The sequence below is a fragment of the Cucurbita pepo genome, chromosome 18 (assembly GCF_057944985.1).
Source record: "Cucurbita pepo subsp. pepo isolate OVF chromosome 18, ASM5794498v1, whole genome shotgun sequence".
In the NCBI taxonomy this organism is placed as follows: Eukaryota; Viridiplantae; Streptophyta; class Magnoliopsida; order Cucurbitales; family Cucurbitaceae; genus Cucurbita; species Cucurbita pepo.
The window spans coordinates 5918286-5990374 of NC_141815.1; the positions used below are offsets into that span (position 1 = coordinate 5918286).

The 72089-nt window shown below is 37.7% G+C and overlaps 2 protein-coding genes and 3 non-coding genes across 5 annotated transcripts; 3 read left to right on the top strand and 2 right to left on the bottom strand.

The window, feature by feature from the left end:
* Window positions 1-5085: 5085 nt before the first annotated feature.
* Window positions 5086-5159, top strand: TRNAI-UAU (transfer RNA isoleucine (anticodon UAU)). The gene has a single exon. It is a non-coding gene; the product is annotated as a tRNA-Ile (tRNA).
* Window positions 5160-17760: 12601 nt separating this feature from the next.
* On the bottom strand, window positions 17761-18425 carry LOC147787297 (uncharacterized). The gene is made up of 2 exons (XM_087119497.1): window positions 18142-18425; window positions 17761-18052 (listed from the first exon to the last, which is right to left on the bottom strand). Exons 1-2 carry the CDS (start codon window positions 18423-18425, stop codon window positions 17761-17763), a joined length of 576 nt encoding a protein of 191 aa, XP_086975623.1.
* Window positions 18426-24088: 5663 nt separating this feature from the next.
* LOC147787298 (uncharacterized) lies at window positions 24089-24780 on the bottom strand. The gene is made up of 2 exons (XM_087119498.1): window positions 24611-24780; window positions 24089-24407 (listed from the first exon to the last, which is right to left on the bottom strand). The coding sequence occupies exons 1-2, from the start codon at window positions 24778-24780 to the stop codon at window positions 24089-24091; spliced, it is 489 nt and encodes a 162-aa protein (XP_086975624.1).
* Window positions 24781-28593: 3813 nt separating this feature from the next.
* TRNAN-GUU (transfer RNA asparagine (anticodon GUU)) lies at window positions 28594-28667 on the top strand. Its single transcript has one exon. It is a non-coding gene; the product is annotated as a tRNA-Asn (tRNA).
* Window positions 28668-47329: 18662 nt separating this feature from the next.
* Window positions 47330-47403, top strand: TRNAI-UAU (transfer RNA isoleucine (anticodon UAU)). Its single transcript has one exon. It is a non-coding gene; the product is annotated as a tRNA-Ile (tRNA).
* The last annotated feature ends 24686 nt before the right edge of the window (window positions 47404-72089 follow it).

The following is a 72089-nucleotide window of genomic DNA, read 5'->3' on the forward strand; positions in this document are numbered from 1 at the left end:
TGAATTTTCCGTTTAAAGATTTATGCATGTACGGATGACGTCACTAATTAGGTTAAGAAAATTAGGGGCGTTACAAAGTACCTTTTCTTACTGTTGGAGATGGGTTTTATTGGTCCACATATATCAACATGTATTGGTTGAAGCACTTGTGAAGCTCTCCACGTGCTTTGCTTGGGAAAAGATCCTCTTTGTTGTTTTCTTGTTAAGCAGTCCTTGCAAAGCCTTGTAATCCATTCACCTTCTTTCTTTTTCAGTGGTTTCAAACCATCAAAGGTCAAGTGCTGGTCGCTTGTGGATGTATATAATAAAATGATGTAAAATTCACACGAATAAGTGCAAGTATACACTATCACAAGTAGAAAGTAATAAGTAAATTATCGATTCCACAGGGAACCTATCCTTTTGGTAAATTACCGATTTTTTTCTCCCAAAGTGTGTCACCCTCCTCTTGGTCTTCTTTTTCCTTTTATATTTAGCATGGGTTCCCCTTTAGGCTGAAAATGAATAAGTTGTCCACGTAGGATGTTCCTCATTGGGTAGTCAATGACCCACTTGGACGGCGGATGTGAATTTAAAATTTCCATGTCATCCCCCGTTTGTTTCCAAATTTGCTACTCCCTCATGATTCAGCATAAATGTCTGAAATTTTACCACATAACTCAATTAAAAGTACAATTAAGATCAATTTATGTCAAATCATATTTTTTTCATGTTGGACCGCAATAAACGATTTCATGCTCACTAAGTAGAATCAATGAGGTAATAAATGAGAAAATGGTGAATAAAAGTGCAATATTAACTACAAAAAGACTAGATATGACTCTACTTTTAGAGAGTTATTAGGTGCCTATATCTACAATGCCAAAGCTGCACTTTGTCCTCCGTGATTGAGTTGAAGCACATTGATGGTAGAGGTTGAAATGTTGCTTGAAGCATGAACATTCGATTCTCAGACATCTTTGTATTTATGATTAAAACCTTCTCATGATGGAACGCCTTGCACCTTCCATATTGAAATGTAACAGCGACTCCCCGTTTTTGCAATTGTCCAATGCTCAACAAGTTGTTTGTCAATTCTATAACATAGAACACTTCTGTAATAATATGCGTTGTTCCATTCACTTGCAGCCTTATGTTGCCCTTTCCTAGTACAACCAAGCTTGTGTTGTTGCTGAGTTTTACTGAATCTTTGAATTTTTCATTTAAATCTTAAAAATATTGCTTTACTCCACCCATATTATACCAACAATCTTATTAGCCATCTTCCTCCTTTTTCGCACCCGTGCAAGCCATCAGTAAAATCTCTTTTTTTGTCTTTTCACTTCATTCTTACTTGCACATTGTCATTGAAAATGCCCAAATTTGGGACAATTGTAGCATTCTACTATGGCTTTCTCGAAGTTTTACCTACCTCTTCCACATCCCCTTCCTCTGAAACTTCCACGACCTCGACCCCTTCCTCCTGACTGATCTCCATTTGTCACTTTCAAGGCATGTTCCTCATTGATGTGAGAACGCATGCGTTGTTCATGACCAAGTAGGCTGCTTTGCAATTCATCAATGGTTAAAGTATCTATATCTTTAGATTCCTCAATGGAACAAACCACATAATCAAGTTTGAAAGTCATAGATCTCAAAATCTTTTCCCAAACAGCCACGTCTCCCTTTCTTTCACAATTTTCTTTCGTTTTATTTGTTATTGCAAGTGTTCGAGCAAAATATTCATTTAAAAATTCTTCTGTCTTCATTTGAAGAATTTCAAATTCCACTCTGAGTGTTTGCAGTTGTGCAAGCTTGACCCTAGTTGTTCCTTGATATTTCTTTCTTCATAGAGTCCCATATGTCCTTCGTTGTATCCTTGTTTAGAATCGTTTCTATAATTGAACGATCTAATGCTTGGAAAAGATAATACTTGGCCTTCAAATCTTTCAGCTTCTGATCATCAATGCTCTTCTGTTGTGCATATGTAGATCCTCCTGCTACTGCAGAAATTTCATTTTCTACTAAATCCCAATACTCCTTTGATCGCGAAAAGTTTTCCATGAGCATTGCCAAGTGATCATAATGCCCCTTAAACTTTGGATGACTGGCTGCACAAAAGAGCTTTCGGTGGACATCTTGAAGATTGCTACTTCAAATTTTAATCAAATCCCTTACTATGGCTCTAATACCAAATGATGAAATTAAAGAAATAATAGCAGAGAAAAGTAAGTTTTGGAAGGAAAAATGCTCTATTATTGAATGGGAAAATACAAGGCTTTTAAATAGTCATATATAACAAAACAAAAGAAATGATAAATAAGGAGTCTACTCTAACTGACTTCTAAAAGTAAAAGTCCTATTATAAAGTACAGAGTTCTACACAAAGTGAGACTTTATTTTGACTAAGTAAACTAACACGACCCACTTTATAATCATTACAAATGATTTGATCCAAATCGTTCATGTAGAGACATGTAAGTGGGGGTATTCTATACAATGAGTTTGATAAGGATCACGGTGTTCCAAATGTTTCAACTGGACCTATTACACGATCTAAGGCCAAGATGATTCAACAAGCATTCATTCTTCATCTACAAAATTGGATAGGCTTGATTCAACCATTATTTCATGTGTTACAAACTAATTTGATTGAGGAAGGACCACTTGAAGCTTCAGAAGTGAATATTTGCATGGTTGAAGAAAGGGATGAAGTTGCTTGCACTTGATTGATAAGTTGTTAGAAAACTTTATTTATTACTTTTAATTTCATAATTATTGTATGGGCAAAAGGGTGGAAGTCATTGGTCAAATTGACTTTTTTTTTTTTTTGGAGATTTAAGGGTTCGGGATTAAATTTTGGTCGCTAACTTCTTTAGTGGACATTTGAAAAATTGAAAATTTCTTTTGTGGGTAACTATAAATACGCACAAATTGTTACATAAAAAAGAGATTGTGAATGAATGAATTTGAGATCTCAGATTGAGACTTTCACCTTTCGAAATTTGAGCATCATCTTTGTCATTTATAAGTTTACTGCAATTCTTGTAGTAGATTGCATCTGAGCTCTAGATCTTTGATCTTAAGAAGTAATCTAATTCTAGCATTATATCTTGGTTTATCCGAATTTTGTACAAGGAGGTGTTAATTTTATTGATTCAACCGTTTTTGCTCCCACAAAAACATGAATTGTTGAGATTAGGGTTGCCTTATCAATTTGATATCATAGCCTAGGTTGCATCTTAGTGGTCTACTCTAGAATTCATTTTATTTTTCGTTTATGCTGTTGTTTTTCTTTTCTTCAAATCTGTCCATTTATTCTGTTGCTGCGAGTTCAACCCTTCTTTGTAATCTTCTCACTTTATTCTCATTTTATTACTGTAGATCATATTTAGATCTTAAAAAAAAAAAAAAAAAAAAAAATCCAATCATATTGTTCTTAATATTGTGGTTATAAATCCTTGTCATTAGACAATTTGCATGTTTATTTGAATATCAAATAAACTCCAATTGACATTTTTTTTCTAAATCATCTAAATTTGGAACCATTGTGTTGATATTGTTCTTTCACCCTTTTAGCGGGACATAGTCCTAGGGGAAGGAGGAGATGTCGGTTGAGGGAGAGGAAGAGGTAGAACAAGGGGTAGAGAAATTTTAGCACAAAAAAGAAGTGAGAGAGAGTTTCAATATAAGAGAGGAGAAGAAGGAGTCAAGGGAGTAAAGCTTCCAACTTTCTATGGGAGATCTGATCTAGAAGAGTATTTGCAATATGAGAGCAAAATTGAGTATGTTTTTTATTGCAACAATTTCAGTGAAGAAATAAAGTTGAAGCTTTCTATAACTGAATTTTGTGATTACGTAATTATGTTGTTCATCTTTGATATCAGAGTGGAGGAGAAATTATGAAGAACCAATTGAAATGTGGGAGGAATTGAAGTTATTAATGAGAAAAATGTACATTCCTAAGCATTATTCTCGAGTACTCAAGGAAAAACTGTATACAATGCAATATGGATCCAAGAGTGTTGAAGAATATTACAAAGAAATGGAGGTCTTTATGAAGAGAGCATGCATTGATGAAGACAACGATGATATAATGGCCAGATTCCTTGGTGGGTTAAACACACAACTTGCTCATCAAGTGGATAGGCAAGCGTACTTTGATATGCAAGAATTGTTACACCTTGCTGTCAAAATCGAAGGGCAACTAGCTTGGGAGAAGAACTCCAAGAGGTATGTTATTCCTAAGTCTACAACTTTCAACACTTGGAAAAAGGATGCAAATATTGAAAAGATAGATTTTAAGGTTAGAGGAAAGTATGAGCTTGACAAAAAGAACAAAGTTGAGACCTCAAAGGGTAAAGAGAAAGTTGAGGAATACAAGGAGGTTCGAGAAAGAAATAGAGACATCAAATCTTGGAAATGTCAAGAAATTGGTCATATTAGTGGTGATGATCCTAACAAGAGAGTCATGACCATCAAGAATGGACAAGCTGTCACAGATACTGAGGAAAGTGACTAGGATGAGCTAGTTGAAGAAGAAAACCAAGAGAAGGATGAAGAATTGGAAGATGGGAGTCATTTGACACTTGTTGAGAAGACTTCTTAAAACTCAAGTTACGGAGAATAATGTTGATGATCAAAGAGACAACCTATTTCACACAAGGTGTTTAGTCAAGGGGACTCCTTGTAGTCTTGTTATTGATAGTGAAAGTTGCACCAATGTATTAAGTACCATGTTGATCAAAAGGTTGCAAATTCCAACTCAACACCATCCTAAACCTTACAAGCTTCAATGTCTCAATGATAGTGGAACAATAAAGGTAGTTTCTCAAGTTTAATATCTTTTACTTTGGGGAAACATAAAGATAAAGTTCTTTGTGATGTGCTACCCATACTTGCTGGAGGCATATTGCTAGGCCGACATTCGCAATTTGATAGGAAGGCCATGCATGATGGTTATTTGATGGTATTCTTTTATAAAAGATGGTAGAAAAACCCTTTTGAGTTCTACAATGTATTAGCTTATCAATTAAAGTTGGAGAAAAAAAAAAGAGTTCGAGGATATTATTTTCATTCAAACATTTATTTAAGAAAAGCATTCAAGGTTCTGTAGCTCAGTTGGTTAGAGCGTTGGTCTTATGAGCCGAAGGTCGCGGGTTCGAGCCCCGCTAGAACCAATCAAACCTAGTCACACGGTTAATCAAACAATCGTGTAAACTGAAAAAATTATGGGATGAAGCCCATTAAGATCAGGAAAAGGACTACCTTAAGGAGTTTTAATTAAGCATTTTTTGAAGTTTACATTACAAATGGTGTTCATGTAAGAGTTATATTTCTGCATTATAGATGAGCATGAGACATTATAGATGAGCATGAGACGTTAGTGGCGACTTACGTGGAACTTTAGGGTCGTTACAATCTTATTGAATATTTTTAATACTCACCCAGTGTTAAAAATAGTTTCAGGTAATTGCATTGTTGTAGAACGAGAGTGACGAGTAGGGTGATGGAGGTTGGCTAGCCCATCCCTCAAGACCATAGAGTCACCTAAGCTTGAGGGATATGATCCCCGTGTCCTGGTTAGCTAATAGGTTATCCGACGTGGACCTATACTCCCCTCTCAGGAAGAGGTTTACAACATAGTGGCCCTGTTCAGGAGACCACGGGCCATTCCACAAAGCTGAAGCTCACATTATCATAGTTGGCATGTGCTTAGTTCGCCACCAGATTCGAATGGGTAGTGGCGGATCTGTAGACACTGTTACACTGTTATCAGCCTGGAGAAGTACTTTGGTTGTCCTTGGTTATCGTGGAGGTCTGCTACATTCTTAAGGACTTCTAGGAAGTTTAAATCTCATCTCTCATTTCCAGGGTGCTCAAGATTAGCTCCACAAGGCAAATCCAAGTCTCTAGGTGCACTCAAATCTCATCCTTTGATCTTGGGGTGCAGGGTGTACTGTAAACGTTTTGGCCTAAGTCAACGAGTAAACCGCACTAGATGTAGCAACCTAATCTTAATTGAGTTATTTCATGCTTCCTTTTCTAGGGAGATATACCTATCAATTACCTAAGCACATAATCCATAATTTAAACTTCATCTTGGTCATACCTGGGAGCTGAGGAGGTTCTTTGGGTTCCTAAGGCGGCTAGATGACTTAACGCGGACTTTTGACTTTAGGCTTTTTTATTTTTAGTTTTCGAGTCTTTCTTAGTTTAGGAGAATCAGGGTCTAGACCCTCTGACCGTCACTCACGATCTTTAGGTGCTCAGTCTACTAGAGGTGTCCTGACCTAAGTCATTGTCTAGCCAACCTAACTTTAACACCCTGCTTCTTTGCAGATAAACACACTCCACTGGGAGAACAAATAGTCAAACACCTGAAGCTAACACATATTATATCATGCACACATACAAGCAAAACAAGCTCGTCGGAGAGATAACATTCATTAATTACCTAAAACACAGACAACGTTAACCCATCCTCTTTTCTGACATAACATTAAACATATAAAACATCACTCATCACAAATCTTATCATAGGAAAATTTTTATAATTTTTTTCATCATGCATACCACCACACTCATCCATATTTCTCAACTCATATTCTAGTCATGCATATTTTCTTTCTAGCATTGCATAATACATAAAATAGCATGGTTCTCACAAATCTCAACCTAGGGGCATAACGATAATTTTCTAACATACATAAGTATACACTCACCCAAAAACAACCTTTAGTCTTTAACATGCATTATCTAACCACCTAAGGTAAGGAATGTTTGTGTGTTAACACGTCCTAGCGATACCTACAAGTACTATTTGCCTAAAGTTCGTGTGGTTACTTACTTGGATGACGTGTGTCTTCCCGAGCAAGCTTCTTCGCATGTTAGGAGCTCCAAAATTCCTGGAATCTTTCTCTCACATACAATAACCTATGCATTCAACTCCTTCGTCAAAATTCCTAAACTTCCAAACCAGTTTTTTATTCTTTTTTTTTATATATATTTTCTTTAATTTTATAACTTTCTCTCCACAATTCAAATCAACTTAGTTTCTTCACGAAAATCGTAAACTTTTAATTGATCGTTACAAATGTATAATTTTTTGTCAATCACAACAACAAATAATCGAGTTCGAACATCATCAAAAACAAAAAATTGACAAATATTTTCAGCCACTAGATGTTTATGAGAATGCCACCTTCGGGTCTGAATCAACTCCAACTTCCTTCATGAAACTTATGCAAAATTCCTCCAATATAACCATACTAAAAATTCAAAACTTAATTCCAAGGAAAGCTCTCGAATTTGAAGGAAAGTTTAAATGAAGAACCCAAAAATCATACATTTCGTTCTTCCTTGATTCTTGACGGAATTGAGTGATTAAAAAGACAAGAATAGTTCTTCCAAAACCACCAAACAATTCTTGTTTTATCTCTCTCTCTTATAATCCCTAAACGCTCATCTTCTTTTATCTCTCTTCTCCTATTCTTTCTTTCTTTTTTTCATTCTTAGTAATCAGACTAGGTTAATCCACGCCTCTAATTAGGAATTGAGGGTATATATGATCCATTTACTTTTATTTAGTCTAGGTTAATCCCTAAACACACATGCATCGCATAGTGGTATTTATTTTCTTAGACTTAGGCTAGAATAGGATGTTTTTAACTTACGCTTATTTATTTTATTTGGTCTTTTGTTGTGTCGTTTTAAAGATGTTTTCAAAACACGTAAGTCCATGGCTGTGTTTTAAGATAAAGTATGTTTTATGGAATTTTAATGAAGTCTTCCGCATTCAATGTTTAGGGTACGTATACAGTAGCGACCTTAAATTAAGTAGAAAATTTCGGATCGTTACATAACATGTCATCGTTGATCGCTGAGATACAAAACTAAACTATTATATATTTATATCATATTGTATTATATATATAAATTTCGAGCTTCTATTCGTTTGTGTATGTTTAAGGATTGGAATTTTATTTTTTTTAGATTTTATGTTGAGATTTTATTTTTGGTGCCAAAAATGAAGAGATATTATGCTATGAATTTATTCTCGCCGGAAAAGGTGCGCAATTTCCGACAAGGAAGTTATTACACCTTCAATGGAAATGTTATAAGACTCTTTATATTCCTATATTCAACCCTTCTCTTTCTATATAAAACGACTTTTTGTAACGACCCGAAATTTTCTACTTAATTTAAAGTCGCTATTGTACACATATCCTAATCATTGAATGCGGAAGACTTCATTTAAATTCTATAAAACACATCTTTTATCTTAAAACACAGCCATGGACTTACGTGTTTCGAAAACATCTTTAAAATGACACAACAAAAGACTAAACTCAAAGAAAATAAATACTATCCGATGCATCTACCATGGTCTCAAGTTGTGATATCGTCATCAGCCGTACATGAATGTCTTGCCTTAACCTGAAAAATGTAGTACACATGGCTTTAGTATTTAAAGAAATACTTAGTAAGTGACCCCACTATTGAGGTTAAATGCAACAATCACATGCAAATGAGATGATGGGACCTATCCTTTCAATCTATTTTCCTACGGTGCTGTCCTAACGGGTAATTTGGATGTGTACCATATACTCTACACATAGCCCATACGTGCGAGTATGGGCTCACCAGTCAGTTCGCACACTGCTAGGCCACTTTCCTTGTTGGGCGAGTATACTCTGGGAGCTCCTTAGGCCGGACACCTGTTAGAACTAGTAACCGTCACGACAGCGCTATGCAAAACATAATGATCGTTGTCTTGCCATTTGATGTACGCGACTGTACCCTCGTGATGGAATAGGGGTATCCCCTAAATGCATGAGCACACATAATGCATGAGGTCCCCAACATTTCTACTCTTATCAGTAATGAATATAACCCCGCTATCATGTTTCATGCTTAACATGTCATTTCTCATTTTTCATTCTACGTATCATACATAATTCTAACGGGGTTACATTTCATTTCATTTATCGTGATATATGTCATTCATAACATGCTGTATACATACAATTTAGAAAACATAACTAATGCTCCATGCTTTTAACATGTCTTTTCATAACGTACCATTCATACAATAATTACCTTAATGGTCACACAAAACCATCTAAACATAACATATCACATCACAATATATCATATCATAAACATGTCATATAGTAAACACTTTGTGGTCATATCATTCCCTAATTTATCATAGCCTTAACATTCTTATACCTATCACAGTTATATCGTTACGTGAACGTACCTTAGTCATATCATCACTGGAACGTATCTCAACACTATCATTCTATCGATCTATCACAAACCTATCCTTTTCTACCCATATCCTAACCATATATGTAACGATCCAAAATTTTCTATTTAATTTAAGGTCGCTACTGTATACGTACCATAAACATTGGAAGACTTTATTTAAATTCCATAAAACATAACTTTTATCTTAAAACACAGCCATAGACTTACTTGTTTCGAAAACATATTTAAAATGACACAACAAAAGACTAAATAAAATAATAAGCGTTTAAGTTAAAAACATCCTATTCTAGCCTAAGTCTAAGAAAATAAATACCACTATCCTATGCATGTGCCATGGTCTCAAGTTGCGATGTCGTCGTCGGCCATACAGGAATGTCTTGCCTTAACCTGGAAAATGTAGTAGCACATGGCTTGAGTATTTAAAGAAATACTCAGTAAGTGACTCCACTATTGGGGGTTAAATGCAAGAACATGCGAATGCAATGACGGGACCTATCCTTTCAATCTATTTTCCTACGGTACTGTCCTAACGAGTAATTTGAACGTGTGCCATATACTCTACACACAGCCCATACATGTGAGTATGGGCTCACTAGTCAGTTCGCACACCATTGGGCCACTTTCCTTGTCGGGCGAGCATACTCTAGGAGCTCCTTAAGCCGAACACCCATTAGAACTAGTAACTGTCATGGCAGCGCTATGGAAAACATAACGATCGTTGTCCTGCCATTGGATGTATGCGTTCGTACCCTCGTGATTGAATAGGGGTATCCCCCTAAATGCATGAGCACACATAATTCATGAGGTCCCCAACATTTCTTCTTTTGTCATTAATGAATATAACCCCGCTATTATCTTCCACGCTTAACATCTCATTTCTCATTTTTCACTCTACGTATAATCCTAACGGGGTTACATTTCATTTCATTTATCATGATATCATGTCCTTCATAACATGTTGTATACATACAATTTAGAAAACATAACATAACGCTCCATGCTTTTAACATGTCATTTCAACGTGCAATTCATTCAACAATTACCTCCATGGTCACACAAAACAATCTAAACATAACCCCTCACATTACAATATATCGTATCATAAACATGTCATATCGTAAACACTTCATGGTCATATCGTTCCCTAACTTATCATAGCCTTAACGTTCTTATACCTATCACAGTCATATCATTACGTGAATGTACCTTAGTCATATCATCACAGGAACGTATCCTAACGCTGTCGTTCTATCAATCTATCACAAACCTATCCCTTTCTACCCATATCCTAACCATATTCTTTCATTAATCTCCCCTATCCATAGCATTACGATATGTAACCTAACCTTAACGCTTCATGAACGTATCTTACTCCTATCGTTACATTTCGTCTTGTGCATCCTTCTCGTATCCTATCGAGAACATATCCTTGAACACATCGTACCATAATTATTATCATACAATTCACATATTATAACATAACATAAACATAATATAAGCATACCGATTCACAGATAATTCACACATATCAGTATATATGACACGTGCAGAACCATAAGCACGTGTCAACATCTTTCAGTTGTTTGATTTGAAGTCCAAGAAGAAAGTGGGCTCTCCCATCATACTCATCTCAAACTCATTATGCATACATTTAGAAAATTCTTCACATAAGAAGGATTAGTAGAACCAAATATAATATCATCCACATATATTTACACTAATAACATATATTTTTTCTTTAATTTTAATAAAGAGAGTAGTGTCGAGCTTACCCATTTTGAAATCATTCTCAATAAGAAAATTAATAAGTCTATCGTATCGAGCTCTCGAAGCTTGTTTTAAGCCATAAAGAGCCTTTTACAACTTATAGGCATGATGTGGGAAATTAAAATTTTCAAATCCAGGAGGTTGTTTTACATAAACTTCCTCCATAATATAACCATTTAAGAATGCACTTTTCACATCCATATGATATATATAAAATTTTTGTAAGAAGCAAATGCAAGTAAGGAGGTCTACAAGTTGATTGTCCTTCACAAAAACCGTTTTTAATAAGTTGATTTGCCATAAGCTCATAAAATAAAGTTTATAAAAAAAACAATAGGAGCAACCTGATACCAATTGTTGGATCGATATGGCAACCCTAAAGGTATGAATAGGGTTTCAACAATATAATGATTAAATTTTTGTAATAACAATAAAACTTAATAGCATGCAATAAAACTTAATAATAATTGAGAATTTAAATAGGAAAGTGTTAGAAAATATAACACCGTAGTTTTATAGTCGACCTACTCCACTCCCCAAGCGCCTCTTGGGAATTTGAATAAACCTTTCTTGACTCTTTCCTCCGATCAGAGCCCAACCGCTACACCGCTCTTTTTACGAGTTCAAGAGAAAACTCAATCCTTTCCATGACTCAGGTTTCCATGCCTCAGGTTCAAACCAGTACACAGCTCTTTTTACGAGTTTAGGAGCAAACTCAATCCTTTCCACGGCTCAGGATCAAACCGGTACAATTGTCTGAAATTTTATAGAAACACACCACAACTCTCCGAAGTAGTAGATTTACAATTTTCTCACAATACAATAGACATCTCTTAAGAATAAGATAAACAACAAATAAAATTGGAAGCTTTGGAGAGAGCAATAATGGAGGCAAAAAGATTTAGATCGACCAAACTATGTATTTGTGTTCTATGTTCTGTGTTCTGAAAAATATGAAGAGGTGATGGGTTAAAATAGTGATCAAGTTGTAAAAATAAAAATTGATATGGACCACTAAAACGTGGACCAAGTAAAATAATATTTATTTATTTAAATGTATCGTGAAAAACTAAAGACCACATATTTCATTTTATTTAATTATATATATATATATATATATATTATTTTAAATAAATATTAAAAATATTTTAAATTCATTTTTATTATATATATATATATATATATATATATATATATATATATATATATATATAAATGTAATAATATAATAGAAAAATGTTAATGAAAATAACGTGAGTAACATTTAAAATTTAAAAGTAAAACTCATGAAAATAATTATAAATGTAATTGAAATAATTTTATAATTCAAATAATTTTCTTTTTAAGTTATTGACAACTATTATAAATGTAATTAGAACTAATTTTATAATTCGTAGTGAAAACCTTTTATAAATGTAATTGAAAACTCTACCATTTGTTACTCTACAAAGTTATAAATGTAATATTTCGATTGGTCCATAATGTTAATTTTGTCGATGGTCCATGATGTCAATTTTGTCACCACATCACCACGTCGGATATCTTGTTTTGAATTCGATTGGTCCATGATGTCAATTTTGTCTCCGGTTCATGATGTCAATTTTGTCACCACATCATCACGTCGGGTATCTTGTTTTGACTGAAACTTCTTGGTTTTAGCTCTAATTTGAGTGAACCAAAAAAGACTTTGAAATAGTTATTGCCAACCTTATATTGTGGACAAACAAAATATTGAAAATTCTTAATAATTGAAGGTAGATCTGTCATCAACAAAACATTAATTAATTAATTAATTTGAGATTAAGGGCCGACCAACAAGGTAAAGGTTACAAATGTTATATATGAGTAGTTATCCATTAACGTCAATTTTTTTAATCATCTTTTCATTTATGATACCTTATTATAAAACTCAAGTCCACGTGAGAATTATTTTTCTAAATTTTTTTCTTAAAATTTCAATTTGAAAGTTTATTGAGACCCTTAGACCCTAAATCTTTAGAGGTTGAAAGACGTGGTAGACGAAAATAATGCTTAGAAAATTGCAAGAAACTCAAGAAAAATATTAAAAAATTATGTAAAACCTTAAAAATATGTCATTCAAAAATAAGATTAGTCAAGATTTAAATTTCTTATTGGATTCAAAATCCATAACCATAAATATTTACAGAACTTATGTGTGATAAATGTTTGAACTATAAAATTAAACCGTATTTTGATATACATAAATACAAGAGCATGCCACTTATCTTTTACTTTCATTTTGAGGAAAATTTTCTATTTTAGTTAAATGGCTAGACCATGGGGCATTCCAAGATTTTTATTGTTAAAATGGAATGTTAAACTTTTAAAATGGGAGGTAAATACTCGAGGTTTTCTAGCATTAGTATTGACACCTTTAACATTTTCTATTGAGCACATTAACTTTGATGAGAGGATATATGATCCAGCCATATAGCTATTTATTAAATATAAGGAATTGATTAAGGTAGGCTTGAAGGTGGCATTGATTAAAGGCATACTAAGGTTTGGATGAAATGACAAGTTAAGTCTACGCTTCAACGAGACTTTTGATATTCTAGATCAATCAGACCGGTGACATACAAATGAAAGGTTAAGTCCATGTAATGAAAGCCCTATGTAACCAAGCAATAACCTCCATTAACATACTATGAAAACAAAAAAAAAAAACAAAAAAACTGAAGAAGCCACGTGAGGACAAAACGATGAGAGAGAGAAATATCGATTCACGTTTTAATCACTTTCGAGGATGAAAGTTATTTTTAGGAGCATGACACCAGGGGTTCCGCTAACCTCCCGACGTCGCTACAGATTAGCTTGACTAGAGAGGGTCCAGGGGGTGTGCGAGCCCTCAGAGATTCACACTTGCATGTCGGGGTAATGTATAGGGAAGTACTACACATCTATAGTAGTCTGAGACTGTAGGTTACCCATAGAGAATAGAGATAGGTCCCAAGAGCATGATTGCATATGTTTGCATTTGCATGGCCCCCTATAATGGTAGGACCTGAGTTGGTTCGAGTCACCAATGAGGCTGTCCAGAAAATCCGAGCGAAGATGCATACCGCTCAAAGTAGATAAATAAATCTACACGGTTGTAAGGCATAGGATCTTGGAGTTTGAGATATGGGACTAGTATTCCTAAAGGTGGAATCCATGTAAGGTGTCTTGAGGTTTGGACGTAAGGGCAAGTTAAGTTCCAGGTTCTTCGGGCCTTTCGAGATTCTCTCGTGGATTGATCCCTTAGCTTATAAGTTTGTCCTACCTCCCTCTCTCTCAGGAGTGCACGATGTAGTTCAATGTCGATACTGAGGAAATACATGACGGACCCTATCCACATAATAAACTACGAGCCCCTCCAACTCAAAAAAGATTTGAGTTATGAGGAAAAACTAATAAGAATTTTAACCTGAGATAGGGACACTGCGTTCGTTAAGGTTTAATGGCGAACCACCACACTGAGGAGGCCACGTGGGAACGTGAGGACGAAATAAGAGAAAAATATCCTGAGTTACAAGAGTTTGAGACTTTTGAGGACGAAAGTTCTTTTTAGTTGCCGGAAAACCCGTGAGTTTTCCGCCGACTGCTAGGAATAACGCAGGGTCGCAGAAACACGCGCCACGTTCCCCAAGGAACACCGAGTCTTCAGCTAATGAACTCCTCTTAGCCATCGCCTCAGAGTACCTGCAATGAAGGAAATCAATAAGGAATCTGAGAGAAAGAAAACCTTGAGTTTTCCAGTGAGAATCCGAAACGAAACCTACGACTTCAAAACCTCAGCCTCGACGCCTAAACTGACCTACCAACACTGTGAAAATGTCCACCGGCCTAAATACAATCACCTTGAACAAATAGACGCCGTGTAGTCGCCGTTTTCACTGTTAGATGTTAAGAATGAGAAATAGAAATAGAAATAGAATTGGGAAGGTGTATAATCTCATTGATATTGATATCCTTTAAATAGGATACAAGAGGTACAAATGAGGAAAATATAAAATAATTAAATACTGAGAATAAAATAAAATATACTCTAAATGAAATCGTAAAGGAAAGAATATTAAGATATAATATCTAAGATATATTACATAAATAATATATCTCAACACTCCCCCTCGAGTTGGAGAGTGTATGTCAATCACATCCAACTTGTCTTTAACTTGTCTTTACGGTAGGTCAATAACACCCAAGTTGTCTTTCACTTTTGTCTTTCCAGTAATGAAAATATCAGTAAAAAAAATAGACCGCATTTGATTGCTTTGCATTTTTAGACTTTCAAGAAATTATTGAATTTACAAGAAAGATGCAAAACTGTCACGACCCGATTTTTCGAGGCTTGGAAAAGCTGAGTCGTGACTAAAAAGATGAAATCGAAAACAAACAAAAAGGAATAAATAGTAAAGTAAAAGGTAAAAATGTCATTTAATTAAAACAAAATAGAGAAAAATTTTGTTTCAAATGAATAAAAAAAGAAATTACGAATACAAAATTAAAACCAAATATTTCCAACGGGAAATACAATTATTAAGAAAAAAATACAAAAGACTCTAAAGACCGACAAGGGACTGACGCTCCGGAACGACCCCCTCTGTGACCGCACAGCTCTCCAAAGCTCCTCCACCTCGACCGGCACCTAACAAAAAAGAAGGTAGAAAGGAATGAGTATAAAAATTATATTCAGTAAGCCACCTACTTGTAGGCTCTCTTCGCATCTTAATTTACAGATTCCCACAGTTTCCTAACTCGGTTCTAGGACATCTGGTTCTAGTCTTAGTCCCTCGGGGCTTGCCCCTTGGGTTTCACCGGTTTGTCATCCTTTCATTAAAGGCCTAGAGGTTCTTTATGCCAAGCTATTATGGTCGGTATCTCTCTATGAGGTGCTACCTCTACATGGCTATCTGGACTACATGGTACCTAGCCTATTGGTGTGCTGAGTACCCCTACGCCCATTTAGTCCCCCTATGGGGGGTGCGACCCAACCCGTTCCCATGCAGCTAATGAGCTGTACGACGTGGGGACACATTTCCCATGCGATGGCTAAGAGCAGTAAGAACTGATTAGGGACCCCTTGGTCCTCCCACGAAGCTATAGATACCGTTCACACGCTAGCAATCTATGAACACTCCGGAGTACCTTCTTGCCGTGGTAAACCGCTAAAGTTCTAGGGGAAAATTAAGTCTGACTAGAGCGGCATATTGCTCCTAACAAAAATTCCCTAATCTTATCATATAAATGGGCCCTAGCAATTAACAGAGGGTGCATGCAATCTTCTTCTAACATCATAGTATGTAATTCATGCAAACTAGGCATACCGGCTCAACGGGGCGATGACCTCCATCAAGCACCCAGAGCACGAAGTTCGCGCTCAATGGGGCGAATTCGTCCATCAAGCACCCGAAACCCGACATACACAATTCTAACATAAATTAACGCATGCATACATACAGCGGAAACTTAAAGCATACAGCAACAATCATGTAATTTACCCAATATCAACACAAGAGTTAATCTGACTAATAGTTTACATGGAGAGCTAATCTGAAGCACGACTACTAGCATGCATGCAATCCGAGCGAATCCTACAAGTATTTCTTCCTAAATACCGTGTAGTGACTTACCTGGTTGACGCGTGCCCTTTTTGCTAGCATTTCTTTGCCCGTGAAGTGTCCACAAATATTGATTTCTTTAAATTAGGTCCCTATTCATCTAAAAACAGTATTAGAACTGGAATTGGGACAAAAATCAGGCAAACAGAAAACAACCGGGCCAAATTGGCCGTTCCACGCGCGCTCACGTGCCAGCAGCGCACTAGAAGTGCGTAGTCACGTGCGCGGGAAGGCGCCAGTCGCAGGCTACACGTGCACTCACTTCCGCGTAGTCGCAGTCGGCCGGCCCGGCCCGGTCGGCTCGGCTCGCGTCGCGGTTCGACCCGGCTTGCAGGCGACACGTGTCGACGCCTCGCTGGAGCTGCGTTGCTCCAGCCGATGGTCGACGCGTGTCCGGCGCCTGTCGCCTCTCTCCGCCGCTCGCCGGCCATTTTTTTTCTCTTTCTTCTTTCTTCTCTGTCCTCTGAAAACCGAAACCCAATCTATTTTTTCTGATTTTCATAACTTTCAATCCGTAGATCGAATCGATATGATTCCTTCGGCAAAGTTCTAGATCGTGTTACAGGCTACGTCCTAGTATTTTTTTCTGTAATTTTTTCTTGACTATCGGATGATTTAAGAACGTCGAAAGTTCGCTCACTGTTCTCGGACCACTTTCGGATCTCCGCCTTTAGGTTGAGGTCTCGGCCAAACTTCTTCACAGACCGTGCGTGAGTTGTTCCTAGGTGAAGATTTCAGCATTTAAGGATCGATTCACGTAGGGGAAAACTCAGATCTGAGCAATGTCGTTCAGAAACCTTACCTCGCGAAATGTTCTTAGGTTTTGACGGAGCGTCGACCTTGCTAGCCTCTCAATCCTTGTACGAGTCTCGTCTGAAGATGGATTTCAGTGGTGGTCCGTTAATCTTCGCGGCTGACTCCTCTCTGATTTCTCTCTAACTTCTTCTTACTTTTGCAGGGAATCTGATGGGGTTCTCCTTGGACCCCTATTAGGGCTGGAGGGGCAAAATGACCTTTTTGCCCCTCAGTTGACTTAGCCCCCCGCCTTCTATTTTTTTTTTTTTTTTTTGGCGTTACAAATTCTCCCCTCCTTAGGAACTTTCGTCCCCGAAAGTAGCTATCTCTTGGAAGAGTTCGGATAAGCTTTCCTCACGTCCTCTTCTCGTTCCCAGGTTGCCTCTTCCTCACGGCGGTTACCCCATGAGACCTTTACCAAGGGAATATCTTTGTTACGCAACCGCCTAGTGTCTCGAGCCAAAATTCTGTTAGGCTTCCCCTCGTAAGACAGATCTTCTTGAAGAGGAAGCCTCCCATGCTCGATTACATGAGTAGGGTCGGGAGTATACTTTCGTAGCATGGATACGTGGAACACATTGTGCACGGTGGCAAGGTTCGGTGGTAGGGCAATTCTGTAAGCCACAGCCCCAACTCTGTCTAGAATCTTGAAGGGGCCTATGTACCTTGGGCTCAATTTCCCTTTCTTTCCGAACCTCAACACCCCCTAATAGGGGCCACCTTCAGGAACACGTGGTCACCCACCTCAAATTCGAGGTCCCTTCTACGCACATCTGCATAGCTTTTCTGTCGACTCTGTGCGGTGAGTATCCTCGACTTGATTTTCTGCACTGCTGCGTTGGTGACCTGGACCAACTCTGGTCCCAGTAGTTGCTGCGTGCTTACCTCTTCCCAAAACACTGGTGTTCGACACCTACGCCCATACAGTGCCTCAAAGGGGGCCATCTGAATGGTCGCTTGATAACTATTGTTGTAGGCAAACTCCATTAAAGGCAGATGTTCATCCCCGAAAGTTGGCGTCTCTTGGAAGAGTTTGGGATAGGCCCCTCTCCCGTCTTCTTTACGTTCTCGAGTTGCCTCTTCATTAAGGTGGTTACTCCCACGAGACTTTTACTAAGGTGGTCGCTCTTTCATACCAACACTTCGCGTCTTGGTCTGACCCGATAGGGTCTGGTACCCGTATAGGCGTACCATCTCTTTGACATATAACTTATCTCATCGATCTACTCGATAAGTGGTCTCACCTGGGATTAGGTGAGTTGTCTTGGTTGGTCTACCCCAAGTATCCAAATCACGTTACGAGTCTGTTTAGCCTTTGGCAAACCCGAGATAAAACCCACACTCACTACTTCCCATTTAAGGGCTGTAGCAATCTTGTTGGGCGCTATCTCGATGCCTTAACCTGCTAGCAGCATCGTCTTACGAAACCCACCATGTCTCTCTTCATTCTCAAGCCACCAATCGCATCTCTTCAGATAACTTCGTACATCCTAGGTGGAACGTATCAGATGTATGGTGGGCTTCAGCTAAAATGTCTTTTAGGATTTCCTCGTCTCGAGGAATACACAAGCAGTCTTGCCACTGTAGGACCCCGTCTGAGGAGATAGAATACCTAGTTGGTTTTTCCGCCCCAGTCTGACTCCACACTTTGTTAAAGTGTTCATCAAATCTCTGGGCATCAAAGACACGTTTTCACAAAGTGGGTTGCATGGTCATCTGTGCTATCTTAGCGATATCACCATTAACTACAACCCCAGTTTTTAGCGTTCCTTCATTTCATCTTGTAACTTCCCTTGCTTGGTGAACATTGCACATGTATGAACGGTCTGTGTCATTCCATCTGCACGACCAAGTACTCGAGGCTCTTTAGTCAGTGTATGCTTGCACTGTTCTCCATGCTCGTAATGTTGCCATGTCTCCATGGCAAGCATGGCTGCTGCTAGTTCAAGATCATGAGTAGGGTAATTCTATTCGTGCTCTTTCCGCCTTCTTGAAGGGTAAGCTACTGCCTTACCATTCTGCATAAGCACGCACCCTAAGCCCTTACATGAGGCATCTCTATACGTTACAAGGTTGTCTAGCCCATCTTGAATTGCTGTAGTCACCAACCTTTGCTTAAGTTCCTGGAAACTCTCTCCGCCTACTGGTAATCAATCGAAGGTTTTTCCCTCCTTGGTTAACTGTGCAAGCGCTGCAGAGATCTTGGAAATATCACGTACGAGTCTTTCGAAAGATTTCTAGAACTTCGTACCTTAGTGACTGTGGTCAGTTTTGGCCACCTCATAGCTACTTCAATCTTAGCGGTGTCTACGATGAATTCTTCGCTTGACACCACATAACTTCGGATGTCATCTCAAACAGCCAAAACTTGCTTTGGGGAACTTAGCGTACAATTGGTGTGTCCTTAACATCATCATAACTTTCCCCCGAGTGTTCCTTGTCAACTAATTCCATCTTGGTGTACAACGCACATTGTCATTGAAGTCGTCTTTGACGATAACAAGAAAATCTCTTAAACATTCAATTAGTCTAAACCTAAACCTTAGCAAGACATTGATCAGGTCGAAAGGCTTATCGATAAACTTTCCTTCCTCGTGATTTCTCCTAATAGTTGCCTTCGATATATCACTCTCCTTGATCCACATAAGAGGTATCCTAAACTTGTCGAGACCCTTACAATCCTTACTACTTCACCAAGAATGGTCTCGTAGCTACCTCCCAATTGGCCAACATAGGTCTTTCCTCATAACGAGATAACTTGTCATGTAACTTGCCTAAGTACTAATACTCATCTGAGCTAAATGCAGGCTGTTTTGAAAATAAAGGTTCCTTGTATAAGTCCTCTGCATTCACCTAGGCCAACTCATGTAGTGTCTTATGATTGATCAAGTCACATTTCCTTTCGTAGTGATATCTTATATTGGCTCGTGTGTGTGCATCCATCAAGTTCTTGTAAAGGAGCCTATGGAACTCTCTAAAAACTCTTGTTTGGTAACTAGTCTTCCTCAAGCTCTAAGGATACTTTTATCTATGTCCAAGGTTTTCCCCAAGACACATTATGTCTTCTGCTCCCCTTACTAGTGCACTATCACTATCTCACTACTCTTCAGGTAGTTTCCAAACTCACGTTATCTAGCATCTCTACCTCTGTCTGAGCATGCTTCACAAGTATTTTGTTACACTCATGTGTGAAACTGGAGTTCTACTCTTTGTAGTCCAGATCACTTATACAAGGGTTGGTTCTTATTAACGCCCATCTAGACTTTCTTCCTTCAAACGGCGAAGGCATGACCATAGCTTGACTCTTTTCTTGTTGTTCTCAACCCTGAGGTTCGCTGGACTACCTAGACAGTTCCACGTCCCTCACCTTGTGAGCATACATGCCCTGACCAAAGGATAGGTTAGAACGCAGTTTCATGGTCCTGATAACCACGTATTGCTTTTGAACTTGGTCCTCTCCACCAAGGTCTAAAGCGACTCGTCATCCATTAGGTGATCCTTTAGTAGGAATATCCTACACCCCATGACTCATTAGTGGCATAAAGCGCACATCTCACTTATGGAAGTCCATGAACCTGAACTTATATCATGAAGACTCCAACCAACCTGGAAGCCAGGGCCTCCACAGCTTCACTCTCTCTGTTGGCGAATCTTATTTCTCGACTTCCAACTTAACCAAACTCACCCGTGAAAATGGTTTGCTTGAGGGGTGCTTAATTCCTACAGTGGTCGCCCTTACTTGTAAGAACGATATTGTTTGGGTCCATTATGTGGTTTGTGCACCAAGACAGCCCTATACTGTCTAGGCCTACTACGTGGTCTCCATGGAGGCATGCTTGACATCTAGAATTATGGTCGTGGGAGGCTGAGCCATAGGTATACCATCTCTTACTAGACCTTATAAGGTCTGATATACATTTCTATGGGTTGGACGTCACGCACTTTGCGAAGTCACCCCTTTGTCTTCCTAAGGCCAGTAAATTATAACGTGAACCCTCTCGGCCTCCTCACAATAACTCAAATCTAGCATCGACAGTAATAGAGTGAACCTTCACTATTAAACACTCTAAAGTGTAATCATAGTTACCACTTTTCCAAGACAAACATCAAATTTTTACAGCCTTGCAACCACTCATATCCTACTAAACAGGGTTAAAATGCATACCTGGTCGCGGCGAGGCGTGTTGTTGAGCTGAGTCACAGAGGTGTACGACTCTCTATCCTAGAAAAAGTCTACAGAATCTAAAACCTGACTGCTCTGATACCAATCTGTCACGACCCGATTTTTTGAGGCTTCGAAAAGCCGAGTCGTGACTAAAAAGATGAAATCGAAAACAAACAAAAAGGAATAAATAGTAAAGTAAAAGGTAAAAATGTCATTTAATTAAAACAAAATAGAGAAAAGTTTTGTTTCAAATGAATAAAAAAAGAAATTACGAATACAAAATTAAAACCAAATATTTCCAACGGGAAATACAATTATTAAGAAAAAAATACAAAAGACTCTAAAGACCAACAAGGGACTGACGCTCCGGAACGACCCTTTCTGTGACCGCACAGCTCTCCAACGCTCCTCCACCTCGACCGGCACCTGACAAAAAGGAAGGTAGAAAGGAAAGAGTATAAAAATTATACTCACTAAGCCACCTACTTGTAGGCTCTCTTCGCATCTTAATTTACAGATTTCCACGGTTTTCTAACTCGGTTCTTGGACATCTGGTTCTAGTCTTGGTCCCTTGGGGCTTGCCCCTTGGGTTTCATCGGTTCGTCATCCTTTCATTAAAGGCCTAGAGGTTCTTTATGCCAAGCTATTATGGTCGGTATCTCTCTATGAGGTGCTACCTCTACATGGCTATCTGGACTACATGGTACCTAGCCTAGGGGTGTGCTGAGTACCCCTACGCCCATTTAGTCCCCCTATGGGGGGCGCGACCCAACCCGTTCCCATGCAGCTAATGGGCTGTACGACGTGGGGACACATTTCCCATGCGAAATGGCTAAGAGCAGTAAGGACTGATTAGAGACCCCTTGGTCCTCCCACGAAGCTATAGATACCGTTCACACGCTAGCAATCTATGAACACTCCGGAGTACCTTCTTGCCGTGGTAAACCGCTAAAGTTCTAGGGGAAAATTAAGTCTGACTAGAGCGGCATATCGCTCCTAACAGAAATTCCCTAATCTTATCATAGAAATGGGCCCTAGCAATTAACAGAGTGTGCATGAAATCTTCTTCTAACATCATAGTATGTAATTCATACAAACTAGGCATACGACTCAACGGGGCGATGACCTCCATCAAGCACCCAGAGCACGAAGTTCGCGCTCAATGGGGCAAATTCGTCCATCAAGCACCCGAAACCCAGCATACACAATTCTACCATAACTTAACGCATACATACATACAGCGGAAGCTTAAAGCATACAGCAACAATCATGTAATTTACCCAATATAAATACAACAGTTAATCTGACTAATAGTTTACATGGAGAGCTAATCTGAAGCACGACTACTAGCATGCATGCAATCCGAGCGAATCCTACAAGTATTTCTTCCTAAATACCGGGTGGTGACTTACCTGGTTGACGCGTGCCCTTTTTGCTAGCGTTTCTTTGCCCGTGAGGTGTCCACAAATATTGATTTCTTTAAATTAGGTCCCTATTCACGTAAAAACAGTATTAGAACTGGAATCGGGACAAAAATCAGTCAAACAGAAAACAACCGGGCCAAATTGGCCGTTCCACGCGCTCTCACGTGCTAGCAGCGCGCTGGGAGTGCGTAGTCAAGCGCGCGGGAAGGCGTTAGTCGCAGGCTGCACGTGCACTCGCTTCCGCGTAGTCGCGGTCGGCTTGGCTCGCGTCGCGGTTTGGCCCGGCTTGCAGGCGACACGTGTCGACGCCTCGCTGGAGCTGCGTTGCTCCAGCCGATGGTCGACGCGTGTCCGGCACCTGTCGCCGCCCTCCGCCGCTCGCCGGCCGTTTTTTTTTCTCTTTCTTCTTTCTTCTCTGTCCTCTGAAAACCGAAACCAGTCTGTTTTTTTCAATTTTCATAACTTTCAATCCGTAGATCGGTTCGATATGATTCCTTTAGCAAAGTTCTAGATCGTGTTATAGGCTACGTCCTAGTATTTTTTTTATGTAATTTTTTCTTGACTATCAGATGATTTAAGAACGTCGGAAGTTCGCTCACTGTTCTCGGACGACTCTCGAATCTCCGCCTTTGGGTTGAGGTCTCGGCCAAACTTCTTCACAGACCGTGCGTGAGTTGTTCCTAGGTGAAGATTTCAACATTTAAGGATCGATTCACGTAGGGGAAAACTCAGATCTGAGCAATGTCGTTCAGAAACCTTACCTCGCGAAATGTTCTTAGGTTTTAACGGAGCGTCGAACTTGCTAGCCTCTCAATCCTTGTACGAGTCTCGTCTGGAGATGGATTCCGGCGGTGGTCCGTTAATCTTCGCGGCTGACTCCTCTCTGATTTCTCTCTAACTTCTTCTTTCTTTTGTAGGGAATCTGACGGGGTTCTCCTTGGACCCCTATTAGGGCTGGAGGGGCAAAATGACCTTTTTGCCCCTCAGTTGTCTTAGCCCCCTGCCTATTTTTTTTTTTTTTTTTTTTTTTTTTTTTTTTGGCGTTACAAATTCTCCCCTCCTTAGGAACTTTCATCCCCGAAAGTAGCTATCTCTTGGAAGAGTTCGGGATAAGCTTTCCTCACGTCCTCTTCTCGTTCCCAGGTTGCCTCTTCCTCACGGCGGTTACCCCATGAGACCTTTACCAAGGGAATATCTTTGTTACGCAACCGCCTAGTGTCTCGAGCCAAAATTCTGCTAGGCTTCCCCTCGTAAGACAGATCTTCTTGAAGAGGAAGCCTCCCATGCTCGATTACATGAGTAGGGTAAGGAGTATACTTTCGCAGCATGGATACGTGGAACACATTGTGCACGGTGGCAAGGTTCGGTGGTAGGGCAATTCTATAAGCCAAAGCCCCAACTCTGTCTAGAATCTTGAAGGGGCCTATGTACCTTGGGCTCAATTTCCCTTTCTTTCCGAACCTCAACACCCCCTAATAGGGGCCACCTTCAGGAACACGTGGTCACCCACCTTAAATTCGAGGTCCCTTCTACGCACATCTGCATAGATTTTCTGTCGACTCTGTGCGGTGAGTATCCTCTACTTGATTTTCTGCACTGCTGCGTTGGTGACCTGGACCAACTCTGGTCCCAGTAGTTGCTGCGTGCCTACCTCTTCCCAAAACACTGGTGTTCGACACCTACGCCCATACAGTGCCTCAAAGGGGGCCATCTGAATGGTCGCTTGATAACTATTGTTGTAGGCAAACTCCATTAAAGGCAGATGTTCATCCCCGAAAGTTGGCGTCTCTTGGAAGAGTTTGGGATAGGCCCCTCTCCCGTCTTCTTTACATTCTCGAGTTGCCTCTTCATTAAGGTGATTACTCCCACGAGACTTTTACTAAGGTGGTCGCTCTTTCATACCAACACTTCGAGTCTTGGTCTGACCCGATAGGGTCTGGTACCCGTATAGGCGTACCATCTCTTTGACATAAACCATTTTTTTTTTTTTTTTGGCGTTACAAAAACAAAATTGGTTTGCATTTTTAGACTTTCAAGAATTATTGAATTTACAGGAAAGATGCAAAACCAAAAAATAGACCGCCTTTGATTGGTTTGCATTTTTAGACTTTCAAGAAATTATTGAATTTTCAAGAAAGATGCAAAACTTAGAAATAGACCGCAATGATTGACTCGAGGATTGGTAACTTGTCCCATTTAATTTGATTTGGAACAATTGAATATCCTCCATGATCACTTCTTGGTCCATGCATAAATGCTTTAGAAATAGACCACAATGATTGACTCGAGGATTAGTAACTTGTCCCATTTAATTTGATTTGGAACAAGTAAATATCCTCCCTGATCACTTCTTGGTCCATGCATAAATGATTTACTGGATAATAACACCAATATCGGTGCTCTTGATCACTTGAGAGGCTGTGAAAGAAAATACGAACATCTTGAATATGTCACCTTTGAGCTTGGTGAGAAATTTGAAGATGCTTATAATGTATTCTTGATATTGGATGATCGGCGTAAAGGCTTCACTGATTCAGTTAGGGTTTGGAGGTTTAATACTCCCCTTGGACTCTGAGTCCAAGGGGGTATTAGGAATACTAAGATCGGTTCTCCGATATTAGAAATACCAAGATCAATGCTCTGATACCATGTTAAAAATGAGAAATAGAAATAGAAATAGAATTGAGAAGGTGTATAAACTCACAAATGAGGAAAATATAAAATAATTAAATACTGAGAATAAAATTAAATAAACTCTAAATCAAATCATAAAGGAAAGAATATTAAGATATAATATCTAAGATATATTCCATAAATAATATATCTCAACATTAGAGAAGAATTCGGAATCAATTTTTGGAGAATTTTCGATCCACCTCCACCGATGTCCATCTGCTACGAAACTTCGTGGGAGAGGAGAGGGGAGTCTACAGAGAGATAAAGATAGAAAATGGGGGAGAAACGATGTCAGAAAATGTCACGGAAAGGAGAGAGAAAACGTGTCGGAGAATCGCAGCAATCTGGGTGAAGGAGACGACTCCATCAGATCTGGGTCGGGCCCGATCCATAACTCGCAACCCAAACTGCGTCAGTGTAGCCCACCTGTAGCGGCCCAAGAACCCTCGACCCAAAATCCAAGTCTGCGATCCGCGCCTACTCTACAACCCACACCAGAGAGCCGCAAACCGCGAAACCAAAACCGAGTCCATCCTACAAATGAGGCCTATGGCGCAGCCTACTAACCCACAGCCAAACTCGCTTGTGGCTCAGCCCATGAATAGAAGCCTAGTGGCGTACATGCAGCTGACAACTAGCGAGCAAACCCAAACTGGCCTTCGACACTCGCCCTGACCTGGAGCGCTATTCGACCCGCCACGTGGCACCCACCAGTGCGAGCAGCCCTTCGTCTCATCTCGGCTTCGTAGCGCGACGGCAGTTCGGACGGCTTCCGACGGCAACTCCCAGCGTATTCGGCTCAACTTTCAATTTTTGACCCAGTTACCACCGTTTCAATCCTCCTGAACCTATTTTCAGCCTCAATTAAGATAATTGATGTCATTTTAGAGTCGTATTTCACATTGTTAGTTGGATTATTAATTAAAATGTGAAATACTAACGAAAGGTGACAAACGCTGCGATAGGAAGCAAACCCTAACAACCTTTGGAGAATCTCTCAAGGAATAGAGCTTACGTTTAGCTAATTAGGGAGTACTTCGGCTAAGGACAACAAAGTAAGTGACCTTACTATAGGATAAGCTAGAAATTGTATGAGTTACAATTTATGATATATGAGTTATGATGATGTATGAGTTGTATCGTATGATGTCATATACTAGTATATGATGATGTCTGAGTATATTATGATATATATGTATATGATGATGTATGAGTTATGATTCTTAAGTTATGATATTTGATGATGTGCGTAATATATACATTTCAATTGATACGTACTTGAGATGCTTGATGCACTTTATGACAATATGATGAGTATGATGATTGCATGACGTTTGTCTCAATATGTTGATGTTTTCCATATTAAGCATGTTATATGATGATGATTGCCATATTGCATTATGTCGATAGACTGACATAGGACACAACCCTAAAAGCATGAAAATGATATTAATATAAATATCCAACGAGCATGTGTTACTTAATGTAACAAAAGGATGAGACTAGAGACTTGGGTCAGAAGAGATGATAAGATGGAAATTAGAGGGACCTCATGCATGTTGTATGTTCATAAGTATAGGGATACTTCCCCAGATACGATGAGTGCGGACGCACAAAGTATGATGATAAGGGTGTTCATGGGGAGAATGACGCTAAGGGGTTCCGCTGACCTCCGGACGTCTTTACAGATTAGCTTGACCAGAGAGGGTCTAGGGGTTGTGCGAGCCCCCTGAGGATTCACACTCCGCACGTGTGGGTCATGTGTAGGAAAGTACTACACATCCATAGTAGTCTGAGATTGGAGGTCACCCCTAGAGATAGTGATAGGTCCTAAGAGCATGATTGCATATGTTTGCATTTGCATGACCTCTATAGTGGGGCCACTTCCTGAGTATTCTTCGAAATACTTAGGCCATGTGCCATATCATTTTTTAGGTAAAGGCAGGACGCACATATACAGAGGACGGCGACATCGCAAGCAGAGACTTTAACACATCCATAGGGTAGACTCGTATTTAATTTCCTAGTCTTAGGTTAGAATATGTTGTTTTGCATTTCATCGTTTTAAATTATTTTGTATTTGTTTTTATTTCCTCTAAATTTCACAATTTCGTATTTAAACACGTAAGACCATAGCAGTGTTTTCCAGAGATAGAAGATGTTTTAAATATTGTTGACATGTATGCTATAGATGATTTATCTTTTAAGAGTTATATTTCCACATAGATAATAAGCATGAGACGTTAGTAGCAACTTAGAAATTTAGGATCGTTACAATTAAAGATATCCACAGGGTAGGGTGGGAAAGCTTTCATCATTTATGTTCCCACCCCCTCATTTTTCATCTTCATCCTTGCAAAAATTTTATCCTAATACTTTTCAACCAACATCATTTCAAAGGTACTTTTAATGAATAATTTTTAAATTTTTATTATAATTTCTATTAAAAAATGTAAAGAAAGAAATATTTTTTAGGAAAATATAATATAAATTATATCCCATCATTTACATAATGATCTCAAATTCTAAAAAAAGAACGTTAGAAGCTAGAAATATATGTATATAATACAATATAATATAAATGCAATAGGTTAGTTACGTACCTTAGTGATCAACAATGGGTTCTTTTAGCTCTAATGGTGTGCATTCGAACCCAAAGGCACATGGTTTTCCTTCCAATTATGTCGTAGTGTCCTGTGGCGTAATCGGAAGGGTGGTAGGTCACAGGTTAAATGGAGGCAGTTCGGGTCGGTCGGTTGCGGATCTTGGATCAGGTCACCAGCAGATCCGCGCTCGCAAACCGTATGCTGACACGTGTTGCGTAGTGCCTCACCTGTTAGCTGACTTGCGTCTTCATCAATACTCAACTATCAAGTTTAGTGATTTTATGGCTGGAATAGCTCAATTGGTTAGAGCGTGTGGCTGTTAACCACAAGGTCGGAGGTTCAAGCCCTCCTTCTAGCGGTGTGATTTTTTGGTTTCGAGTGCCCATTTCGGCCAACTATACGAAGTGGTCGTGTACGTAAGTGTAAAAAGTTAGGGAGTTGACATCGAGTGCTACATTTTTTTAGCAAATCAATAGTTGTACTTTCATATTTTATTATCATAATTAGCCATTATGCAAATTTGTAACCCTCCGAAAATAATTGGGCATGTACTATGAATTTAAACTTGATTTTATATTTTGTAATTTAAACAATAGTTTTTTAACATCTTTGTTGAAATTCATATTGCATGATTGAAGAAGAATAACCAATGGAGTATGAGGAACAAGCTTGTGGAGTCGATTTAGGCGAACAATGAGAAGAAGAAATTGAGCATGAGGTTCATCGAAGTTGAGTGGATTTTCAATATTCTCCTTGAATTCTAACAAAACTTCACGATTGTTGTCTCATTAGATCCGCATTGCAGAGATCTTAAGGCTTCATGAAGGTCGCTTGGATAATCTATCATGACCTAATTTTCAAGACTTCGAAAGTTAGATTACGACAAAAAGATGAAAACCATTGTTCCCTCTCAAGGCTGGCATGCAAATAGTAATGACACTTTGAGTTAAGTATTTAAGTCGTCCATCGTCCTCTCTCAATGCAGGTTGATTCTACACACAATAGTGACTCTACAAATTGATATCATTCACACTTCTAACAGTTTCATAAGTTTTCCTAAATTTTCTGGAGTGTCGTGGAGGCTTACAAGGTTTAAGGGCGCCTAGGAAGTCTAGATACAATTCGTGTTTACAAGTCCTAAGGTACTCAATCTACTAAAAACGTTTTGACCTAAGTCTACATGAAAAGTGTTCTAGCTCTAATGCCCTAACTTACACTAGTTCGTGCATGCTTTTCTATGGAAATATTCTATCGATCACCTAGAACACAGAAAAAACATAATGTAAATTTTCATGCAAGTCTATTAGAGAGATACTCCTGCCAATCACCTAAAGCAAGAAAATCCATAATCTTCCTACAAATATTAACTTAAAACTAACACGTAATTTACGTGCAAACAACTTGCTCAACAAGGAGATAACATTCATAAATCTCTTGGAGCACAAACCCAAAGTTTCCTTTCCTCCTTTCTCTAGAAAAAGCATTAAGCATCATCAATTCTAGCTTTCTTCGGGAAACTTGTATGAAATTTCTCCAAAAAAGACATAAAAAATTCACAAGCTTATTAAAAAAAATCATCTCAAATTTAAAGGAAAACTAAAACAAAAAACTCGAAATCCTTACCATTCAATCCTTCTCGATTCTTGGTAAATTTAGACTATCCAAATATTGAGATTTTGTCTTCTCATTGTTATGAGTAACTTTAATTAAGGGTCTGTGGTCATAATCTAAATCCTAGATTGAAACATTCAAATGAGGCAGGGAGGACAAAAGGACTATTTTACCCCTTGAGTTTACTTGAATCGAATTTCCTAATTTTTTTCTATTATTATTTATATTTTCTAAACAATTTTCTCTTGAAATTTGGTCTCGAGCACTCTCAATTAAATTTAAATTTGAACTTTAAAGAAAAATCAGATAATTAATTTCTCATTATACAATCATTTCGAATCACACCGTAGGTGAGTGGTTGGTTTTATGAGGAAGAAGATGTTTCGAGTGAACCAACCCAAACTAATTCACTTGTACTTTACCTCATCAGTCCAGTTGGATTAGACTAAATAGGTCGAGTTGACTGACATTTGTCCAATTGAACTAGATTTTTTTTTCTCAATTTAAACTTTTTGACACAATTTTTTTTGCTTGTTATTGATAACTCGAGTCAATTTGTGACCCAATTAAAGACTCTTAGAAAATTTGGAGCATGAACAACACTCGAGAAGTCAATAAACAAATAAGTAGTCAAATGGAAGTTTATTCAAACTTGCAAGTTAAACTTCTCTCATTCCTTCAGCTTTTAAGCCAATCAATCATTGCAAAGATGTCCAATAGTCAAAACGCAAGTTAAATTACTTGTCAAGGGGAGACGTGGTCTCTGTTGTGATTTATGCCCTAAAGCTTCATAATTAATTATTTAGTTTTTAACCATAATTTTTATTATTTTATTTGTAATTTAATTTTTATCCATGGTATGAAAATCCAAGGTTATTAATGAGTCTTAAACAGTATGTGGTTGACATATAAGAGGATCGTGTTCAAGTAATAGCCTAAAGAGTTTATAGTATAGTAACACTATTGATACGACCGGATAAAATTAAAGAATAATAGCATAGAAAAGTAAGTTTTGGCAGGAAAAATTACAAAGTGGGATTTTTATTTAGACTAAGTAAACTAACATTTCCTCCCTTAAACCGAATGTCTGCACCTGCTTACATCAGATTCAGAACATACCCCTAATAAAGCTCTTAGCTCCAAGGAGACATTCAACTTTGAAGGTTTGGTCATCACATCAACTACTTGATCTTGTGGGTTGCAATATACTTACTCAACAATCCCGGCTTTTGATAATTCTCTCATAAAATGAGAGCGTACATCTATATGTTTTCTTTGACCGTGTAAAACTAGATTATTTGACAATTTAATTGCAGAACTAATATCACATTGAATGACAGTTGTTTGACCTTGATTTAGACCAAGTTTGTCCGGCACTTTTCTCAGCCATATTTCCTGGCATACACATGAACCAGCAGCAATGAATTCAACTTCAGCGGTAGACAAGCTTACAACTGGTTGTTTTTTTTATTGCAAAGAAACATCTGCTGAACTTATCAAAAAAGATAACCTGAAGTGGTTTTCCGATCTTCTAAGTCTCCTGCGTAATCGCTATATGTGTAAGTGTAAGACCCGAAGAAAGAAAAATAGAAAAAGAAAAAGAAAAGGAAAAAAAAAAAAAAAAAAAGGAAAAGTCAAGAGAGGGGCAAATAGGTAAGTTTGCCCCTCCAACCACTAAGGGTCCAAATGAAACCCTATGAAGAGTCGTGCAAAAGAGAAATAGTGAGAGAATGGGGGTAGAGAGAACCTAGAGTGAAGAGGAAGAATGAACCGCCGGAAGACTCACCGAAAACTACTGTCGGAGTCTATTCCGGTCAAGATCATGATGCAAGGAGCCTTTCTTGGAAGGGAAAAGAGAATGTGGGTGGTCGGAGTCCCATTTTCCATCAAGAAATTGGAAAAATCTGCGAGGTAAGATCTTGAACGTTTTCTCAGATCTACGATTTTTCTTTGTGAATCAAGATTTGAAATCTTGATATATTCATCTAGGAACAACTCTCTACAGGATCTTTGAAGAAGTTTTGCTGAAACCTTGATCCGAAGGCAGAAACCCGAGAATCATCCAGGAACGGAGAGAGAAGAAATTCCGATAGCCATGTCTCGAAGGCAAGCGGCGAAACGCGACTGGGCAAGCAGTGGACACGTGCTGAGCGTCGGTCGGAGTTACGCAGCTCCGGTGAGACGGCAACACGTGTCGCCTTCAAACCCCAACCAGCTGCAGCCCACACGAGCGAACCCACCTGCTGACTCACCAACCCGAATCGGGGCGCCTGGACTATGACTATGCAGAGAGTGCGCGGGTGTGGTACTCGCGAGTAGACCTTCTCCCGGCGCGCGAGGACGTATGGTGGCGTGTGGGAGAACATGAGGGTTAGTTCCGGCCCGTCCGACTTCTGTCTGCCTAATTTTCATCCCGATTTCGATTCTAATCATATTTTTATCTGACTTAGGACCTAATTGAGAAAAATCAGTATTCTTGGACACGCTATTTGTGCAGGAGTGCTAGGGCACGCGTCAACAAGTAAGTCACTACCCGGTATTTAGGAAGAAATACTTGTAGGATTCGCTTGGATTGCATGCATGCTAGTACCTTTGCCTTAGAATTAGCTCTCCATGAATGAGATTAGTCGGATTGATTGTTATTAGTGTATTGGGTGAATTGTCTGAGTGTTGCTTGTATGCTTTAAGCTTCCGCCGTACGTATGCATGCATTTAATTTATGTTGGAATTGTGTATTCCGCGTTTCGGGTGCTTGATGGATGAGTTCGCCCCCATAGAGCGCGAACTTTTTGCACATAACCACAGGGTTGAGAAACAAATACTTCTTCATTCAGCTCACCATTTAAAAATGCTTACATCTAACTGATATATGAACCATCCTCTTTAAGCTTCAAGTGCCACCACAAAACGAATTGTTTCCATTCTTGCCACATGAGCAAATACTTCTGTATAATCTACACCTTGTTGATGAGAATATCCCTTCACCACTAACCTTTTCTTGTGCGGGTCTATTTCTCCGTTTTCATTAAATTTGGTCTTGTAAACTCATTTCACCTCAATAATCTTTCCATTTTCTGGTAATTCTGTCATTTCCCAAGTATCGTTTCTGTTAATTTCTTCTATTTCTGCATCCATGGCTTTTCTCTATTTCTCACTCTTTACATCATCTTCAAATCGAGTGGGATCACCTGCAAATGTGAGCATGGCTAATTGAGTTGCATTATCCTCTTCTGAGAGTCATTTTCGTGTTTCATAGTCTTACATCCAAATCAGTGTCTTCCTACTCATCTTTTCTTATGAACTAGATGAGCTTATTTCTTCTTGGTTCCTCTAAAGAACTAGAGAAAATATCTTCCTCTTCTAGATTTGCATTAATATCAGGCTCATCTCTACTGTCATTAATCTCATTCGTCCCTTTTTCATGATCTTCCAATTCGAAATCACACATAACCTCTTCTTTATGCTTCTCATCTCATTCCCAACTTTTGTTTTCTTCAAATATGATGTCTCGGCTTATTAAAATCCTTTGTGAAACAGGATCATAAAGTCGATAAGCCTTTGATTCCTCACTTACTCCTAGCATGACACAAGCTAAACTCTCATCATCCAGCTTTTTTCTTCTACTATTTGGTACATGAACATGAGAAATACACCCAAAAACTCTAAAATACTCAATTGAAGGCTTAACTCCACTCCAAGCTTCTTTCGAAGTTTTATTCTTACGCTAAAGTTAGACTTCGATTCAAAACATGCATTGTCCAATTTACTGCTTTAGGCCAAAAACTTTTGGGAAGTTACTTTTCTAAAAGATGTTGTGTACCATATTCATAATAATTCTGTTTTTCCTCTCTGCAACTCCATTTTGTTGTGACGTGTATGGAGCTGTGAACTGTCTTTGTAGGTCATTATTATCACAAAATTATTGAATTCCTGTGATGTGAACTCCCCCATGGTCAGTACGCAGACTTTTAATTGATGCATTTTTCTCCTTCTCAACAAGGATTTTAAACCTCTTGAAAACATGAAAGGCTAATGATTTTTCTGTAAATAAGAAAACCCATATTTTTACTATAGTCATGGGTAAAAGTGAGCAAGTATGTAACAATTCATATTTTTCCATTTTTCCTTATTTTTAATTTCAAAAATGACAGAATATTATGTTGTAGCATTTATTCTCGTTGGAAAATATGCATGATTTCTGGCGAGACAATTATACCTTAATGGGAAACGTCTTGACATCCTTTTTATATTCCTATGCACAACCCTTCAATTCCCTTAAAAATGATTTTACTCTTGAAGTTACCTTTGGTGTCTTAGTGTGTTCGAGAGAACGGAAATTTATGAGCTTCAAAAGGAAATCGAGTGGTTGGGTTTCGAGCTGTTGGGTTCATGGGGTATTTTGAGGGTTCCTGGAACATTTGAGTTTTATTTTGAAGGCAGAATCGAGTGAATCGACATTAGGATCGCTGTGCTCATTAGAAATCGGTGTCGTAGACGCTTTGAGGTTGTCGGAAGCGGGGAGGCTATGTCATCGTTGTCGGTGCATCATTGATTAGGGTTTCATGGTGTTGCGGGTTGGGAAGAAAAGCATCGGATCGGGTCAGATACCCGCGGACACAACCCTTGCTTCCAGCCCTCAGGCTGTACGAAGACACGGGTCCTAGTTGCTTTGGCCCAAACAGGATCTATGTTCGTTTCGGCCCAACACAGGCGCACGCCTGTAGCATGTTTTCTCGACATCCCACGCGTATACACAGCTTGGCTCGCATGTGCACAGCTCATCCATCGAACTTCATCGGCTTGACGGCGGCTTGACTTGTCAGCTTGGTATACCCACAATATATCGATTTCTAGGTTGTTGGCCCTTCTGAAGACGTTTCTGCCCATGCTCTTGTATCCTGAGGTTAGTATGGCTTTTAATAGTCAACACAGATTGTGTTAGGAGTTTACCTTGATAACTAACATGAGGTTTAGCTAGATATGTTACAAAAGGTTCCTAAATATGTTTTGTGGTTCTTATAGAACGTAATTAACCGTTGGAATTAGCTTGTTGTGAGTGACTTCTGCCAAGGCCATCGAGGTAAGTGACTTTACTGTTGGAGTTAGCTTATTATGTGTTGTATGATGATGCGTGCCTTGTGGCCCCTGCATGCACCATATTATATGTGATATGACTATGTGACGCATGGTTTATATTGACTAGTGATGTTATGAAAATTTATGGTTGATATGTTAGTATTATATGTCATGAAAGTGATGATTGTTGCATGTATGCACGTAACATAACTGAATTATGTCATGAAATGCTTATGGAATTGGAACGTATTTACATATTACGTAATATGCCATGTAATGTAAGTTATGGGACCTCATGCATGTTTTTATTTCATTTGCATCGAGATACTTCCCATTTATGTCATGAAAGAATAAAATTCAATATTTATGTTCGCCATGATATCATGTGGGTCTTTTCTGTTCTGTGGTGTCCTGTGACATGCAATATGTTGTGCCTAACCAAGCCAGGCCCAAGGGGTACGTATACGAGCCCGCCGGGTGGGTCAATGTGCGCGTACATGGGCCGTGTTTGGAGAAGTACCACATATCCAACCCTACCTATAATAGAAAAGCACCCAAGGTCATGTACAGTTTACGAAAGTTAGGTTCCACTCATATGTTGCATGTGTTTGCATTTCTAACCCCAACAGTGGAGTGACTTACTGAGTATTTCATAAAATACTCAAGCCCGTACTACCTACATTTTCCAAGTAAAGGCAAGGTGCCAATATACGACTGATGGTGGAGCTAAGGTTACCATGGGAGTTTAAGGAGAGGGCATAATTAGCCGTTTATGTTTTTATTTTGGTTTCTAAGTTAGATCGTTGAACGTTTATTTTATTTAAATTTCCTGATTTAGTTATTGAATGTTTCCATTTCGGACTTATCTTTAGTTCGGATTTTGAACCTTTATGTCTGACTGGTGCTGTTTCCAAGACTATTTATGTTGAATTTTCCACTTAAAGATTTATGCATGTATGGATGACTTCACTAATTAGATTAAGAAAATTAGGGGTGCTACAGTTGGTATCAGAGCTCTAGGTTATAGGTCTTGTAGACTGGCGTACGATGTAGGCCTAACGTACTTTCATTGTCCTCCAGCAAACACACCGTCACCGTCAGGTATGCCTTTTAAGAATTAAAAATTCTTAATTAAATGATGTATGCAGTAGTGAATCTGTATTTTGTAATGAATGATATGATGTACATGTGTTATATGCTTGCATGATTTATGATATGTCATGTACTATCGGATGATTATGTTAATGTATAGTTGTATGCATGAGTGACTTGCATAACTACGAATGTTTATTGAATCTATTAGATAACTATGTGACTTAGTAGTTACGTGCACTGTTTAGATGTCAACTAGAACTCGAGGAGGAGGTCTTAGGGGATGGCCCCCGCTTAGGGGTTGAGGAAGAGAAAGGGGACGTTATTGGGGGTGAGAGGATTTTGTAGAGTAGCCTCTTTTGCCACCAACGACACCTCAAGCCGCACATACCCTACAACTGCCCTAGTAGATGATTGCAAACTGTAATACAAAATTTGAATGTCAACCAGCAAGAAAATGCTTCTACATCAACCATGGAGGCTAGATACCTGCGGGATTCCAAGAGGGGTGACCCTCGAACTTTTAAGGGGGCATCTGACATTCCAACGGTGGCACAGATGTGGTTGAGGTCCATTGAGTCAGTATTTGAGTCGACCAACTACCCTGAGGCCCACAGGGTGGAGTGTGCTACGTCTATGGAAGGACCTGATAGTTCGCGTGAACCCCCTCATCACCAGTGGGATAGAAGCGACGCCGTGACTAGACTGACCGAAATGAATTGTCTTTTTCACATACACAGAAACGATCCGAGAGACAGCACCGTGATTTTAGGTGTGAGTAGCAAGGCTGTGAGAACAGGTCAGAAAATAGGCCCAAGTGTAAGGTGTGCGGTAAGAATCATTGGGGTTAGTGTTTGGCTTGATCTGGAGCCTTTATTCGATGTGGAAAGGAAGGGCATTTGTCTAAGGACTGTCTTGGAGGCCGTACACTGATACTAGGATTCAGCAGAGGCCATTACGCATCGCGGATAACCCCACTCAGAACCATCTTCCAACAAGAACTTATGCCTCTACCAGCAAGTATGCTGGAAACCCTGATGCAGCGGTGACAGGTACACTATCTGTTCTTGGGCACCTTGCTTTGACATTTTTGACTCAGGATCTATACATTCTTTTATTTCTATTGTTTTTATTAGTCAAGCAAAGTTTGTATTAGAACCTTTATTGCATGGATTCTCAGTAGGCACCCTAGCAGGGGTGAATATGATTGCTGCTTATAGAGTAAAAGATAGTCATGTATTAATATCAGGAGTTAAATAGTGGTAGACTAAATAGTAATTGATATGACTTGTATGATGTAATTTTGGGAATGGATTGATTAGCAAAACATTATGCTAGTATAAACTGTTACAAGAAAGAAGTGGTGTTTACACCACTGTCCGAGACCAAATTCAAATTCAAGGTCATGAGTCTTGGTACTGTGTCAAAGGTGATATCAATGATGAAAGCAAATAAGTTAGCCCAGGACGGAGCGTGGGCAATACTAGCCAGCGTTGTGGATACCAAGAAAGAGGAGGTTTCCCTAGAAACATTGTCAGTTGTGAATGAGTTCCCAAATGTATTCCTAGAGGACTTTCCAAGAATTCCTCCGACATGAGATGTTGATTTTGCAATAGAGCTAGAATCAGGTACCAGTCCAATATCTAAGACCCCGTATCGTATGGCACCAGCTGAGTTGAAAGAACTCAAGACGCAACTACAAAAGTTGTTAGATAAGGGATTTATTAGACCCAACATTTCTCCTTGGTTTGTGCCTGTGCTATTTAGCAAGAAAAAGGATGGGTCTATGCGCTTGTGCATTGCTTATAAGGAGCTGAATAAGAGAATAGTGAAGAACAAGTATCCTCTTCCGTGCATTGAGGACTTATTTGATCAGCTCAGGGAGGCAACAGTGTTTTCAAAAATTAACCTTCGGTCCAGTTACCACCAGATCAAGATTAAAAATGAGGATATATCGAAGACAGCTTTCAGAACAAGGTATGACATTATGAGTTTGTGGTTATGTCATTTGGACTTACTAATGCCCCTGCAGTGTTTATGGAACTGATGAATCGCGTGATCAAGTAATGTTTGAATACTTTTGTCATAGTGTTCATAGACGATATCTTGGTGTACTCAAAGACAGATCAAGAACATCAGTTACATCTAAGAAAGGCTCTGACAATACTGAGAGTCAGTTCTTGAAGTGTGAATTTTGTGTTACGTGAAGTCGCTTTTCTAGGGCACGTGATATCTGAGAAAGGTGGGCCAGTAGATCCTGCCAAGGTTGAAGCGGTCACTAAATGGAATTGTCCAACCACTGTTACTGAGGTACGAAGCTTTCTAGGCTTAGCAGGTTATTACCAACACTTCATAAAGGATTTTTCCAAAATAGCTGCACATTTTACGCAATTAACTCGAAAGACTGCTTTTATGGTTCGAAGAGTACGAAAAAGGTTTCAAGATCTAAAGGATAGGCTGGTGACTACGCCAGTACTTTCGATGCTCGACGGCACAGGGAACTATGTCATTTACAGTGATGCTTCCAAGAAAGGCTTGGGTTGTGTGTTGATGCAACATGAGAAGGTTATTGCCTACACATCCAGCCAGTTGAAGGACTATACAAAGAAATACCCAACGCATGATCTGGAACTAGCAGCGGTGGTTTTCTCATTAAAGATATGGCAACACTACCTTTATGGAGAGAAGACTCTAATTTACACTGACCACAAAAGTTTGAAGTATTTCTTTTCTCATAAGGAGCTGAATATAAGACAACGGAGGTGGTTGGAGCTGGTCAAAGATTATAGCATTGACATTCAATATCACCCCAAGAAGGGCAATGTGGTTATAGACGCCCTAAGTAGAAAGACAGCTCATTCATCAGCATTATTTACAAGAAAACCTAGGGTATAGGCAGTTTTTGAGCAAGCTGGAATAACGATGGCAGTGGAAGGTATTAAAGCACAACTAGCTTGATTGACTATACAACCCACCCTCCGTCAGAGAATTGTTGATGCTCAGATAAGAGACTCTTTGTTGGAAAAGATACTTAATAAGATGGATGGAGGCAAAACCAGCTGACGAATACACCAAGGCATCTGATGGAGGACTACTGTATCAAGGTCGGTTATGTGTACCAATGGTAGAATAATAGAGGAATAGAATATTAAAGGAGGCGCATAATTCTCCATTCATCATGCATCCTGGAGGTACCAAGATGTATCAAGATATAAAGACACACTTTTGGTGGCATGGAATGAAGACGGATATCGTAGAGTTTGTAAGTAGATGTTTGGTTTGCCATCAGGTCAAGACACCAAGACAGAGACCAACATGATTATTGTAGCCTCTCAGTGTACCATGGAAATGGGAGAATATTCCCATGGGTTTCATGGTAGGATTACCAAGAACATTAAAGGGCTACATGGTCAGGCCACCTACACAGTAGACAATTGCGCACTGTTGTACATGAATGAAATTGTCAGATTGCATAGAATTCCAGTATCAATTGTATCAGATCGTGACCCACGTTTTACTTCAGCTTTTAGCGCGGGCTCTAGAAATCGTTGGGCACTCGCTTGGATTTCAGTACAATGTTTCATTGACAAACAGACAGACAGAACGAACGTTTAAATCAAAGTTTAGAGGATATGTTACATGCCTGTCTGCTTGAATTCGTTGGTAGTTGGGATTCGAAGCTGCATCTCATGGAATTTTCCTATAATAATTGTTATCAGGAGACAATTGGCATGGCGCCATACGAGGCATTATGTGGAAAACGATGCAGAACACCATTGTGTTGGGATGAGGTAGGGGAACGTGAGTTGGTGGGTCCAAATTGGTCCAAGTTACGAATGAGGCGATGCAAAAGATCAAAGAAAGAATGTGCACTACTCAGAGTAGACAGAAAAGCTATGCGAACTCAAGACGGAGGAATCTAGAGTTTGAAGTGGGTGACATGGTATTCTTGAAAGTGGCCCTGATGAAAGGAGTCCTAAGGTTTAGACGCAAAGGAAAGCTGAGTCCTCGATTTATAGAAACTTTTGAAATTTTGGAGAGGATCGGACCCGTTGCGTATATGTTAGCCCTACCACCATCGCTCTCAACTGTACACAAGTATTTCATGTATCTGTACTTCGTAAGTATATGGCCAAACCAACACATGTGATAGATTATGAGGCTCTAGAAGTAGTAGAAGACTTGAGCTAGGAGGAAAAACCATTGGGAATTTTAGCTTGCAAGGTAAAAGACATTGCATTTGTCAAGGTATGGTGGAGAAACCAACCAATGGAGGAGGCTACATGGGAACGAGAAGTTGTTGTCGGCGCATCGTCGATTAGGGTTTTAGGGTGTTGCGGGTTTGGAAGACGAGCACCGGATCGGGTCGGATACCCGCGGACACAACTCCTGCTTCCAGCCCTCACGTCGTATGAAGTCACGAGCTGTAGTTGCTTTCGACCCAAACAGGATCTGCATTCATTTTGGCTCAACATAGACGCACGCCTGTAGCGCGTTTTCTCGGCTTCGCACGTATATACATGGCTCGACTCCTCCATCAGACTTCCTCAGCTTGACCAGCTTGGCTTGTCAGTTCGGTATACCCACAATATACCGATTTCTAGGCTTACGGCCCTTCCAAAGACATTTCTGCCCTTGTTTTTGCATTCTAAGGTTAGTATGACTCTTAATAGTCAACTTAAATTAGTTAGGTGTTTACCTTGATAACTAACATGAGGTTTAGCTAGGATATGTTATGAAAGGTTTCTAAATATGTTATGTGGTTCTTATAGGACGTAATTAACCGTTGGAATTAGCTTGTTGTGAGTGACTTTGGCCAAGGCCATCGAGGTAAGTGACTTTACTATTGGAATTAGTTTTTTATGTGTTGTATGATGATGCGTGCTCTGTGGCCCCTGCATGCACCATATTATATGTGATATGACTATGTGACACATGAATTATATTGACTGGTAATGTTATGAAAATTTATGATTGATATGTTAGTACTATATGCCATGAAAGTGATGATTGTTGACTGTATGCACGTATTATAACTGAATTATGTCATGAAATGCTTATGGAATTGGAACGTATTTTCATATTAAGTAATATGCCATGTAATGTAAGTTATGAGACCTCATGCATGTTTGTATGTCATTTGCATTGGGATACTTCCTCTTTATGTCATGAAAGAATGAAATTCGATATTTATGTTCGCCATGATATCATGTGGGACTTTTCTGTGCGCGTACATGGGTCTCGTGTGGAGAAATACCACACATCCAACCCTACCCAAAATAGAAAAGCACCCAAGGCAAGTTTACAAAAGTTAGGTCCCACTCATACGTTGCAAGTGTTTGCATCTCTAACCCCAATAGTGGGGTGACTTATTGAGTATTTCATAAAATACTAACCTTCATTTTTCATGTAAAGGCAAGGCGCCGATGTATGGCAGACGATGGAGCTGAGGTTACCATGGAAGACTAAAGAGAGGGTATACTTACCCATTTATGTTTTTATTTGGGTTTTTAAGTTAGATCATTGAACGTTCATTTTATTTAAATTTCCTAATTCAGTTATTGAATGTTTTCGTTTCGGAGTTATCTTTAGTTCGGATTTTGAATCTTACCCATCAATGCTCAAGTGTTGGTCGCTTGTGGATGTATATAATAAAATGATGTAAAATTCACAAGAATAAGTGCAAGTATACACTATCACAAGTAGAAAGTAATAAGTAAATTATCGATTCCACAGGGAACCTATCCTTTTGGTTAATTTTATCATTGAAAATTAAGTGAGTTTTTGGGTAACATTCAAATGGGTGTTGGTGATTTTAACTACTTAAACAAAACTAAAACAGAGTGCCATTGCTATTGAAAAACAGAAAATGATGAGAAAGTCAACTATAATAAGGAAGGTTCGGCTAAGAGAGGTTAAATAGATAAGTTGTTGAGTTTTGTGGTAGATTTTAGTTCCTTTTAATAGATTTCCAAGCCCACTTCTGAGGGTCATGAATGGTGATTATTTTCATAATCGTTGTGATTTGTATTAACAATGCTCTAGGAGAAGTATTATTCTTAACCCTTCTGTTACCCTTCAAGTCTCATTGCTATGGAACTAGAGTATTAAAGAGGATTTCATTGCTCCCTCTCTTCTCCCGAATAAGAGAACAACTATGTATGTAAAGTAGCTAATTAAACACACATGTAAATCATTAACAACAATTCTTTAATAAACTAAAATCATACCGTCAACATACTTAAACTATATAAAACTCTCTCGCCTCCCCTATAAAGTTTAGCTCTCCATACAAACTGAATTAAACAGAGGAACCCACATCTTAATCATATAAAATTGATAGAATAAGAAAAGAGAGTAAGAAAATAGAGACTTATCCAGCTTTGTTGCCGTTCTTCAATGGAAGTTCCCTTCTCTTGAGCTCTCACGTCCACCTCATTGTCCTAATCTATCCTTCTTGGATTAGGGTTTTTCTTCTTCTTCTCTGGTTTCACAGCAGTTCACAGCAGCAGAGGTACTACTGTCTAATCCGATTTTTTTTTCTCCCAAAGTGTGTCACCCTCCTCTTGGTCTTCTTTTTCGTTTTATATTGAGCATGGGTTCCCCTTTAGGCTGAAAAGGAATAAGTTGTCCACGTAGGATGTTCCTCATTGGGTAGTCAATGACCCACTTGGATGGCGGATGTGAATTTAAAATTTCCATGTCATCCCCCGTTTGTTTCCAAATTTGCTACTCCCTCATGGTTCAGCATAAATGTCTGAAATTTTACCACATAACTCAATTAAAAGTACAATTAAGATCAATTTATGTCAAATCATATTTTTTTTCATGTTGGACCGCAATAAACGATTTCATGCTCACTAAGTAGAATCAATGAGGTAATAAATGAGAAAATGGTGAATAAAAGTGCAATATTAACTACAAAAAGACCAGATATGACTCTACTTTTAGAGAGTTATCAGGTGCCTATATCTACAATGCCAAAGCTGCACTTTGTCCTCCGTGATTGAGTTGAAGCACACTTATGGTAGAGGTTGAAATGTTGCTTGAAGCATGAACATTCGATTCTCAGACATCTTTGTATTTATGATTAAAACCTTCTCATGATGGAACGCCTTGCACCTTCCATATTGAAACGTAACAGCAACTCCCCGTTTTTGCAATTGTCCAATGCTCAACAAGTTGTTTGTCAATTCTATAACATAGAACACTTCTGTAATAATATGCGTTGTTCCATTCACTTGCAGCCTTATGTTGCCCTTTCCTAGTAGAACCAAGCTTGTGTTGTTGCTGAGTTTTACTGAATCTTTGAATTTTTCATTTAAATCTTAAAAATATTGCTTTACTCCACCCATATGATTGTTGCAGCCAGAATCAATATACCAACAATCTTATTAGCCATCTTCCTCCTTTTTCTCACCCGTGCAAGCCATCAGTAAAATCTCATTTTTTGTCTTTGTATAGTTTGTCACTTCATTCTTACTTGCACATTGTCATTGAAAATGCCCAAATTTGAGACAATTGTAGCATTCTACTATGGCTTTCTCAAAGTTTTGCCTACCTCTTCCACATTCCCTTCCTCTGAAACTTCCACGACCTCGACTCCTTCCTCCTGACTGATCTCCATTTGTCACTTTCAAGGCATGTTCCTCATTGATGTGAGAACGCATGCGTTGTTCATGAACAAGTAGGCTGCTTTGCAATTCATCAATGGTTAAAGTATCTATATCTTTAGATTCCTCAATGGAACAAACCACATAATCAAGTTTGAAAGTCATAGATCTCAAAATCTTTTCCCAAACAGCCACGTCTCCCTTTCTTTCACCATTTTCTTTCGTTTTATTTGTTATTGCAAGTGTTCGAGCAAAATATTCATTTAAAAATTCTCCTGTCTTCATTTGAAGAATTTCAAATTCCACTCTGAGTGTTTGCAGTTGTGCAAGCTTGACCCTAGTTGTTCCTCGATATTTCTTTCTTCATAGAGTCCCATATGTCCTTCGTTGTATCCTTGTTTAGAATCATTTCTATAATTGAACGATCTAATGCTTGGAAAAGATAATACTTGGCCTTCAAATCTTTCAGCTTCTGATCATCAATGCTCTTCTGTTGTGCATACGTAGATCCTCCTGCTACTGCAGAAATTTCATTTTCTACTAAATCCCAATACTCCTTTGATCGCGAAAAGTTTTCCATGAGCATTGCCAAGTTATCATAATGCCCCTTAAACTTTGGGATGACTGGCTGCACAAAAGAAGCTTTCTGTAGACATCTTGAAGATTGCTACTTCAAATTTTAATATGATCCCTTACTATGACTCTAATACCAAATGATGAAATTAATGAAATAATAGCAGAGAAAAGTAAGTTTTGGAAGGAAAAATGCTCTATTATTGAATGGAAAAATAACAGGCTATTAAATAGTCATATATAACAAAACAAAAGAAATGATAAATAAGGAGTCTACTCTAACTGACTTCTAAAAGTTAAAGTCCTATTATAAAGTACAGAGTTCTACACAAAGTGATACTTTATTTAGACTAAGTAAACTAACACGACCCACTTTATAATCATTACAAGTGATTTGATGCAAATCGTTTATGTAGAGACATGTAAGTGTGGGTATTCTATACAATGAGTTTGATAAGGATCACGGTGTTCCAAATGTTTCAACTGGACCTATTACACGATCCAAGGCCAAGATGATTCAACAAGCATTCATTCTTCATCTACAAAATTGGAGAGGCTTGATTCAACCATTATTTCATGTGTTACAAGCTGATTTGATTGAGGAAGGACCATTTGAAGCTTCAGAAGTGAATATTTGCATGGTTGAAGAAAGGGATGAAGTTGCTTGCACTTGATTGATAAGTTGTTAGAAAACTTTATTTATTATTTTTAATTTCATAATTATTGTATGGGCAAAAGGGTGGAAGTCATTGGTCAAATTGACTTTTTTTTTTTTTTTTTTTTTTTTGAGATTTAAGAGATTGGGATTAAATTTTGGTCGCTAACTTCTTGAGTGGACATTTGAAAAATTGAAAATTTATTTTGTGGGTAACTATAAATACGCACAAATTAGTACATAAAAAAGAGATTGTGAATGAATGAATTTGAGATCTCAGATTGAGACTTTCACATTTCGAAATTCGAGCATCATCTTTGTCATTTCTAGTTTACTGCAATTCTTGTAGTAGATTGCATCTGAGCTCTAGATCTTTGATCTTAAGAATTAATCTAATTCTAGCATTATATCTTGGTTTATCCGAATTTTGTACAAGGAGGTGTTAATTTTATTGATTTCAACTGTTTTTGCTCCCACAAAAACATGAATTGTTGGGATTAGGGTTCCCTTATCAATTTGATATCATAGCTAGGTTGCATCTTAGTGGCCTACTCTAGAATTCATTTTATTTTTCGTTTATGCTATTGTTTTTCTTTTCTTCAAATCTGTCCATTTATTCTGTTGCTGCGAGTTCAACCTTTCTTTGTAATCTTCTCACTTTATTCTCATTTCATTACTGTAGATCATATTTAGATCTTAAAAAAAAAAAAAAAAAAAAAATTCCAATCATATTGTTCTTGATATTGTGGTTATAAATCCTTGTCATTAGACAATTTGCATGTTTATTTAAATATCAAATAAACTCCAATTGACATTTTTTTCTAAATCATCTAAATTTGGAACCATTGTGTTGATATTGTTCTTTCACCCTTTTAGCGGACATAGTCCTAGGGGAAGGAGGAGATGTCGGTTGAGGGAGAGGAAGAGGTAGAACAAGGGGTAGAGAAATTTTAGCACAAAAAAGAAGTGAGAGAGAGTACCGATATAAGAGAGGAGAAGGAGTCAAGGGAGTAAAGCTTCCAACTTTGTGTGGGAGATCTGATCTAGAAGAGTATTTGCAATATGAGAGCAAAATTGAGTATGTTTTTTATTGCAACAATTTCAGTGAAGAAATAAAGTTGAAGCTTTCTATGATTGAATTTTGTGATTACGTAATTATGTTGGACATCTTTGATATCAAAGTGGAGGAGAAATTATGAAGAACCAATTGAAATGTGAGAGGAATTGAAGTTATTAATGAGAAAAATGTACATTCCTAAGCATTATTCTCGAGTACTCAAGGAAAAACTGTATACAATGCAATATGGATCCAAGAGTGTTGAAGAATATTACAAAGAAATGGAGGTCTTTATGAATAGAGCATGCATTGATGAAGACAACGATGATATAATGGCCAGATTCCTTGTTGGGTTAAACACACAACTTGCTCATCAAGTGGATAGGCAAGCGTACTTTGATATGCAAGAATTGTTACACCTTGCTGTCAAAATCGAAGGGCAACTAGCTTGGGAGAAGAACTCCAAGAGGTATGTTATTCCTAAGTCTACAACTTTCAACACTTGGAAAAAGGATGCAAATATTGAAAAGATAGATTTTAAGGTTAGAGGAAAGTATGAGCTTGACAAAAAGAACAAAGTTGAGACCTCAAAGGGTAAAGAGAAAGTTGAGGAATACAAGGAGGTTCAAGAAAGAAATAGAGACATCAAATCTTGGGAATGTCAAGAAATTGGTCATATTAGTGGTGATGATCCTAACAAGAGAGTCATGACCATCAAGAATGGACAAGCTGTCACAGATACTGAGGAAAGTGACTAGGATGAGCTAGTTGAAGAAGAAAACAAAGAGAATGATGAAGAATTGGAAGATGGGAGTCATTTGACACTTGTTGAGAAGACTTCTTAAAACTCAAGTTACGGACAATAATGTTGATGATCAAAGAGACAACCTATTTCACACAAGGTGTTTAGTCAAGGGGACTCCTTGTAGTCTTGTTATTGATAGTGAAAGTTGCACCAATGTATTAAGTACCATGTTGATCAAAAGGTTGCAAATTCCAACTCAACACCATCCTAAACCTTACAAGCTTCAATGTCTCAATGATAGTGGAACAATAAAGGTAGTTTCTCAAGTTTAATATCTTTTACTTTGGGGAAACATAAAGATAAAGTTCTTTGTGATGTGCTACCCATACTTGCTGGAGGCATATTGCTAGGCCGACATTCGCAATTTGATAGGAAGCTCATGCATGATGGTTATTCGAATAGGTATTCTTTTATAAAAGATAGTAGAAAAACCCTTTTGAGTTCTGCAATGTATTTGCTTATCAATTAAAGTTGGAGGAAAAAAAGAGTTCGAGGAATATTATTTTCATTCAAACATTTATTTAAGAAAAACATCCAAGGTTCTGTAGCTCAGTTGGTTAGAGCGTTGGTCTTATGAGCCGAAGGTCGCGGGTTCGAGCCCCGCCAGAACCAATCAAACCTAGTCACCCGGTTAAACGAACAATCGTGTAAATGAACAAATTATGGGATGAGCTCATTAAGCCACTTACCTGTTCTCATTAGGGTTCTTACTTGATCATAGAGTGACGAGTAGGGTGATGGAGGTTGGCTAGCCCATCCCTCAGGACCATAGAGTCACCTAAGCTTGAGGGATGTGATCCCTGTGTCCTGGTTAGCTAATAGGTTATCCGACGTGGACCTATACTCCCCTCTCAGGAAGAGGTTTACAACACAGTGGCAAGCTCACATTTATCATCGTTTCACATTATCACATTATCACCTCTACTAGAGGTGTCCTGACTTAAGAAACACACTCCACTAGCCCATCCTCTTTTCTAACATAACATAAAACATCACTCATCACAAATCTTATCATAGGAAAATTTTTATAATTTTTTTCATCATGCATACCACCACACTCATCCACGAGCCCATCCTCTTTTCTAACATAACATAAAACATATAAAACATCACTCATCACAAATCTTATCATAGGAAAATTTTTATAATTTTTTTCATCATGCATACCACCACACTCATCCATATTTCTCAACTCATATTCTAGTCATGCATCCTTTAGTCTTTAACATGCATTATCTAACCACCTGAGATAAGGAATGTTTGTGTGCTAACACGTCCTAGCGATACCTACAAGTACTATTTGCCTAAAGTTCGTGTGGTTACTTACTTGGATGACATGTGTCTTCCCGAGCAAGCTTCTTCGCATGTTAGGAGCTCCAAAATTCCTGGAATCTTTCTCTCACATACAATAACCTATGCATTCAACTCCTTAGTCAAAATTCCTAAACTTCCAAACCAATTTTTTATTCTTTATTTATATATATTTTTTCTTTAATTTTATAACTTTCTCTCTACAATTCAAATACACTTAGTTTCTTCACAAAAATCGTAAACTTTTAATTGATCGTTACAAAGGTATAATTTTTGTTCAATCACAACAACAAATAATCGAGTTCGAAAATCATCAAAAACAAAATATTGACAAATATATTCAGCCACTAGATGTTTATCAGAATGCCACCTTGGGGTCTGAATCAACTCCAACTTCCTTCATGAAACTTATGCAAAATTCCTCCAATATAACCATACTAAAAATTCAAAACTTAATTCCAAGGAAAGCTCTCGAATTTGAAGGAAAGTTTAAATGAAGAACCCAAAAATCATACATTTTGTTCTTCCTTGATTCTTGACGGAATTGAGTGATTGAAAAGACAAGAATAGTTCTTCCAAGACCACCAAGCAATTCTTGTGGAGAAGCTCTAGCGAAATTCTGACTCAAAATGGCGGTTCCGATCAAACTTTGACTCTCTCTCTCTCTTATAATCCCTAAACGTTCATCTTCTTTTATCTCTCTTCTCCTATTATTTCTTTCTTTTTTTCATTCTTAGTAATCAGACTAGGTTAACGCACGCCTCTAATTAGGAATTGAGGGTATATATGATCAATTTACTTTTATTTAGTCTAGGTTAATCCATAAACGCACATGCATCGAATAGTGGTATTTATTTTCTTAGACTTAGGCTAGAATAGGATGTTTTTAACTTAAACGCTTATTTATTTTATTTAGTCTTTTGTTGTGTCGTTTTAAAGATGTTTTCAAAACACGTAAGTCCATGGCTGTGTTTTAAGATAAAGGTTATGTTTTATGGAATTTTAATGAAGTCTTCCGCATTCAATGTTTAGGGTACATATACAGTTGCAACCTTAAATTAAGTAGAAAATTTCAGATCGTTACATAACATGTCATCGTTGATCGCTGAGATACAAAACTAAACTATTATATATTTATATCATATTGTATTATATACATAAATTTCGAGCTTCTATTCCTTTGCGTAAGTTTAAGTTGTTATTTGTTAAAAGGAGAGAAAGTTCTTGCCAAGGGAAAATAAAATAAAATTTTGGAAGGATGAAGATTGAATTAGGTGGTAGGAAAAGCTTTCCCACTCTGACCTTGTATCATTAATTCTATCACGTGATCTTAAGTGTAAGGATTGGAATTTTATTTGTTTTAGATTTTATGTTGAGATTTTATTTTTGGTGTCAAAAATGAAGAGATATTATGCTATGAATTTACTCTCGCCGGAAAAGGTGCGCAATTTCCGACAAGGAAGTTATTACACCTTCAATGGAAATGTTATAAGACTCTTTATATTCCTATATTCAACCCTTCTCTTTCTATATAAAACGACTTTTTGTAACGACCCGAAATTTTCTACTTAATTTAAAGTCCCTATTGTACAATATCCTAAACATTGAATGCGGAAGACTTCATCTAAATTCTATAAAACACATCCTTTATCTTAAAACACAGCCATGGACTTACGTGTTTCGAAAACATCTTTAAAATGACACAACAAAAGACTAAATAAAATAAATAAGTGTTTAAGTTAAAAAAATCTTATTCTAGCCTAAGTCGAAAATAAATACTATCCTATGCATCTGCCACGGTCTCAAGTTGTGATGTCGTCATCAGCCATACAGGAATGTCTTGCCTTAACCTGAAAAATGTAGTACACATGGCTTGAGTATTTAAAGAAATACTTAGTAAGTGACCCCACTATTGAGGTTAAATGCAACAATCTCATGCAAATGAGATGATGGGACCTATCCTTTCAATCTATTTTCCTACGGTGCTGTCCTAACGGGTAATTTGGATGTGTATCATATACTCTACACATAGCCCATACGTGTGAGTATGGGCTCACCAGTCAGTTCGCACACTGCTAGGCCACTTTCCTTGTTGGGCGAGCATACTCTGGGAGCTCCTTAGGCCGGACACCTGTTAGAACTAGTAACCGTCACGACAACGTTATGCAAAACATAATGACCGTTGTCTTGCCATTTGATGTACGCAACTGTACCCTCGTGATGGAATAGGGGTATCCCCCTAAATGCATGAGCACACATAATGCATGAGGTCCCCAACATTTCTACTTTTATCATTAATGAATATAACCCGGCTATCATCTTTCATGCTTAACATGTCATTTCTCATTTTTCATTCTACGTATCATACATAATCCTAACGGGGTTACATTTCATTTCATTTATCGTGATATATGTCATTCATAACATGCTGTACACATACAATTTAGAAAACATAACATAATGCTCCATGCTTTTAACATGTCGTTTCATAACGTACCATTCATACAATAATTACCTTAATGGTCACATAAAACCATCTAAATATAACATATCACATCACAATATATCGTATCATAAACATGTCATATCGTAAACACTTTGTGGTCATATCATTCCTTAACTTATCATAGCCTTAACGTTCTTATACCTATCACAGTTATATCGTTACGTGAACGTACCTTAGTCATATCATCACAGGAACGTATCTCAATACTATCATTCTATCGATCTATCACAAACCTATCCTTTTCTACCCATATCCTAACCATATATGTAACGATCCAAAATTTTATACTTAATTTAAGATCGCTACTGTATACGTACCATAAACATTGAATGAGGAAGACTTCATTTAAATTCCATAAAACATAACTTTTATCTTAAACCACAGCCATGGACTTACGTGTTTCGAAAACATCTTTAAAACGACACAACAAAAGACTAAATAAAATAAATAAGCGTTTAAGTTAAAAACATCCTATTCTAGCCTAAGTCTAAGAAAATAAATACCACTATCCTATGCATGTGCCATGGTCTCGAGTTGCGATGTCGTCGTCGGCCGTACAGGAATGTCTTACCTTAACCTGAAAAATGTAGTAGCACATGGCTTGAGTATTTAAAGAAATACTCAGTAAGTGACTCCACTATTGGGGGTTAATTGCAAGAACATGGGAATGCAATGACGGGACCTATCCTTTCAATCTATTTTCCTATGGTACTGTCTTAACGAGTAATTTGAACGTGTACCATATACTCTACACACAGCCCATACATGTGAGTATGGGCTCACTAGTCAGTTCGAACACCATTGGGCCACTTTTCTTGTCGGGCGAGCATACTCTAGGAGCTCCTTAGGCCGGACACCCGTTAGAACTAGTAACTGTCATGGCAGCGAAATGCAAAACATAACGATTGTTGTCCTGCCATTGGATGTATGCGTCCGTACCCTCGTGATTGAATAGAGGTATCCCCCTAAATGCATGAGCACACATAATGCATGAGGTACCCAACATTTCTTCTTTTGTCATTAATGAATATAACCCTGCTATCATCTTCCACGCTTAACAGGTCATTTCTCATTTTTCACTCTACGTATCATACATAATCCTAACGGGGTTACATTTCATTTCATTTATCATGATATCATGTCCTTCATAACATGTTGTATACATACAATTTAGAAAACATAACACAACGCTCCATGCTTTTAACATGTCATTTCATAACGTGCAATTCATTCAACAATTACCTCCATGGTCACACAAAACAATCTAAACATAACCCCTCACATTACAATATATCGTATCATAAATATGTCATATCGTAAACACTTCATGGTCATATCGTTCCCTAACTTATCATAGCCTTGACGTTCTTATATCTATCACAGTCATATCATTACGTGAACGTACCTTAGTCATATCATCACAGGAACGTATCCTAACGCTGTCGTTCTATCTATCTATCACAAACCTATCCCTTTCTACCCATATCCTAACCATATCCTTTCATTAATCTCCCATATCCATAGCACTATGATATGTAACCTAACCTTAACGCTTCATGAACGTATCTTACTCATATCCTATCTCAAACATATCCTTGAACACATCGTACCATAATTATTATCATACAATTCACATATTATAACATAACATAACATAAACATAAACATAATATAAGCATACTGATTCACAGATAATTCACACATATCAGTATATATGACACGTGCAGAACCACAGGCACGTGTCAACATCAAATATAACTATGCCGATAGTAAGGCTACTTACCTAGTTAGCTTAAGTCGTTGTCACGAATATATCCTTAATTGAAGTTCGATTCCGTCATTTGAAATCCAAGTCAACCTATGTGAGCCCATGACATCAGTTTAAAGTTTGAACTCTATAAAATTATTTCTCTAATTTACATTGGTCCCATGTTATAAGTCTTGCAATGTGATGTATCTATAATTATATTTTTATTAAAAATCTTATTTTTTCAGTTACCGTTGTATAAAGAAGTAGATAGAGTTATTTAAGTTATTCTACACTTTACTGCTTAGAAGTAACTGTTACTTTCTAACATAAGGATGGGTTGAGGAGAAATAAGTGTGGGAAGGGATGAGAAGTTAGTAGATAAGTACTAACATAAGGATGGGTTGAGGAGAAATAAGTGTGGGAAGGGATGAGAAGTTAGTGGAGAGAAGTGGGGAAAAGTTGTTTTATTTATTTATTTATTTATTTATTATTATTTAACTATTCTTTTATAATTATTTTTATTTGTTTATTGGTTTATTTATTTCATTATTTATGATTTTATTTATTTATTTATTATTATTTTTTTCTATTACAATATAATTTCATCAATCCCCCTGTCCATAGCACTACGATATGTAACCTAACCTTAACGCTTCATGAACATATCTTACTCCTATCGTTACATTTCGTCTTGTGCATCCTTCTCGTATCCTATCGAGAACATATCCTTGAACACATCGTACCATAATTATTATCATACAATTCACATATTATAACATAACATAAACATAATATAAGCATACCGAGTCACAGATAATTCACACATATCAGTATATATGACACGTGCAGAACCACAAGCACGTGTCAACATTAAATATAACCATGCCGATAGTAAGGCCACTTACTTGGTTAGCTTAAGTTGTTGTCACGAATATATCCTTAATGAAAGTTCAACTCTGTCCTTTGAAATCCAAGTCAACCTAGTGTGAGCCCAGGACATGTTTCAAGTTTGAACTCTATAACTTTTAATGTTTGTATATATATATATATATAATGTTATTTTCACTAAATATCTTATTTTCTATTATTACTATTGTTGGGAATATATTGTTACTAGACAAAATTTAATGGAGTTTCTTGTCCTCTATATTTTCAGATTTTATTTTTAAATTCTGTTTACCAAATCTTTCCTCAATCTTCCCTCTTCACTTGTGAGTGTATAAATAAATTTTCATTCCCTAAACAGACATTACTCCTCCTCAGTATTTATTTTCTAAACAAATATTATTGGCCAATTTTAATTGGTTGTTTGCCTAATCTTACAAATTTGCTTGGCTAACAAAAATCTAATTAATTGGATAAGTGAAAATGAGACTAAGGAGATCTTATCCTAAATTAATTTCTTATAACCATAACTATAAAGGAAAAGGAAATCTAGATAGAATCGTAGGAATAGACCAAAATCTCTAAGTCTGCAATCTGCATCTATTGAAAGCCAATTTACTTCTTTCTCAAATCTGATATTTTTATGTTTATTTTTTGATGAACGGTGATATTGTGCCGTGGGTTGAGGAGAGAGAATGGGATTGGGATGAGAGGTTAGTGGAGAGAGGTGGATAAGTTTTATTTTATTTTATTATTTTTTTAGTAATCCTTTTTAGTTATTTATTTATGAATTATTATTATAACTATTATTTTGACGTATTTGTTTATATATATATATATATATATATATATATATATATATATATATATATTTTTGGGGCTATTACACTTTTGCTCTCCAAACTCGTATATGTGTCAAAGGGTGTCTGAAAGAACGGAAAACCAAGAGTGTTAGAGAGGAAAGCGTGTGGGTTGGTTCGCTAAAGTTCTTTTTTTGTGAGTTTGCGAAACGTGCTGTTCGGAGGAATAATCGAGTGGAAGTAAGGTATCGACGTCGAGATCACTGTGTCGAAGAAGGTTGACCGTCGAAAATCGGTGTTGAGGACGTTGTGGGATCATCGGCGCGTCGCCAGAATTGGGGAGGCGGAAACTCACCAAAACTGAGGTTTTTGGAATCGGGTTCGGTTCCTTCATGTTCGGCCTTTAGTTTCAACCCAACGCCCAGATGTATAATTGAGCTACGTTTCTGGCAGCCCAATACTGTAGACGCACGCCTAACAGCTCCGGCGGATTCGCACGCATACACAGTGCGGCTCGGCTCGCACGTGTACGAAATCAGCTCGGTTCCGTCAACTCCCGCGGCTCGGCTTGGCAGCTTAGTTGGTCGACTCGACTTATCATCATTCTAGAACTAAACATACTGACATTAGACATCATTTTATGAGAGAGCATGTGCAAAATGGACATATTATTCTTGATTTTGTAAACTCTAATAATTAATTAGCAGATATTTTTACCAAGCCGTTAAATGAAGAATTTTTTTGCAAAAATAGGCTTGAGCGGGTAATACCAAGCTCAAGCCTATTTTTGCAAAAAAATTCTTCATTTAAGGGCTTGGTAAAAGTATCTGCTAATTGATTATTAGAGTTTACAAAATCAAGAATAATATGTCCAGTTTGCACATGCTCTTAATAAAATGATGTCTAATGTCAATATGTTTAGTTCTAAAATGATGAACAAGATCTTTGGTTAAATTAATAGCACTACTGTTATCACAAAATATAGGCACACTATAAAATTTTAATCTAAAATCACAAAGAGTTTGTTTCATCCAAAGAATTTGAGCACAACAACTAGCAACCACAATATATTCCGCTTCGGTAGTAGATAAGGCAACCAAATTTTGCTTTTTACTAAACCAAGAAATTAATGAACTACCAAGAAATTGACAAGTTCCACTAGTACTTTTACGATCAAGTAAACTTCCGGCAAAATCTGCATTAGAATATCCTACCAATTTAAACTCAACATTTCTAGGATACCACAATCCTAAATTAATAGTCCCAAGCAAATATTTAAATATTCTTTGAACGGTATGTAAATGAAATTCTTAGGACAAGATTGAAACCTAGCACAAAGACATACACTAAACATAATATCAGGACTAGCAGTCAAGTAAAGTAAAGATCCAATCATACCTCGATAAGATTTTATATCTACACATTTACCTTTTTCATCCTTGTCAAGGTTGGTAAATGTGCTCATTGGAGTTTTTGCAATCTTACCTTCATTGAACTTGAACCTTTTGAGTAAATTCTCGGTGTATTTCTCTTGATTTAGGAAGATACCATATTTCAGTTGTTTGATTTGAAGTCCAAGAAAGAAAGTGGGCTCTCCCATCATACTCATCTCAAACTCATTAGGCATACATTTAGAAAATTCTTCACATAAGAAGGATTAGTAGAACCAAATATAATATCATCCACATATATTTACACTAATAACATATATTTTTTCTTTAATTTTAATAAGAAGAGTAGTGTCGAGCTTACCCATTTTGAAATCATTCTCAATAAGAAAATTACTAAGTCTATCGTACAAAGCTCTCGAAGCTTGTTTTAAGCCATAAAGAGCCTCTTACAACTTATAGGCATTATGTGGGAAATTAAAACTTTCAAATCCAGGAGGTTGTTTTACATAAACTTCCTCCATAATATAACCATTTAAGAATGCACTTTTCACATCCATATGATATATATAAAATTTTTGTAAGAAGCAAATGCAAGTAAAGAGGTCTACAAATTGATTGTCCTTCACAAAAACCGTTTTTAACAAGTTGATTTGCCATAAGCTCTAAAAATAAAGTTTATAAAAAAAACAATAGGAGCAACTTGATACCAATTGTTGGATCGATATGGCAACCCTAGGTATGAATAGGGTTTCAACAATATAATGATTAAATTTTTGTAAAAACAATAAAACTCAATAGCATGCAATAAAATTTAATAATAATTGAGAATTTAAATAGGAAAGGGTTAGAAAATAAAACACCGTAGTTTTATAGTCGACCTACTCCACTCCCCAAGCGCCTCTTGGGAATTTGAATAAACCTTTCTTGACTCTTTCCTCCGATCAGAGCCCAACCGCTATACCGCTCTTTTTACGAGTTCAAGAGAAAACTCAATCCTTTCCACGACTCAGGTTTCCATGCCTAATGGTTCAAACCAGTACACAGCTCTTTTTATGAGTTCAGGAGCAAACTCAATCCTTTCCACGGCTCAGGATCAAACCGGTACAATTGTCTGAAATTTTATAGAAACACACCACAACTCTCTGAAGCAGTAGATTTACAATTTTCTCACAATACAATAGACATCTCTTAAGAATAAGATAAACAACAAATAAAATTGGAAGCTTTGGAGGGAGCAATAATGGAGGCAAAAAGATTTAGATGGACCAAACTATGTATTTGTGTTCTATGTTCTGTGTTCTGAAAAATATGAAGAGGTGATGGGTTAAAATAGTGATCAAGTTGTAAAAATAAAAATTGATACGGACTACTAAAACGTGGATCAAGTAAAATAATATTTATTTATTTAAATTTATCGTGAAAAACTGAAGAACACATATTTCATTTATTTAATTATATATATATATATATATATATATATTATTTTAAATAAATATTAAAAATATTTTAAATTCATTTTTATTATATATATATATATATATATATATATATATATATATAAATGTAATAATATAATAGAAAAATGTAATGAAAATAACGTGAGTAACATTTAAAATTTAAAAGTAAAACTAATGAAAATAATTATAAATGTAATTGAAATAATTTTATAATTCAAATAATTTTCTTTTTAAGTTATTGACAACTCTTATAAATGTAATTAGAACTAATTTTATAATTCATAAAGTAGTGAAAAAATTTTATAAAAGTAATCGAAAATTCTACCATTTGTTAAAAATAACGTGAGTAACATTTAAAGTTATAAATGTAATATTTCGATTGGTCCATAATGTTAATTTTGTCGATGGTCCATGATGTCAATTTTGTCACCACATCACCACAAAACATTAATTAATTTGAGATTAAGGGCCGGCCAACAAGGTAAAGGTTACAAATGGTATATATGAGTAGTTATCCACTAACGTCAATTTTTTTAATCATCTTTTCATTTATGATACCTTATTATAAAACTCAAGTCCAGGTGAGAATTAATTTTCTAAATTTTTTTCTTAAAATTTCAATTTGAAAGTTTATTGAGACCCTTAGACCGTAAAGCTTTAGAGGTTGAAAGACGTGGTAGACGAAAATAATGCTTAGAAAATTGCAAGAAACTCAAGAAATATTAAAAAATTATGTAAAACCTTAAAAATATGTCAAACAAAAAATAAGATTTTCATATACATAAATATTTACAGAACTTATGTGTGATAAATGTGAAAAAATTTAAACTCCTTATTAGATTCAAAATCCATAACCATAAATATTTACAGAACTTATGTGTGATAAATGTTTGAACTATAAAATTAAACAGTATCTTCATATACATAATTTTTTTTTCATAATATAGTTCTCTAAATTTTTGAGTTTCGTATTTGTTAGGCTTCAACACATTAAAAGTTGTGAAAGAAATATTTTCCCATATGAGTGTTAAGAAAAAAAAAAGTGAAATAAGAAAAAAGTAGGGGCATTTAGAGTATTGGTTTTGGGTCCTCTTACCCTCAACAAGAACGGTATGATCTTTTACTTTCATTTTGAGGAAAATTTTCTATTTTAGTTAAATGGCTAGACCATGGGGGCATTCCAAGATTTTTATTGTTAAAATGGAATGTTAAACTTTTAAAATGGGAGGTAAATACTCGAGGTTTTCTAGCATTAGTATCGACACATTTAACATTTTCTATTGAGCACATTAACTTTGATGAGAGGATATATGATCTAGCCATATAGCTATTTATTAAATATAAGGAATTGATTAAGGTAGGCTTGAAGGTGGCATTGATTAAAGGCATACTAAGGTTTGGATGAAATGACAAGTTAAGTCTACGCTTCAACGAGGCTTTTGATATTTTAGATCAATCAGACCGGTGACATAAAATGAATGGTTAAGTCCATGTAATGAAAGCCCTATGTAACCAAGCAATAACCTCCATTAACATACTATGAAAACAAAAAAACAAAAAAACTGAAGAAGCCACGTGAGGACAAAACGATGAGAGAGAGAAATATCGACTCACGATTTAATCACTTTCGAGGATGAAAGTTATTTTTAGGAGCATGACACCAAGGGTTCCGCTAACCTCCCGACGTCACTACAGATTAGCTTGACTAGAGAGGGTCCAGGGGGTGTGCGAGCCCTCAGAGATTCACACTTGCACGTCTGGGTAATGTATAGGGAAGTACTACACATCTATAGTAGTCCGAAACTGTAGGTTACCCGTAGAGAATAGAGATAGGTCCCAAGAGCATGATTGCGTATGTTTGCATTTGCATGGCCCCCTATAATGGTAGGACCTGAGTTGGTTCGAGTCACCAATGAGGCTGTCCAGAAAATCCGAGCGAAGATGCATACCGCTCAAAGTAGATAAAAAAATCTACACGGTTGTAAGGCATAGGATCTTGGATTTGAGATATGGGACTAGTATTCCTAAAGGTGGAATCCATGTAAGGTGTCTTGAGGTTCGGACGTAAGGGCAAGTTAAGTTCCAGGTTCATCGGGCCTTTCGAGATTCTCGAGTGGATTGATCCCTTAGCTTATAAGTTTGTCCTACCTCCTCTCTCTCAGGAGTGCACGATGTAGTTCAATGTCGATACTGAGGAAATACATGACGGACCCTATCCACATAATAAACTATGAGCCCCTCCAACTCAAAGAAGATTTGAGTTATGAGGAAAAACTAATAAGAATTTTAACCTGAGATAGGGACACTGCGTTCGTTAAGGTTTAATGGCGAACCACCACACTGAGGAGGCCACGTGGGAACGTGAGGACGAAATAAGAGAAAAATATCCCGAGTTACAAGAGTTTGAGACTTTTGAGGACGAAAGTTCTTTTTAGTTGCCGAAAAACCCGTGAGTTTTCCGCCGACTGCTAGGAATAACGCAGGGTCACAGAAACACGTGCCACGTTCCTCAAGGAACACCGAGTCTTCAGCCAATGAACTCCTCTTAGCCAACGCCTCAGAGTACCTACAATGAAGGAAATCAGTATGGAATCTGAGAGAAAGAAAACCTTGAGTTTTCTAGTGATAATCCGAAACGAAACCTACGACCTCGAAACCTCAGCCTCGACGCCTAAACTGACCTACCAACACTGTGAAAATGTCCACCGGCCTAAATACAATCACCTTGAACAAATAGACGCCGTGTAGTCGCCATATTCACTGTTAGATGTTAAGAATGAGAAATAGAAATAGAAATAGAATTCGGAAGGTGTATAATCTCATTGATATTGATATCCTTTAAATAGGATACAAGAGGTACAAATGAGGAAAATATAAAATAATTAAATATTGAGAATAAAATAAAATATACTCTAAATGAAATCCTAAAGGAAAGAATATTAAGATATAATATCTAAGATATATTACATAAATAATATATCTCAACACTCCCCCTCGAGTTGGAGAGTGTTTTTCCAGTAGGTCAATAACACCCAAGTTGTCTTTCACTTTTGTTTTTCTAGTAATGAAAATATCAGGCAAAAAATAGACCTCATTTGATTGGTTTGCATTTTTAGACTTTCAAGAAATTATTGAATTTACAAGAAAGATGCAAAACTGTCACGACCCGATTTTTCGAGGCTTCGAAAAGCCGAGTCGTGACTAAAAAGATGAAATCGAAAACAAACAAAAAGGAATAAATAGTAAAGTAAAAGGTAAAAATGTCATTTAATTAAAACAAAATAAAGAAAAGTTTTGTTTCAAATTAATAAAAAAAGAAATTACGAATACAAAATTAAAACCAAATATTTCCAACAGGAAATACAATTATTAAGAAAAAAATACAAAAGACTCTAAAGACCGACAAGGGACTGATGCTCCGGAACGACCCCTCTGTGACCGCACAGCTCTCCAACGCTCCTCCACCTCGACCGGCACCTGACAAAAAGGAAGGTAGAAAGGAATGAGTATAAAAATTATACTCAGTAAGCCACCTACTCGTAGGCTCTCTTCGCATCTTAATTTACAAATTCCCACGGTTCCTAACTCGGTTCTAAGACATCTGGTTCTAGTCTTGGTCCCTTGGGGCTTGCCCCTTGGGTTTCACCGGTTCGTCGTCTTTTCATTAAAGGCCTAGAGATTCTTTATGCCAAGCTATTATGGTCGGTATCTCTCTATGAGGTGCTACCTCTACATGGCTATCTGGGACTACATGGTACCTAGCCTAGGGGTGTGCTGAGTACCCCTACGCCCATTTAGTCCCCCTATGGGGGGCGCGACCCAACCCGTTCCCATGCAGCTAATGGGTTGTACGACGTGGGGACACATTTCCCATGCGAAATGGCTAAGAGCAGTAAGAACTGATCAGGGACCCCTTGGTCCTCCCACGAAGCTATAGATACCGTTCACTCGCTAGCAATCTATGAACACTCCGGAGTACCTTCTTGCCGTGGTAAACCGCTAAAGTTCTAGGGGAAAATTAAGTCTGACTAGAGCGGCATATCGCTCCTAACAGAAATTCCCTAATCTTATCATAGAAATGGGTCCTAGCAATTAACAGAGTGTGCATGCAATCTTCTTCTAACATCATAGTATGTAATTCATACAATCTAGGCATACGGCTCAACGGGGCGATGACCTCCATCAAGCACCCAGAGCACGAAGTTCGCGCTCAATGAGAATTGTACGAAGAGTGGTCACTTGAAATGAAAAGTTAGGGAATTGTACGAAGAGTGGTCGTGTTGTGTATTGTGTAACGTAAGTGTAAAAAGTTAGGGAGTTGAACGAGTTGAAGACACTTGAAAAGTTAGGGAATTGTACGAAGAGTGGTCGTGTTGTGTAACGTAAGTGTAAAAAGTTAGGGAGTTGAACGAGTTGAAGACACTTGAAAAGTTAGGGAATTGTACGAAGAGTGGGAGTTGAACGAGTTGAAGACACTTGAAAAGTTAGGGAATTGTACGAAGAGTGGGAGTTGAACGAGTTGAAGACACTTGAAAAGTTAGGGAATTGTACGAAGAGTGGTCGTGTTGTGTAACTTAAGTGTAAAAAGTTAGGGAGTTGAACGAGTTGAAGACACTTGAAAAGTTAGGGAATTGTACGAAGAGTGGTCGTGTTGTGTAACGTAAGTGTAAAAAGTTAGGGAGTTGAACAAGTTGAAGACACTTGCTCTTTTTACTACATTTTTCAAGTCTACTTTACATGAACAACATACATGGCTTAGAGATTTAAAATGAAAACCCTTAACCTTCTACGAGCAAATCAATAGTTGTACTTTCATATTTTATGATCATAATTAGCCATTATGCAAATTTGTAACCCTCCGAAAAATTATTTGGCTTGATTCTTTTTCAATGTACTATGAATTTAAACTTGATTTTATCTTTTGTAATTTAAACAATAGTTTTTTAACATCTTTGTTGAAATTCATATTGCATGATTGAAGAAGAATAACCAATGGAGTATGAGGGACAAGCTTGTGGAGTCGATTTAGGCGAACAATGAGAAGAAGAAATTGAGCATGAGGTTCATCGAAGTTGAGTGGATTTTCAATATTCTCCTTGCATTCTAACAAAACTTCACGATTGTTGTCTCATTATATCCGCATTGCAGAGATCTTAAGGCTTCATGAAGGTCGCTTGGATAATCTATCATGACCTAATTTTCAAGACTTCGAAATTTGGATTACGACAAAAAGATGAAAGCCATTGTCCCCTCTCAAGGCTGGCATGCACATAGTAATGACACTTTGAGTTAAGTATTTAAGTCGTCCATCGTCCTCTCTCAATGCAGGTTGATTCTACACACAATAGTGACTCTACAAATTGATATCATTCACACTTCTAACAGTTTCATAAGTTTTCCTAAATTTTCTGGAGTGTCGTAGAGGCTTACAAGGTTTAAGGGCGCCTAGGAAGTTTAGATACAATTCGTGTTTACAAGTCCTAAGGTACTCAATCTACTAAAAACGTTTTGACCTAAGTCTACATGAAAAGTGTTCTAGCTCTAATGCCCTAACTTACACTAGTTCGTGCATGCTTTTCTATGGAAATATTCTATCGATCACCTATAACACAGAAAAACATAATGTAAATTTTCATGCAAGTCTATTAGAGAGATACTCCTCTCAATCACCTAAAGCAAGAAAATCCATAATCTTCCTACAAATATTAACTTAAAACTAACATGTAATTTACGTGCAAACAACTTGCTCAACAAGGAGATAACATTCATAAATCTCTTGGAGCACAAACCCAAAGTTTCCTTTCCTGCTTTCTAGCAGAGAGAAAAGCATTAAATAGACATGCATCATCCATTCTTATCTTAGAGGTTTTTTTTTTTTTTTTTTTTTTTTTTTTTTTTTTTTTTTTTTTTAAGGTCCTAATTCAAGTAAACCTAGGGTTAGTATTGAAACCAGAATGAAAATAGACAAACTGAGATCAAATGTGGCAAACACGGAGGTGTTCACGCACGCAAGAGGTCGCCCAGGCATGAGTATAGATGTGACACTAGAGACGGAGTTGCGCTGTGCTCTTAACACGTTGTTCATTTTTACTAACACAGAAGAGACTGGGTTGAATCGTTATAGTGAATCTAGCGTAGGGGACGGGTCATGTGCGGGTTGGATGAAGCAGTCAGGTCAAGTCAGATCTTCTCAACATGCACAACACCCCTATGCAACAGACACGTTGCACCACTCAAAATCCAACATGTATCCAACCCTTAGTCAAATGCGCTTACTACCCCTCCGCCTGACACGTGTCCTCCGGTGGTTTGTCCTCCTCATTTTTATGCATATTGTTTTTCAAGATTCATAACGTTCTTTTTTAATTTCTTTTGATTTTTGTATATTTTCCTACCTAATCTAAATCAACATGATTTATTCATGAAAGTCGTAGAGTATTCTTTCTTACAAAGTTGTATAGCATTGATTAGTTTTTTTTATAATTTATTTCTAATCAACCACGGGAAGAAATAATTTTGATCAAAATTGGAAGAAAGCCATATTATTGCAGTTTCTTGTGGTTCTCTGGAATTCTGACTTTTGGTTCGAATCAATTTTAACTTTCTTCATGAAGCTTATATGAAATTTCTCCAAGAACGACATATAAAAAATTCACAAGCTTATTAAAAAAAATCATCTCAAATTTAAAGGAAAACTAAAATAAAAAACTCGAAATTCTTACCATTCAATCCTTCTCGATTCTTGGTAAATTTAGACTATCCAAATATTCAGATTGAGTCTTCTCATTGTTATGAGTAACTTTAAGGGTCTACGGTCATAATCCAACTCCTAGATTGAAACATTCAAATGAGGCATGGAGGACAAAAGGACTATTTTACCCCTTGAGTTTACTTGAATCGAATTTCCTAATTTTTTTCTATTATTATTTGTATTTTCTAAACAATTTTCTCTTGAAATTTGGTCTCTAGCACGTCTCAATAAAATTTAAATTTGAACTTTAAAGAAAAATCAGATAATTAATTTCTCATTATACAATCATTTCGAATCACACCGTAGGTGAGTGGTTGGTTTTATGAGGAAGAAGATGTTTCAAGTGAACCGACCCAAACTAATTCACTTGTACTTTACCTCACCGGTCGAGTTGGATTAGACTAAATAAGTTGAGTTGACTGACATTTGTCCAATTGAACTAGATTTTTTTTTTCTCAATTTAAACTTTTTGACACAATTTTTTTGCTTGTTATTGATAACTCGACTCAATTTGTGACCCAATTAAAGACTTTTAGAAAATTTGGAGCATGAACCACACTCGAGAAGTCAATAAATAAATAAGTAGTCAAATGGAAGTTTATTCAAACTTGCAGGTTAAACTTCTCTCATTCCTTCAGATTTTAAGCCAATCAATCATTGCAAAGATTTCCAATAGTCAAAAGGCAAGTTAAATTACTTGTCAAGGGGAGACGTGGTCTCTGTTGTGATTTATGCCCTAAAGCTTCATAATTAATTATTTAGTTTAACCATAATTTTTATTATTTTATTTGTAATTTAATTTTTATCCATAGTATGAAAATCCAAGGTTATTAATGCAGTCTTAAACAGTCTGTGGTTGACATACAAGAGAATCGTGTTCAAGTAATAACCTAAAGAGTTTATAGTATAGTAACACTATTGATACGGCCGGATAAAATTAAAGAATAATAGCATAGAAAAGTAAGTTTTGGAAGGAAAAATTACAAAGTGGGATTTTTATTTAGACTAAGTAAACTAACATTTCCTCCCTTAAATTGAATGTTTGCATCGGCTTACATCAGCCTAATAAAGCTCTTAGCTTCAAGGAGACATTCAGCTTTGAAGGTTTGGTCATCACATCAACTACTTGATCTTGTGGGCTGCAATATACTTACTCAACAATTCCGACTTTTGATAATTCTCTCATAAAATGAGAGCGTACATCTATATGTTTGCTTTGACCTTGTAAAACTAGATTATTTGACAATTTAATTGCAGAATTAATATCACATTGAATGACAGATGTTTGACCTTGATTTAGACAAAGTTTGTCCGGCACTCTTCTCAACCATATTTCCTGGCATGCACATGAAGCAACAGCAATGAATTCAACTTCAGCAGTAGACAAGCTTACAACTGGTTGTTTTTTTATTGCCAAGAAATATCTGCTGAACTTATCAAAAAAGATAACCTGAAGTGGTTTTTCGATATTCTAAGTCTCCTGTATAATCACTATCTGTGTAAGTGTAATACCCAGAGAAAGAGAAATAGAAATAGAAAAAGAAAAGGAAAAAAAAAAAAAAAAAGGAAAAGTCAAGAGAGGGGCAAATAGGTAAGTTTGCCCCTCCAACCACTAAGGGTCCAAACCCTATGAAGAGTCCTGCAAGAGAGAAATAGTGAGAGAATGGGGTTAGAAAGAACCTAGAGTGAAGAGGAAGAATGAACTGCCGGAAGACTCACCAAAAACTACTGTCGGAGTCTATTCCGGTCAAGATCATGATGCAAGGAGCCTTTCTTGGAAGGGAAAAGAGAATGTGGGTGACCGGAGTCCCATTTTCCATCAAGAAATTGTAAAAATTTGCGAGGTAAGATCTTGAACGTTTTCTCAGATCTACGATTTTTCTTTGTGAATCAAGATCTGAAATCTTGATATATTCATCTAGGAACAACTCTCTACAGGATCTTTGAAGAAGTTTGGCTGAAACCTTGATCCGAAGGTAGAAACCCGAGAATCATCTAGGAACGGAGAGAGAAGAAATTCTGATAGCCATGTCTCGAAGGCGAGCGGCGAAACGCGACTGGGCAGGCAGTGGACACGTGTTGAGCGTCTGCTGGAGCTACGTAACTCCAGTGAGACGGCAACACGTGTCGCCTTCAAACCCCAACCAGCTGCAGCCCACATAAGCGAACCCACTTGCTGTCTCACCAACCCGAATTGGGGCGCCTGGACTATGACTATGCAGAGAGCGCGCGGGTGTGGTACTCGCGAGTAGACCTTCTCCCGGTGCGCGAGGACGTATGGCGGCGTGTGGGAGCACATGAGGGTTAGTTCCAGCCCGTCTGACTTCTGTCTGCCTGATTTTCATCCCGATTTTGATTCTAATCATATTTTTATCTGACTTAGGACCTAATTGAGAAAAATCAGTATTCTTGGACAAGCTATTTGTGTAGGAGTGCTAGGGCACGAGTCAACAAGTAAGTCACCACCCGGTATTTAGGAAGAAATACTTGTAGGATTTGCTTGGATTGCATGCATGCTAGTACCTTTGCCTTAGAATTAGCTCTCCATGAATGAGATTAGTCGGATTGATTGTTATTAGTATATTGGGTGAATTGTCCGAGTGTTGTTTGTATGATTTAAGCTTTCGCCGTACGTATGCATGCATTTAATTTATGTTGGAATTGTGTATTCTGCGTTTCGGGTGCTTGATGGATGAGTTCGCCTCCATTGAGCGCGAACTTCGTATTCTGGGTGCTTGATGGAGGCCATCGCCCCATTGAGGTGGCGTGCCTAATTTGCATGAATTATATATTATGATGTTAGAAGACAGTTGCGTGCACACTTTGTTATTTGCTAGGGCCCATTTCTATGATAAGCCTAAGGAATTGCTGTTAGGAGCGATAAGTCGCTCTAGCCAGACTTAACCTTCCCCTAAGAACTTAGCGGATTACCACGGCAACAAGATACCTCAGGAGTATTTATAGATTGCTAGTGTGAGAACGGTATCTATAGCTTCGTGGGAGGACCAAGGGTTCCTGACCAGTCCTTACTACTCTTAGCCATTTCGCATGGGAAATGTGTCCCCACGTTGTACAACCCATTAGCTGCATGGGAACGGGTTGGGTCGCGCCCCCCATAGGGGGGCATATGGGCTTAGGGGTATTCAGCACACCCCTAGGCTAGATACCATGTAGTCCCAGATATCCATGTAGAGGTAGCACCTCATAGAGAGATACCGACCATATCAACTTGTCGTAAGGAACCTCTAGGTGTCTAATGAAAGGACGATGAACCGGTGAAACCCAAGGGGCAAGCTCCAAGGGACTAAAATTAGAACCAGATGTACTAGAACCGAATTAGGAGACCGTGGGAACCTGTTAAGTTAGAATGCGAAGAGAGCCTACAAGTAGGTGGCTTACTGAGTATAATTTTTATACTCATTCCTTTCTACCCTTTTTTCAGGTGCCGGTCGAGGTGGAGGAGCGTTTGAGAGTGTGCGGTCATAGAGGAGGTCGTTCCGAAGCGTCAGTCCCTTTTCGGTCTTTTGGAGTCTTTTGCAAATTCCTTTTATATTTGTATTGTATTTCCTTTTTGTAAATTTAAATCATCTTTTGAAATATTTGAAAATTACACCCAGCTTTCTTCTATTTTAATTTTATTGGATTTTCATCTTTTTATTTTACTATTCTTTCTATTTTGTTCTCTTTTTGTTTGTTTTCGATTTTGTCTTTTGGGTCATGGTCTGAGCTTCGAAGCCTCGAGAATCGGGTCGTGACAGTAAGAGATAAGATCACTATTTCCTCCCTTGTAGAAAATTCCAAAATCAAGAGTGCCTTTTAAATATCTTAGCACTCTTTTTGTTGCTTGTAGATGAAGCTAAGTAGGATTTTCCATTTATCTGCTTGTATGTCCTCCTACAAACATCACATCTGGTCGAGTGGCTGTGAGATACATAAGACTCCCAACAATATGTTCAAAATGAGTCGAGTCTACTTTAACACCTCCTTCATCATTCATTAGTTTGTAGCCTAGAACAATTGGATTGTGAGCCCGATTGCTTTTCTCCATTCAAACCTTTGCAGTACCTCCCATGCATATTTCTTTTGATTAATAAACATTCAAGACCCAAAAAATACCTCATTTTGCCAAGATCAGTCATATCAAATTCATGCTTCATGGACTTCTTAAATTTAGAAACCAGAACATTATCATTTCCAGTAAAAATGAGATCATCAACATACAAACTTACAATCAAAATCATACCATCTTCTCCCGCCTTGATGAAAAGAGTGTTCATAATCACATTTCTCAAAACCTTCCTTCATGAAATGAGTTTCTATACGACTGTACCAAGCACGCGGAAAGCCTATAAAGTGCCTTTTTTAACTTATAAACCCTGTGTTCATTTCCTTTTTGCACATAGGGTTGAGAAACAAACACTTCTTCATTCAGCTCACCATTTAAAAATGCTTACATCTAACTGATATATGAACCATCCTCTTTAAGCTGCAAGTGCCACCACAAAACGAATGGTTTCCATTCTTGCCACATGAGCAAATACTTCTGTATAATCTACACCTTGTTGATGAGAATATCCCTTCACCACTAACCTTGCCTTGTCTATTTCTCTGTTTTCATTAAATTTGGTCTTGTAAACTCATTTCACCCCAATAATCTTTCCATTTTCTGGTAATTCTGTTATTTCCCAAGTATCGTTTCTGTTAATTTCTTCTATTTCTGCATCCATGGCTTTTCTCTATTTCTCACTCTTTACATCGTCTTCAAATCGAGTGAGATCACCTGCAAATGTGAGCATGGCTAATTGAGTTGCATTATCCTCTTCTGAGAATCATTTTCGTGTTTCATAGTCTTACATCCAAATCAGTGTCTTCCTACTCATCTTTTCTTATGAACTAGATGAGCTTATTTCTTCTTGTTTCCTCTAAAGAACTAGAGAAAATATCTTCCTCTTCTAGATTTGCATCAATATCAGGCTCATCTCTACTGTCATTAATCTCATTCGTCCCTTTTTCATGATCTTCCAATTCGAAATCACACATAACTTCTTCTTTATGCTTCTCATCTCATTCCCAACTTTTGTTTTCTTCAAATATGACGTCTCGGCTTATTAAAATCCTTTGTGAAACAGGATCATAAAGTCGATAAGCCTTTGATTCCTCACTTACTCCTAGCATGACACAAGCTAAACTCTCATCATCCAGCTTTTTTCTTCTACTCTTTGGTACATGAACATGAGAAATACACCCAAAAAACTCTATAATACTCAATTGAAGGCTTAACTCCACTCCAAGCTTCTTTCGAAGTTTTATTCTTAACGCTAAAGTTAGACTTCGATTCAAAACATGCATTGTCCAATTTACTGCTTTAGGCCAAAAACTTTTGGGAAGTTACTTTTCTAAAAGATGTTGTGTACCATATTCATATCCGCAACTCCATTTTCTTGTGACGTGTATGGAGCTGTTAACTGTCTTTGTAGGTCATTATTATCACAAAATTATTGAATTCCTGTGATGTGAACTCCCCCATGGTCAGTACGCAGACTTTTAATTGATGCATTTTTCTCCTTCTCAACAAGGATTTTAAACCTCTTGAAAACATGAAAGGCTAATGATTTTTCTGTAAATAAGAAAACCCATATTTTTCTACTATAGTCATAGGTAAAAGTGAGCAAGTATGTAACAATTCATATTTTTCCATTTTTCCTTATTTTTAATTCCAAAAATGACAGAATATTATGTTGTAGCATTTATTCTCGTTGGAAAATATGCATGATTTCTGGCGAGACAATTATACCTTAATGGGAAACGTCTTGACATCCTTTTTTATATTCCTATGCACAACCCTTCACTTCCCTTAAAAATGATTTTAATCTTGAAGTTACCTTTGGTGTCTTAGTGTGTTCTAGAGAACGAAAAGTCGTGAGCTTCAAAAGGAAATCGAGTGGTTGGGTTTCAAGCGGTTGGGTTCATGGGGTATTTTGAGGGTTCTTGGAACGTTTGAGTTTTATTTCGAAGGCAGAATCGAGTGAATCGACGTCGGGATCGCTGTGCTCATTAGAAATTGGTGTCGTAGACGCTTTGAGGTTGACGGAAGCGGGGAGGCTATGTCATCATTGTCGGTGCATCATGGATTAGGGTTTCATGGTGTTGCGGGTTGGGAAGAAGAGCATCGGATCGGGTCAGATACCCACGGACACAACCCTTGCTTCCAGCCCTCAGGCTGTACGAAGACACGGGTTGTAGTTGCTTTGGCCCAAACAGGATCTGTGTTTGTTTCGGCCCAATACAGACGCACGCCTGTAGCATGTTGTCTTGCCATCGCACGCGTATACATAGCTTGGCTCGCACGTGCACAAGGTCGGCTCATCCATCGAACTTCATCGGCTTGGCGGCGACTCGGCTTGACGGCGGCTTGACTTGTTAGCTTGGTATACCCACAATATATCGATTTCTAGGTTGTTGGCCCTTCTGAAGACGTTTCTGCCATGCTTTTGTATCCTGAGGTTAGTATGGCTTTTAATAGTCAACACAGATTGTGTTAGGAGTTTACCTTGATAACTAACATGAGGTTTAGCTAGGATACGCTACAAAAGGTTCCTAAATATGTTTTGCAGTTCTTATAGAACGTAATTAACCGTTGGAATTAGCTTGTTGTGAGTGACTTCTGCCAAGGCCATCGAGGTAAGTGACTTTACTGTTAGAGTTAGCTTATTATGTGTGGTATGATGATGCGTGCCTTGTGGCCCCTGCATGCACCATATTAAATGTGATATGACTATGTGACGCATGGTTTATATAGACTAGTGATGTTATGAAAATTTATGGTTGATATGTTAGTATTATATGTCATGAAAGTGATGATTGTTACATGTATGCATCTAACATAACTGAATTATGTCATGAAATGCTTATGGAATTGGAACGTATTTTCATATTACGTAATATGCCATGTAATGTAAGTTATGGGACCTCATGCATGTTTTTATTTCATTTGCACCGAGATACTTCCCCTTTATGTCATGAAAGAATAAAATTCGATATTTATGTTCGCCATGATATCATGTGGGCCTTTTTTGTTCTGTGGTGTCCGGTGACATGTAATATATTGAATGTTTCCATTTTGGAGTTATCTTTAGTTTAAATTTTGAACCTTTATGTCTGACTGGTGCTGTTTCCAAGACTATTTATGTTGAATTTTCCACTTAAAGATTTATGCATGTATGGATGACTTTACTAATTAGGTTAAGAAAATTAGGGGTGCTACAGTTGGTATCAGAGCTCTAGGTTATAGGTTTTGTAGACTGGCGTACGATGTAGGCCTAACGTACTTTCATGATCCTCCAGCAACTGTCAGGTATGCCTTTTTAAGAATTAAAAATTCTTAATTAAATGATGCATGCAGTAGTGAATCTGTATTTTGTAATGAATGATATGATGTACATGTGTTATATGCTTGTATGATTTATGATATGTCATGTACTATCGGATGATTATGTTAATGTATAGTTGTATGCATGAGTGACTTGCATAACTAAGAATGTTTATTGAATCTATTAGATAACTATGTGACTTAGTAGTTACGTGCACTATTTAGATGTCAACTAGAACTCGAGGAGGAGGTCTTAGGGGATGACCCTCGAACTTTTAAGGGGGCATCCGACATTCCAACGGTGGCACAGATGTCGTTGAGGTCATTGAGTCAGTATTTGAGTCGACCAACTACCCTGAGGCCCACAGGGTGGAGTGTGCTACGTTTATGCTGCGTGATGATGCGAAATTGTGGTGGCAGATCACCCGCGACCTTATTAGTCCTGAGGGTGGTGTAGTCCCGTTGGCGGAGTTCAAGAATGCCTTCACTAAAGAATATTATTTAGAGGATGTCCAGCTGTGAAAACAACAGGAGTTTACTTAATTGAGTCAGAGGGGGCGTATTGTACCTATGCCAGGGTATTTTTTAAGCGGAAGCATTTTGCCTCAGAATTGGTGAACATGGACTACAGGACAACCTGACAATTTGTACTGGGTTTAGATACAAAGATTCGCAACACTGTTCTGGCGATTGCGCCAACCACTTACGCTACCACCCTGAGAGCAGCTAAGGCTATGGAAGGACCTGATAGTTCGCGTGAACCCCCTTCATCACCAGTGGGATAGAAGCGACGCCGCAACAAGACTGACCGAAATGAATTGTCTTTTTCACATACACAAAAACGATTCGATAGACAGCACCGTAATTTTAGGTGTGAGTAGCAAGGCTGTGAGAACAGGTCAGAAAATAGGCCCAAGTGTAAGGTGTGCGGTAAGAATCATTGGGGTTAGTGTTTGGCTTGATCCGGAGCCTATATTCGATGTGGAAAGGAAGGGCATTTGTCTAAGGATTGTCTTGGAGGCCGTACTACTGATACCAGAATTCAGCAGAGGCCATTACGCATCGCGGATAACCCCAC

What these genes read in the sequence shown, in the direction of transcription:
- LOC147787298 (XM_087119498.1), bottom strand. Translation starts at nt 24,780, where the DNA reads ATGGAGTTTGCCTACAACAATAGTTATCAAGCGACCATTCAGATGGCC. An exon ending in GCAGCAGTGCAGAAAATCAA is followed by an intron (nt 24,408 to 24,610) that starts GTAGAGGATACT and finishes TTTGGCTTATAG; the next exon opens with AATTGCCCTACCACCGAACC.
- LOC147787297 (XM_087119497.1), bottom strand. Translation starts at nt 18,425, where the DNA reads ATGGAGTTTGCCTACAACAATAGTTATCAAGCGACCATTCAGATGGCC. An exon ending in AAGGTGGCCCCTATTAGGGG is followed by an intron (nt 18,053 to 18,141) that starts GTGTTGAGGTTC and finishes TGTGGCTTACAG; the next exon opens with AATTGCCCTACCACCGAACC.